Source organism: Pygocentrus nattereri, chromosome 6 (assembly GCF_015220715.1).
Source record: "Pygocentrus nattereri isolate fPygNat1 chromosome 6, fPygNat1.pri, whole genome shotgun sequence".
Lineage (NCBI taxonomy): Eukaryota > Metazoa > Chordata > Actinopteri > Characiformes > Serrasalmidae > Pygocentrus > Pygocentrus nattereri.
In genome coordinates, this window is record NC_051216.1 from 44318169 (window position 1) to 44390257 (window position 72089).

At 40.9% G+C, this 72089-nt stretch overlaps 4 protein-coding genes across 7 annotated transcripts in view; 1 reads left to right on the plus strand and 3 right to left on the minus strand.

Moving 5' to 3' along the window:
* Positions 1-22455: 22455 nt before the first annotated feature.
* On the minus strand, positions 22456-30263 carry zgc:162780 (uncharacterized protein LOC555377 homolog). The gene is given in 6 exon segments (XM_017703020.2): positions 22456-22636; positions 24183-24320; positions 24763-24866; positions 26485-26698; positions 29169-29329; positions 30001-30263. Coding segments are annotated over 6 exon segments (825 nt in total). The 5' UTR covers positions 30112-30263; the 3' UTR covers positions 22456-22539.
* A 3432-nt stretch (positions 30264-33695) lies between these two features.
* On the minus strand, positions 33696-46584 carry zgc:162396 (uncharacterized protein LOC555292 homolog). Of its 3 annotated transcripts, none has more exons than XM_017703024.2 (7): positions 46323-46584; positions 42137-42337; positions 39656-39816; positions 37943-38156; positions 36754-36854; positions 34667-34804; positions 33696-34531 (listed from the first exon to the last, which is right to left on the minus strand). In XM_017703024.2, exons 2-7 carry the CDS (start codon positions 42245-42247, stop codon positions 34441-34443), a joined length of 816 nt encoding a protein of 271 aa, XP_017558513.1. In that variant the 5' UTR covers positions 42248-42337; positions 46323-46584; the 3' UTR covers positions 33696-34440. The 3 variants fall into 3 exon arrangements, with proteins under 3 accessions (XP_017558513.1, XP_017558510.1, XP_017558511.1); XM_017703021.2 differs by having other exon boundaries at positions 46276-46583; XM_017703022.2 differs by lacking the exon at positions 46323-46584 and adding an exon at positions 42586-42883.
* Positions 46585-48512: 1928 nt separating this feature from the next.
* Positions 48513-56400, minus strand: LOC108430500 (putative methyltransferase DDB_G0268948). The gene is made up of 6 exons (XM_017703026.2): positions 56243-56400; positions 54745-54905; positions 52530-52743; positions 51218-51318; positions 49663-49800; positions 48513-48723 (listed from the first exon to the last, which is right to left on the minus strand). The coding sequence occupies exons 1-6, from the start codon at positions 56351-56353 to the stop codon at positions 48636-48638; spliced, it is 813 nt and encodes a 270-aa protein (XP_017558515.1). The 5' UTR covers positions 56354-56400; the 3' UTR covers positions 48513-48635.
* Positions 56401-59885: 3485 nt separating this feature from the next.
* LOC108430474 overlaps positions 59886-72089 on the plus strand; it is a 14317-nt gene continuing 2113 nt past the window's right edge. For both annotated transcript variants that reach the window (XM_017702976.2, XM_017702978.2), the window contains exons 1-7: positions 59886-59973; positions 62100-62156; positions 64187-64438; positions 68002-68325; positions 68407-68700; positions 70202-70324; positions 70522-70593. In XM_017702976.2, the coding sequence (XP_017558465.1) occupies positions 59907-59973; positions 62100-62156; positions 64187-64438; positions 68002-68325; positions 68407-68700; positions 70202-70324; positions 70522-70593 (1189 nt within the window). In that variant the 5' untranslated portion in view covers positions 59886-59906. The remainder of the gene's footprint in view (positions 59974-62099; positions 62157-64186; positions 64439-68001; positions 68326-68406; positions 68701-70201; positions 70325-70521; positions 70594-72089) is intronic.

Genomic DNA, 72089 nt, shown 5'->3' on the forward strand with positions numbered 1-72089 from the left:
AAATGTCAGCATAATTCTATAGCTGAGATGTAAACAAAGCCATTGTGGTGAAATGGTTCATTGTAGAGAAACTCACTGACTGATTTCTTTGCAGTGGAGGTGATAGGAACCAGGGGGTCATGATGTCTACAACACAAATCTAACCATTTTATTCACAGTTCACAACCACCAGTGAACCCAAATCTGAATGAATACATTTTCCTTGGGGACTTACAACATTTTATATATACCCCTCTGCTGTGAAGTGATTTTTATACCAAAACCATCTCAAAACAATCATAAAATAATGTCTCGGGCATCAGGCAGTGAATTCATAAACATTTCATGCAACATCTTTCTGTGAAGGAGCTTTTAAAGGCATTAAACTCTTCAGAAGTCTGGTTCCCATCTCCACCACAGCGAACAATTCTGATTCAGTTTCTCCAGAATGACACATTTAACTTCAAACCACCCTGAATGACCTTGACTGAATTATGCAGAAAGCAGTGGAATCATGCATGCAATATTATATATATATATATATATATATATATCGCCGCTGTGCAATGAAAACCTTGTATCTCCATTTTTATCGATTTTTAATTTCAAATTTTCTAATCATTTCAACACACCAGCTGTCCTTTACATTGTGTAAAAATGTCTTGCATGGACCAATAGAAATGCTCTAAAGTCACTCAGAACAAAATCTCTTTGCATTGATTTACATTGAAAGGTAAGAGTGTCTTTGCCTTTATGTAACGTTAGTATGTATATATATATATATGATTTCTCTAGCTACTGTTGTTTTTTCCCCTTCAGCTTGACAAAACAACAGAATAGCTTTCAAATAATCAAAAAAGAACATAGTCATATTCAGCACATATTTCAGACACTGTTATCTCCTTTCCAGTGTTCTATAAATACTGCAGCTTTATATTTCGATTAGCTGATGTCAAACCCAAAATGAGAAGTGAAAGTTGACCTTATGTAGTCTGATAGCTCATGGCACATTTGATAAAACTGGGGAAATGCTCTGGTTTTATAGGAAGGGCTTTCCTTTTCTGACCCCTGTATGATTTACTATGGAGAGGCAAACAATAACTGCACAAGCAGAATATAGCCTAAGGATTAGGACCAGTGCTGTGATTTAAATCCCCTTGAAGAGGTCAAGTAATTCTGTTCACCCTTATCAAGACTATAAACTCCCTGTTTATTTATTGGCACCTCACCAAGCTACAAAATCCATGACAATAACAATATAAAGAATAAGAAAAACGTCCTTAGGAAAACAGTAGGGCTCCAGCGCTGAGTGCTTGGACCCCTAATAACAATGAAGAATACAACAAAGGTCATCAACAGACCAGAGAGGACGAATGAATAATGAGCATGAATGAGTCAAAATGCATATAACTATGTTTTTACCCATGTGAGGCATATGACTGATGCATGTTCAGTCAGATTTCAGTCAGCGCTGACAAATGACATCACCATCTTTTGATGAACTCTACACTGACACTACAATGGCACTGATTCTACTTGGCCTGGAAGTGGCAAGCTGGAGCGTGGTAATTCCCACCCTAGCTGGGTATTCTAGGGAATTCTGGGCAGCTAGATCCTCATCACACAATGCACATAGTGAAGTCTAGCATATGCTTCCTCCAAGACCACACCTTTTCAAACGGTCATTGGTAGCTCAACACGCTTGGAGGAGAACACTGCTAACGCATTGGCTCTCATTGCAATGAGTGGTGGTGGAGAGGGAAGGCCATCCTATCCCCCAGAGAGTAAACGACAGTTACGTTGTCTTGCACTCCCAGGCATGGATGACTGTGCCATCAATGGGGATCAAAGCACCATTATAGAGCACCGAATAATATTCTGACAGCTCTTGAATGAAGACTCAGAATGTGCTTTAATTGGAGTCTTTATGAAACCACATATGTAAACGAGCTCTGTTCTGAGTGGCTGCCCTGCTTTGTGCTTTATTTAGAAAGCAATCCAGGCAAAACCACTCCTTATGGCTTTAGTGTAGATGGGTGGGGCTGAACTGTCAAAGGCTGAATAGATGGATTTATAAATGTGTTGATTTTTGTGACATCAAAAAAAAAAATTCACATCCAACTTTTTTTTTTGTGTAGCTTCATTTTTGTGCTGGACAATGAAAGACACATGTTGAAACTTTAATAATCTTTATATATTACATTAAATTCTTATTTTTTAAAAAACGTAAGAAATTGGTGGCTCCCATGAAATGGGCCCTTTAATCACGTACCTCTTCAGTACGTAGATCAATCAAGTGAAATGGTCGATCACTCCATGATTGTCAGGCATATTGCAATCTCCTCAATCTCACTGTGATTAACTGGGCCTTCAGCGGAGGCAGTGCACGTTGATGAAAGGGTCTTGGAAAGGGGTCTAGTGCTTTTCTTTAATGAACAATTGAAGTTTTTTTTTTGTCTTTTTCACAATTTGTCTGCCATCGATTCAAGTGTAGAGCAGTTGCAGTTGCTGTGATTTCTGAATAATTCTTTTTTTGGTGCTCCTTTAACTCCACAGTATGTTCACCCAGTTCATGAAAATATTCCCTGCTGTCAGAACGAAACCTTGTGTCTCCATTTTTGCTGTTTTTCAGTTTTTGAGATAATTTGAAAATGCCTGTTTGCCTTTACATTGTATGTACATTTTATGATTAACAGACAAAAAGAAAAGGTGCAAAATGACTTGGTAAACTGTCTGGTTCCACTGACTTACATTAAAAGTAAAGTATATTTTTTGCTTCTTCTGTAAAGTTACCGTTTTGGAGATACGAGGCTTTGTTCCAACAGCAGTGATACGTAAATATGATGCAAAATCACACAAGACAAATGAATCAGACATTTATTATTAGCAATCACATCAAAGGTGAATGAGTATAATAGAATTTTGGTGCCATAATTGGGTCTTTGTCTGCAATATATATATATATATATATATATATATATATATATATATATATATAAATAAGCAACTTTGTCCAAAGTCCAAAGACATGCAGTCAGGCCAATTGGACATGCTAAATTGCTCCTAGATGTGAGTGACTGTCTGTGTCTGTCTGCCCTGCGATGGACTGGCGACCTGTCCAGGGTGTCCAGGGTTTTGCCCGAAGACTGCTGGGATAGGCTCCAGCACCCCCCGGCGACCCTGATGGAGAAGCGGCTTAGAAAATGGATGGATATATATATATCCCAGGCATATTACATTCTAAGATAAAGGCAGGAGATCCAGGGGTTTGTGGGCAAAGAGGCTTATGGTAACTGAGATGTAGGTGCTGTTGGCCCACCACTTCACATGATCACACAGGTTTGTTGACGGTGGAGTGGGGGGATCCCAGTGTCTCAGGGTGCTCTCATATCTATGTTCCCTTCTGGTTCTCTCCTTTTAGTTTATGCTGTTATAGTTAGATCTGCTGGAGTCATCAGCCACACTCTGGGGGAAATCATATTTATTACAGTCATACTCCTGACCAGAACTCATTTTGTCTTTTCACCCTTCCTGAGATAATGACTGCCTCCTCCTCACCATCACCAACCTGCTCTCCTGTTCATCTGTGCCAACTGCAACACCCTCAGTTACGTCACTGTGCCATCCAGATGTACCAGCATTGAGATAGGATGGGACTGTTTCAGCTCACTCCCACTTTTCATAAAGACTTAGTCAGAGACTGCCTCAGTCAGAGACCGCCTCAGTCAGAAACTGCCTCAGTCAGATGCCGCCTCAGTCAGAGATCGCCTCTAAAGTTTCTAAAGCTTTACCATCCAGTCTTCAAACAGAGATCCTCTTAGCTTTTATTTGGTATTTAGCTTATTAAATTGTAAACACTGTTTGACAAGAGGATGATGGGTCTCCCCTTGTGAGTCTTGGTTCCTCCCAAGGTTTCTTCCTCCAGTCTGAGGGAGTTTTTCCTTGCCACCGTTGCCTCTGGCTTGCCCACTGGGGGATATATGCTGTAACTGTGTGTTTTCAAACTTTGTTGTAAAAAGTGCTATACAAATAAACTTGACTTGATTCATCACTACAGAGAACATTTCCACTGCTCCAGAGGTCAGTGTTGGTGTGTTTTACACCACTCCAGCCAACACTTGGCATTGCACATAGTACACATAGACTTGTATGCAGCTACTCGACCATGGAAACCTATTGCATGAAACTCTAGACACAGTTCTTGTGCTGGTGTTGGTTCCAGAGAAATAGCACTTACAGTTGTCTAGGACAAATCTAGCGGAGCAGAAACTTTTACAAACTGACTTGTGGCAGAGGTGGCATCCTATGACTATGCCATGCTTAATGTCACTGAGTTCTTCAGTATGACCCATTCTACTGCCAGTGTTTTACGCAGACTGCATGGCTATGTGCTTGATTTTGTATACCTGTTAGCAATGCGTGTGGCTGAAACATCTAAACTCAATAATTAGAGATCCACATACTTTTTGTTAGGTGGTGTATTTTGACCTTGAGGGTTCAAACTTTGGTGTATAACTGTATATCACTGTTGTTGGAAGAAAACCTTGCATCTTCAAAATGGTAACTTTACAGCAGAAGGAAAAAACGTACTTTACTTTCAACACAAGTCAATGGAACCAGACGTTTTGCCAAGCCACTTTGCGTCATTTCTTTTAGTCCATTCATCATGAAATTTACATACAATGCAAAGGGCAACAAACTGTCAAAAACTGAAGAACGCCAAGAATGGAGATACAAGGTTTTCTTCCAACAACAGCAAAACGTAAATGCATCACAAAAACAATAAATCCAAAACAGCTTAATATATATGGCCTGGAGATTTAATGGTACATTTGCATACTGTAATCCTCTACTTTGACATTCTGCAAAGATGAAGTCAATGTCTCAAAGGTAAATGGATTAAATAAACAGTGTTTTGTTGCAACAAATCATGCACGCAAGTGTTTCTGCTCTCATTCATTTGATCCATTGTGATAATCAAGAACTCCAGCCTGTTCAGTGCTGTGGCCCCTCTAGGCCTGCTCTAACTCACAACACAGCATCCACACCACAGGAAAAGAAATGAATCTAAATTCAGATTTATGAGCCTTTTCACTTTCCGTTATTAAAAACACCAACAATAACAAACATCTGGGCTCTGGACACGTGGCTGAAAAGCCTTTTTTCATATCTGAGCCCTGGACCTCGGCTGATGCAGGAGGATTACTCTGAATCTATTTTGCTTCAGGTAGTAGAATTGAACTTTCGTTGAATCTTGTCCTCTGTTGCCGTTTCCCCTCAAAGGGCACCAGGCAATTACCGAAGTATAAAATATAGAAGACCTCATCATTGGTCTCAGACTTCGTTTTATGTCCCTGCCTGCGAGGGCCTGAACTGTACAGTTCCGGAGCCTCACAGCTGGTGAGCTGTTTATTTTCGCTCTGGACCAAATCCAAGTTGATACTGAATCGTTTGGACGGTTGTACTTTCTACAAAGCGCGATGGCCTTCAGGGACCTGAAGGAGTGTCGTTTTTTGTTTGATTTTTTTCCCCTCACGCTATAATTGTGTCTCTTCTCTGACTGTTTTAACAGATGGAGGTAATTATGTCCCCTGTGAAGCTATAAGATGGAGCGTGACTGGCTGTGTGAAACAACTGCTGCTCAATTACTGGCCCTTTATTTGAATCAGGCCAAGCACGTAAGGCAATATTTACATAATGAACACCATGACATGCCCTAAAATAATTTTATTAGCATACCTTTTATAGCATAATAATAGTAAAAAAAAAAAAAAATTATTATTATTATTATTACTATACTATTCTCCTTGTGTGCATATAAGTACAATTTAACAGCGAACCAAACTCCATTCCAACGAATACATGGGAGTCAGGATATAGCCTCCAGGCTCCAGTGCTTTATTGAGCTGCACTGTCATGCACTGCGTGAATAGGAATGAAATTATAGGAAAAAATGAGAATAACAATATACAGCATGAGTAATGCTTTAGAGCTGTAGTATGCTCAGTATTACACAATAGTACAGGATGACTGGAGAAGGCTACTGAATACAATGCTCTGCTGATTATGAACCTTTTGTACTACCGGCTTAACAATTAATACAATAAGCGTTTCAAAGCTGTGCAAACCGCACTGCCAAATTATACAGTAAGTCTCGAGTATAAATGGCTTTAAGCTCTCGTATGGTTTAACACATATAGCCACAAGGAATAGACGCCACGACAGCAATGGCATGACATAGGAATGAGGCTACATAGCACTTTTCAACACGAATAAGAAAAAAGAGCTAAAGCAAACAAACCTCATATACTAAAAATATTAAAATATGAAACTAGTCTACATGATGTCTGGAACACTTACAGACGATGCTTTCGACAGGGTGAACCTACAGGATCGTAAAAGATAATCTTTCACAGCAAAGCATGGCAGCTGGAGTATCAGTGTTTGTACTAGTCGCAGTAGAAGTAGTAACAGTAGGAGTAGTATTAGCAGTGTTTGTAGTAGTCGCAGTAGAAGTAGTAACAGTAGAAGTAGTAACAGTAGGAGTAGTATTAGCAGTGTTTGTTGTAGTCGCAGTAGAAGTAGTAACAGTAGGAGTAGTATTAGCAGTGTTTGTAGTAGTCGCAGTAGAAGTAGTAACAGTAGAAGTAGTAACAGTAGGAGTAGTATTAGCAGTGTTTGTAGTAGTCGCAGTAGAAGTAGTAACAGTAGGAGTAGTAACAGTAGGAGTAGTATTAGCAGTGTTTGTTGTAGTCGCAGTAGAAGTAGTAACAGTAGGAGTAGTATTAGCAGTGTTTGTAGTAGTCGCAGTAGAAGTAGTAACAGTAGAAGTAGTAACAGTAGGAGTAGTATTAGCAGTGTTTGTAGTAGTCGCAGTAGAAGTAGTAACAGTAGAAGTAGTAACAGTAGGAGTAGTATTAGCAGTGTTTGTAGTAGTCGCAGTAGAAGTAGTAACAGTAGAAGTAGTAACAGTAGGAGTAGTATTAGCAGTGTTTGTTGTAGTCGCAGTAGAAGTAGTAACAGTAGGAGTAGTATTAGCAGTGTTTGTAGTAGTCGCAGTAGAAGTAGTAACAGTAGAAGTAGTAACAGTAGGAGTAGTATTAGCAGTGTTTGTAGTAGTCGCAGTAGAAGTAGTAACAGTAGGAGTAGTAACAGTAGGAGTAGTATTAGCAGTGTTTGTTGTAGTCGCAGTAGAAGTAGTAACAGTAGGAGTAGTATTAGCAGTGTTTGTAGTAGTCGCAGTAGAAGTAGTAACAGTAGGAGTAGTAACAGTAGGAGTAGTATTAGCAGTGTTTGTAGTAGTCGCAGTAGAAGTAGTAACAGTAGGAGTAGTAACAGTAGGAGTAGTAACAGTAGGAGTAGTATTAGCAGTGTTTGTAGTAGTCGCAGTAGAAGTAGTAACAGTAGGAGTAGTATTAGCAGTGTTTGTAGTAGTCGCAGTAGAAGTAGTAACAGTAGAAGTTGCACTGGCAGTTTTGCAGCTGTGGGTTGGTCAGATGTTCCAGGCCTGACACTTTGGATTTACTTTTGGTGTAAATCCAGAGGGAGGCAGAACACAAAGCATAATAACTCCACTGTTATAATGGAAAATGATACTTTAGGCTTATGGCACCATGGGGTGCTACAAAACAGCTGATAGACTAGAAAACAGATATGAGAGCTTTGCCTCAGGGGCTGATGAACATCAGCCCTGTGTTAGAAAGAAACAAACTTACAAAAAAAAATTAAAAATTCACCAATTATAGTGGTGCTATTTTATGTTCTCCACTGATACAGCTCACAAAGTATGTGCAATTTGGGTAGCTAACAAATTTAAAGGGCCCATATTAAACAGGGAAATTTACTCAAAAGAGGCACCAAATATTCTGTAATCACTCTCACTATGATGAAGCAATCTGGACAAAACAATGTCCAAGGTGCTCCTCAGTACACGGAGCTTCGAACAACTCAGGATGTCATTGCGTTGGACAGCCATTGTGACGTTTAACCTCCATTTGCAATGTCCGAGTGCAGACCCCCGTACCCCAGCACAGTCCACTATCAATGTGGACAGTAGGTGAACATACAAGATGGGTGTTTCTAATAAAGTGGACAATAGGTGAACATACAAGGTAGGTGTTTCTAATAAAGTGGACAGTAGGTGAACATACAAGGTAGGTGTTTCTAATAAAGTGGACAGTAGATAAACATAAAAAGTAGGTGTTTCTAATAAAGCGGACAGTAGATAAACATAAAAAGTAGGTGTTTCTAATAAACTGGACAGTAGGTGAACACACAAGGAAGCTTCTATTATGCGTCCGGTGAGGGTAGAACGTGCTGAGACGAGATAGAAGGACTGAACATAAGTTGCTGGTGGTGCGATCAATATTATACTTAAGCTAATGGTTTTGTCCAAAGGAAAATACAGCGGGGAGTTCCGGAGTCATTTTAGGGTTGCATGCTGTGCTCCAGAGTGTGATGGCACTAGAAGAACGATAATGACTGGAAACGAATGATGTACTGGTTAATAGCCAGACTAAACAGCTGAATCCAGGCAGTCTTGCGGCTCCTCGGCTGCTGCAGTGACCATGGCTTCCTGACTCACTTGGCTATTTTGAGTTACTCCCCATGTGTGAGTAATAACTGTACTGTTGTGCGGTCAGCGTTTTCCATACAGCATGATACAGTATACATGCTTTATTCTGCTGAAGCAGTGATCTGGTGCTTTTCTCCTTTCTTTTTCGCCTCTTGTAAAGTCAGAAGATTAATTACAGTCTAAATGTGCACAAAGGAAATTACAAAAGTAGCACAAAGTGTATACCAGAGATGTTCAAACGTCAAGTCTCTCAAGCCTTTAGTGGTGAATTTTAATTTAGTCTCATTATTGTCTGTACGAAATTAAACCATTCTAAATATCTGTCAATAATAAGCTGCTCATTGCAGAAGAACCTTCAGTCTGAAGGACAGAACTGAAGTGCTACATGCAGCCAATGCAGAGTTTTACGAAAAGAGGCAAGACAACTTGAAACTGGCCAGCATGTAGCTTTTATACCACATAAGCTAGGTAGCTAGCATGATAGCTAATCCAGCTGAAGTTCTGGTAAGTGATCTTCAGCTTGAATAGCTATTGCTCTAGCGAGTATACCTGCTACATGCAGTGCTGAACCGTGACTAGAGCTAAGCCTTCAATGTGGTCCATAAACTTCAAAAGCTTGATCAAAATGAGGAAAAAAAAAAATCACCTCAGCGATGATGCTAAGTTCTGCTAGCATCCCTATAGGATGCTAGTAATTTGTTAGCACTAAGCTAATGGCAATTCGCATGAAGACTATCTGATGAAGCTGAATTTAACTTCTTATTCAAATTTTCCATTCCACCTTAAGCACTGCACTATTGAAGGTGGGACGGAAAAAGGCAGCTCTAGATTAAACAGACACTTGAAGCTTCTAAAAGACATTCCATGTTTTACTTGAAGCTTCTGACAGACATTTTGGCATATACTGTACTTTGTAGCAGCTTCACAGAGACTTTCAGTCGTGGGCTCTGGTATAGAGCTGCGGCTGCTGGTTTTCGTTTCTAACAGCCCGTTATGTAAGCTGCAGCTCATTTTCACAGTCAAGTTAAGTGGTACTTTTTTGATCCCACAACCGGGGAAATTCCACCTCCGCATTTAACCCATCCATGAAGTGAAACACCACATACACACTAGTGAACACACACACTAGGGGGCAGTGAGCACAGACTTGCCCAGAGCGGTGGGCAGCCCTATCCACGGCGCCCGGGAAGCAGTTGGGGGTTGGGTGTCTTGCTCAAGGACACCTCAGTCATGGACTGTCGGCCCTGGGGATCGAAACGGCGACCTTCACAGGGCCAGATCCCTTAACCTCCAGCCCACAACTGCCCCTAAAAAACACAGCAGCCACCACCACTGAAGAAGCGCCCGGACCAAGGTTCGAACCACTGCTGTTATGGTCGACGGTCTGCGGTGCTACCCCTGCACCACGTGAGAGCGCAGTCAGTGACGTATCTGCGATTTCCTAGGATTACATTTTTTTTTTTTCCTCTCACAAGTTGGTCCCATCTACTCTAAATCAAAACATGATTAACTGATTCCTGTCATCTCAGAATTATGGTGATACTCCATTTCTAAGCCGCTTCTCCCTCAGGGTCACGGGGGGTTGCTGGAGCCCATCCCAGCAGTCATGGGGCAGAAGGCAGGATACACCCTGGACAAGTCGCCAGTCCATCGCAGGGCAGACAGACAGACAGCCACTCACACACTCAGGGGCAATTTAGCATGTCTAGCCTGACTGCATGAAACCCACGCAGACACAGGGAGAACATGCAAACTCCACACAGAGAGGACCCCGGTCACCCGGCCGGGGAACCGAACCCAGGCCCTCCTCACTGTGAGGCGAGAGAGTTACCCACCGCGCTGCCCTATGCTGATACTAATTTAACTAAAGTGACAGGACTTCTCTTCAGCTCCTGAAGTCCTAACCAATAGGAGAGCTCGCTTAATTATATTTACCAAGACACCACAGAGAAAAACTATTGCGGATTGGCCAATTTTCCCCTCTGTGTTTTAGGAATGCAACCCTTTTGTTTCCATCTGAACTTAGGATGAAACAAGAGTACTGCTGTAATACTTGCAGAATACAAGCATGATTCTACCAAATAAAAAAGTTCCCAAGAGTTGTTAGGCCTTCTCTGAAGGCCTGAACTGACTTGTGGGCTCCCCTCAGGCTATTTGCTAGGTAAGCATTTCAAGTTGTTTGGTCTCTTTGATTCATTTACTTCATTAAGATTAAGATTAAATTCCTAACTTAAACAATTTTGTTTGTTTTATTCATCTGGCCGAAATTTCAGGAGTTGTAAGTCGAGTCCCGAGTCATTTAAGAAGTCATTCAAAGTGTGACTTTAGTTTGAGATGCTCAACAAATTTCCCTCAATAGCAATGCAACTATAATTGGGGGCAGTCGTGAGCTGGAGGTTAGGGAACTGGCCCTGTGACTGGAAGGTTGCCGGATCGATCCCCAGTGCCGGCAGTCCATGACTGACGTGACCTTGAGCAATTGCTCCCTGGGCGCCGAGAACAGGGCTGCCCACCGCTCTGGGCACAGTGTAGGCTGGAAAGAGTATGTGCACCCCCAGGCTAATGACTTCAACAACACCCAATGAGAGTCAGGAGTGAGCAAACCTGGAGTCCAATCAATGATAGGAAATTGGATTATTAATCAAAGCAGCTCAGACCTACTTTGACTTATAAAAACCACTTAACTGTTTTACTATTTACAAGAAGCATCTGCTAATGTGAACTATGCCACGCAATAAACAGATCCCAGAAGACCCACAATCGATAATGCATAAAGCTGGAAAGCTTTACAAATTAATCTCAAAGAGGTTAGGCATTCATCAATCTCCAATTAGACAAATTGTCTAAAAGGAGGTGGTTTTAAAAAAGAAAAAAAAACTTGAGTAAGAGCTAAAGGCTCAAAGGATTAGTCGGAACTGGTTAACATCTCTTTTCATGAATCTACCAGAAGAAAAGCATCAAACAGACATAGTGTCAATGGCAGGACAATGTGGAGGAAGTTGCTGCTCTCAAAATAAACAAAAAAAAAAAAATAATAATACTAATTTTAAAAAAAACATTGCTAAACAGCACCTTCAGTCTCAAAAAGGCCACTGGAAAAATGCTTTATGGACTGCAGAACATACTGTACTACATATAGCATTAGAAGCGCACTGCATACTAACATCATCCCTACCGTGAACCATGATGGAGGGAGTGTCACGATTTAGGGCTGCTGTGCTGCCTCTGGGCCTGGACTGACTGCCATCAATGAGGAAAGAAATGAGTTCCCAAGTTTATCAAGTTATCTTACAAAACCATGTCAGGGTGGCTGAAGCCCAGTAGAAGCTGAAGCTCAGTAGAAGCTGAAGCTCAGTAGACGCTGAAGCTCAGTAGAAGCTGTGCGATGCAGCAGGACAATGACCCTAAACATCAAAGTTAATCTACTACAGAATGGCTTCAGTGCCTTTTGGAGCAGTCCAGTCCAAAACCAGACCTTAACCCAATAGAGATGCTGTGGCATGACCTCAAGAGAGCCTTTCACACATGTGAAGACTATGGATAAGCTGAAGCAGTTCTGAAAGGTCTTTACTCTTGAACACTGAACAGTGTAGATCCAATCCAGATCTACTCCAGGCACTTGCTTGAGGTTACTGCTGTCAAAGAAGGCTTGACCAAGGGTTTAACTGTTTAACTGGTGTGTGCAATAAAGATATGAATAAAGTTTATCCTCTGATCTTTAAAAGACGGCGGTGAGATGGACGTCCAGCTTATGTGTCTCAGAATACGACGTCTTCCTCTCGGCCTTCTTTAATAAGGACATGTGAAGGACGTTTTCCTGAGTAAAAACACAAACACCAGCTGAAAACTCAGATAATACACTGCTGCTCGTCTCACTCTGACTGGACTCCCGTGATGCTGGTTGTCATGGTAACGTCTACAATAAGTGGTCCTCTACGCATGCGTGTAATTTTGGATCTGATTACATGTAGTGAGCATGTAAACGGAGATTTTCCGTCCGATTGTAGAGTGAGCATAAACGCCTCGGAATGTATTAAATCGGAATGGCAAAAATCTTTGTTTGTTAACACTGGCTGCGTTTACACTTCATCCCAGATGACCTGCATGCCTTTCAGTAACCGTTGAACAAGTTTTTTAAAATTTTTAACTTTGCATATTTGTAAGCTAAGTTCACAACAATGCTATGCCAAGCTGTCACTTTACTAAAGTTTCCATGATCATCATTTCAAGACAAATCTTCAGCAGGAATCAAGGCGCAGTCTTTTCCACCGGATGTGAGAACATCTTTTTTGATTGGTTATCGCCGCCTCAGCGCCCCTGCTCACAGTTCCGGACTTCACTGCATCAATCAGATCGCTCACTCGGTGGTGCCGCGGCTCCCTGAGCGTTGCTGGCTCTCATTCATAATGAAAGACTTTTGGCTGCCTTGCTGCTTTTATCACCGGCAGTGTGCACCCAAAGTTAGAGATTGGGTCTAGTGGCTCTGATCGTTTGTCTATCAGCAGAAAATCATGTTTATATGAATGAGTGTCTGTCCCTCAGGTGAACCCCGTGGCGAGTGCTGCGAGCTTTAGCTAAGACATTGGTAGCTTGCTATATTTCTTGGATAAGAAGAGGACATTTGAGAAAATGAATTTGAAACGTTGCTTTCAGAAGAATGCAGGATTCATTCAACTTATTCATGCAAACCATTTAATTTCTATTACTTGTTAGCTACATTAGCTTCATAGCTCCAGTGAAAAACGAAAGAAGCAAACTTCAGAAGTCAACCATGACTTGGCTGATTGGCTACATTTGGGGGAAAAGGGAGGAAAGTTGTAAAAAAGACATTACATTTGCTTTTTCACCACACAGCTCCTTTTCCTCTGTGGTAGAATAAAGCAAATATCTCATCTTAGAAAGCCATTTCCTCAGGCGTGCCTGTGAGTGGAGAAAACTCATAAGTTTTCCTTTGCTTTACAGACACTTTTCTGACATACATGACAAATGCTCTCCTACTTTCATTTACTTGCCCCTGTGGTCAATTCAGGAAAACTGATACAATGCATTTCTGCCAGAATAAGCCAAACCATATCAGAGATTTTTGTGGGAAGGCTGTAAAAAGAGAAATAAGCTTCATTAAGCCGATGCTTGGTTGGTGTTGAGATTGCTTTATTATGTTTTCTACACTGGGGAAGATGACTCAACAAAGATTTGCCCCATACAGCTCAGCCCTACTGGCCCCGGCGCGGTGGAAATATTCTCAACCTATTAAAATAGATGTCTCATGCTGGCATGATGTCTCATGCTTCAGTGTGGCTGTAAGTACAGACTCACTGGCTGTGGAGATGAACCTACAAACTAGCGGTCGTGATTCTGAATCAGTCAATCAGCACTCAAGTATCACAATGCAAAGAACAACATGCTGTATAATTTCCAGCATTAGAGTCAATTACAAAGGTCTTATGTTGGGCAATGTACCATTAACTCCGATTAGATGATCAGTCAGAGAAACTGGTGCGCCGGTATTGGAGACTGGAGAAACAGGAAGTTTTACAAGACCTGCCACCACCGAATCACACAAATTGACACTTACTTTGTTCTCTGGCTCTAAACTTAGCAAAAGTCTTGAGCTTACTGTGACTCTGGCCTTAGCAATTCCTGATTGGCCTTTCACGCATCCATGGAGTTCATGGATAGAGCTACGTCCAGTTGTACATGTGCACTCATACAAAAGTCATGATTCGTGATTTATCAGGCATGGCCTATTGGGACATCCCCCATCCTAGAATCCACTGGAGGGATTATATTTCCAGGTCGGCCTGGGAGTGGCTCGGGGTCTCTGGGAATTAGCTGGAGGAAGTAGGCGGACAGGGTCATCTGGGATTCTCTGCTCCTCCAACTTCTACCGTGACCCTATCTGGATTAAGAGGTTGAGATGATGATGATGATGATGAAGGTGTCATAGGCAGATTTGTGCCCTACACATGCACTTCGCCAATTTATTATTTCTATTTTGACTAAACCTTGTATTTTTTTTATTCGTAAATGGTTGCTAGGGTTTTTGAGGTGGGTGCCAGCTGGTTGGAAGTTGCTAGCTGGTTCCCATGATATTCTGGATGGTTGCTAGGTTGTTGCTAAGTGGTAGGCATGGTGTTTGCATGTTGTTGTTATAGTATTTCAGGCATTTTCAGTTGCTTGGTGATTGATATGATATTCCAGGTGGTTGCTATGGTGTTGCTAAGTGGTTCATATGGTATTCTGTGTGGTTGCTAGGGTGGTGCTTATACTAAAAATTGGTAGAAGAAGAAGAAAAAGAAGAATATAGATTGCATAACAGTAGTATTGCAGATTGTGCTACACAGTTTGAGTTTGGGGTTTAAAAGAACTTGTGTAAGATTTTTTAAATAAAAATAAATAAATTTAATCTTCCAAAAACAAAAAAATGGATACAAAATTGGTCATAAAAATCCATGATCTGTGCATGAGTTCATGATTAGCCAAGACATAATTCATGTCTTTTGTTTCTTTAGGTTTTCACCGGAGCTATGAGGCCAACACTACAGCTAACAGTACAGGAAAGCTTTTAGCCATGTTAGCATTGCGCCAGCTGAATGCCTAAAATCATCACACACATGCTTCAAACTCCTGACTTAAGTCATCTCAAATAGACTTGCTCATGTGGTTCCTGACACTGTATGACACACTTGTCTATACAAACGCACGCATTTCATACTGTAGTCCGTGAAAAAGTACGTAGCACAGCTAAAACCAATAGCAGCGGCCGTCTTGAATCCTGAGATTTGTCTGTACTTTCGTCCATGTTTAAAGATAAATGTAGTCATCTAAGGTCAGAAACCACACAACCAAGTCTATTAACTTAACACCTTGACATCATTTGAGGTGGTTGCGTGACGGTTTAGCGTAGCTGTGCAGTTTGTACCATGCTACAATGCTAATTAGCCGGGTATAAGTGCTCATTGCTATGCACTTTTCCTTTTAACATGTTTTTTACTGATTATTTTCTCCCTCTGAAAACAGACGCTTTTGAAAACAGTCCAACAGCTTTTATGTTGTCTTTGAAAAACAAAGACAAGTGAGTATTTTACTGTATCCACACTATTGCTAGCAGGCAAACTATGTGGAGCTTGACTAAAGCTAAGCAAACACACTGGTTTGCTCACAGACTTGTTGACACATGCGAATGCTCTTCATGATGTCCCATTAACTGATAGAGTGCAGGTTAGTTTGGTTATTGCAGAGCAGAGAGACAGAAGGACACAGGCCCATTTGCCTGTTGGCTGGTTTACAGTGTCACTACAACCGAACCGAACCGAACAGTGTCACTACAACCACGTGTACAGTAGTGTGCAAAAGCCAGAGATTATTTTAGTTCAGCCAGATATATTTATTTATTTATGTAATGTTCAGACAACAGTTAAAGCTTAAAGCTGTTAACACACACACACACACACACACACACACACACACACACACACACACACACATATATATATATATATATATATATATATATATATATATATATATATATATATATATATACACACACACACAAACACACACACTACACACAGTACAGAGCAAAAGTCTTAGGCACCCAAGACACATTTTCAGAATCTATTTATTTGTGTAGTTTGTGTTTATTTGCTGAGAAAAGTGTTAATATATATATATATATATATATATATATATATATATATATATATATATACTTTATAAATATAAATAATACACACAGTACTGTGCGAAAGGCATCTAAGCAAATTTTTGAACAATGTACCTACTATCAAAATATACAATAGAATAAAGTCATACTCATAATTCAAATAAACATAAAAACAATAAAAAGTAACAAGAATTTCTTATTTACATCATGAGCACAATTTACTGAAGCACTGATTGGTCAAACCAGCTTTTTAACTACATATAATACTGTGCTTCCTCCAGGAGAGGATATATATATATATATATATATATATATATATATATATATATATATATATATATATATATATATATATATATATATATATATATATATATATACACACACTATATACACACACGTATATTCTTTACACTTTTCTCAGCAAATAAACACAAACTACACAAATAAATAGATTCTGAAAATGTGTCTTGGGTGCCTAAGACTTTCACACTGTACTGTGTGTATTATTTTTATATATATGGCAAACACAGCTTTGAGCTGTACACACATAAAATCATAATACTTGTCATTAAATACAAAAAAAGCTTACTTAACTGCAGAAAGTGTTTCGGTAGTGGTCTTTTTTAATGTTCCACACTGATTGTCAGACTTTGGGACACATTAACTTCAAAACAATGCGATCTAACTGCTCACCATGTGACCATGAGGGACAGGGACTCATTCTCACCTCCTGCTCTAAAATAAAGGGGTGTGGCTTAAATAAGACTCCCAAGAACTAAGTGTCTGTGTTTCTATAGTGATGTCAACATGTGAGCATTTTGATTAAAGCTTTTTATTGAAAAATAAATACCAAATTAACATTTTTAAACTTGACTTTAAAAGAAATAAAAAATGTACGTATTATTTTTACAAGTGTATATTTAGGAGTTGATGATATTGATGATGATTTTAAATAGATTTGGTTTATTACTATCTCAGTTAATGTCTTGCGTTTAAATAGATCATAACATGATCCTTGTAAGTTAGTTCATACTGTGGGTCCACAGGTTTAACTCATCTGGTACAATGGTCCACATTTAGATGATCAACGTAAGTGAACTGTTCATTTAAAAATAGCTAATTTTAATGCTTAGAAGCTTTTAAAAGAAGAAATATCGTATTGTTATCGGCTGATACTCAAGGCTTCAATATGTCTAGCTGTAATCGGTGCACACAGACCCTCACTGTAACGGTAAACGTATAGAACGTCTGCATTGTGTAGGTGAAAAACGGATGGACTGAGCCTGGCGAGAGCGTGAGGCTCATCACTGCGTAGAAACCCTGTGGAGCACTGCCCTCTAGTGAACAGTTTTCACTAGTGCGTGTCACTGTCCTACAGTGTTCCAGAGGGGAGGTAAACATGAAGATCTGTAGACTGGACTGGAGTCATCTTCATTAACCAATGATAAAGAAAGCAGGGCTAGAACTTCACACTTTTCACATAGTGGGAATATTGGGTGGGTGGGGGCTACACACATTGGGAATATTTGGTGTGGGGTGGGGGTGCACACAATAGAAGTATATGGTGGGTGGGGATGCTCACATTGGGAATATTTGGGGGGTGGGGGGTGCACAGAATGGGGGCATTTAGTCAGTACAGGTGTACACAATGGGAATATCTGGTGGGTGGGTGGTGCTCACAACAGGAGTATTTGGTGGGTGGGGGTTACACACAGTGTGAGCATTTGGTGGGTTGGTAGGTTGAGGAACACAGTAACGGGAAATCAGTTCTGCTGGCTGTATTTCTTATTGATTTTTTTCCAGACAAAGATTAAAACCCTGTCTTGGATTCAATCAATCAGTGATACTCATATCATTTCTACTTTAATTTACATTTATGGCATTTGGCTGATGCTCTCATCCAGAGCGACTTACAGTTTGATCATTTTACACAGGTAGGCAAAGGCGGTGTTAGGAGTCTTGCCCAAGGACTCTTATTGGTGTAGTGTAGGGTGTTTTACCCAGGTGGGGATTGAACCCCAGTCTACAGCGTAGAAGGCAGAGATGTTAACCACTACACTAACCAACCAATGTCTACTCTAAAGCTACTAATATCTCTGTATTCATGATCAAAAAAGCTTCTCCACTTTAAACTTTATAGTCTACAGCCAGACTAAACCTCCAGCCAATAAACTGCCTGGTACAATACCGTCCCGTTAAAGAAAACAACCAGCATGTGTGTTATTTTCTCTGGCTTATAAGACAATTTCTCAGAATTGCCTCAAAGCAGTACCGAGAGTAATGAGAGAAGCTCATCTACGTCAGAAGAGCATGTTTTTCCATCCAGAAATGCAGATCTTTTAATGAGAAATCAGAATACAGGAAACACGGACCCAAGCAATTCTGAGTCGGAATCCCATTCCTATCCAGAGGACCTGAGGTAAGGAATCGATGTGTGTCTGGCTTGACAAATGAGACACTTAGAGATCCGCTATGACTCATGCCTCAAAACACAACCCTTGGCAATTTAGCCGGAGCAACTAGTTCATCATTTACCTCGAGAGCTGGTGTTCTGCTACGACCAAGAGGCCCCATTGTTCAGGGCGACTCTTTAAACCAGAAGTAACTGTTTGTGAAGGCTTGGCCTTGATGATGAATGGCCCAATACAGAGGTCTCCCCTGTTCTTCATTGGGTAACTAATAAAAGAATGGAACAATACCTGGAGTCTGGATTGTTTAAGGGTGACCATATTTCCATTTTTTCCCTATAATGGGAAAAATAAAATTTCATAGCTTTTTGTTATACTGTTAAACTCCCAGTCCATTTACTGCATGTAAACTTAAGCTGTATGAACTGTTTTGAGTTCATCATGGTTGTGATGTTACACACATGAACATAATTATACTAAGATTTAATGGTTTTCACAATGTCTTCCAGAATACATAACCTACTTAGTTGCAAATAAATGTAAAAATTAGTTCTAATGTTAGAATAGCTTTCAAATAACTAGCAGGACTTTAGGAAGCTGTACGTAAAAACCAAGAAATGTGTGCAGAATGACGAACAGGCCTGCAGAAGATACTAAAATGACAAAGCTGTGCAACATTGAAAATGAAGTTGTAATCAAATCAATATTTCATTAGTGGAGATCTCAATCTATATAGCTTGATAAAAAATGAATGTACAGATAATTACTACATTTTTTGCCACTTAATTCACTTCTTATATAATAATATAACCATAATTCTTTACATAATTCCTGAAATATTAAATAAGACATGTGAGATAAAGATAGATTTTTAGGCTAATAGTTTGTAATATATAAATCCATTTTGTGCAAGCTATTATTGCATACAACGTAACAAAAATGGTCAATATGACAAGTGATTTAAAACCAACACCCATTCAGCCAACAGGAGTTTAGCTCCACCCATTTGTGGTGAAGTTATAAGAAGTGTTGTTCCAGCAGGATTGTTGGAGTGGAAGATGTGGGAAAAACAAATGTTGTGCTATTCCTGTCTGTCAGGAAGTGAACACATAATGGCTGAAGTTTATTAAGTCGATTTCAGTTTTGATGGTTTCAGCCTGGAACGCTATTTGAATGAATCACAACACAGGGCAGCCAATCAGAACAGAGGTCATTCACATTTAATCTACCAAAAATTCTAAGGTGCAAAGTGATGCCGGAAAAGAACTAATTATAAAGCTGATTGGTCATATTGGCGCCTTATCATACACTCTATTGCCAAAAGTCTTAACTCACCCACACAAATAACTGAATTCAGGTGTCGCAATCACTTCCATGGCCACAGGTGTATAAAGCCGAGCCCCTCGGCCTGCAGACTGCTTCTACAGACATTAGTGAAAGAATGGGTCGCTCTCAGGAGCTCAGTGAATTCCAGCGTGGTACCGTGATCGGACGCCACCTGTGCAACAAGTCCAATCGTGAAATTTCCTCACTACTAAATATTCCACAGTCAACTGTCAGTGGGATTATAACAAAGTGGAAGCGATTGGGAACGACAGCAACTCAGCCATGAAGTGGTCGGCCATGTAAAATGAAAGAGCGGGTCAGCGGATGCTGAGGGGCATAGTGCGCAGAGGTCACCAACTTTCTGCAGAGTCTATCACTACAGACCTCCAAACCTCATGTGGCCTTCAGATCAGCTCCAGAACAGTGTAGAGAGCTTCATGGAATGGGTTTCAATGGCCGAGCAGCTGCATCCAAGCCTTACATCACTAAGTGCAATGCAAAGCGTGGAATGCAGTGGTGTAAAGCGCCGCCACTGGACTCTAGAGCAGTGGAGACGTGTTCTCTGGAGTGACCAATCACGCTTCTCCATCTGGCAATCCGATGGACGAGTCTGGGTTTGGCAGTTGCCTGGAGACGGTACTTGTCTGACTGCACTGTGTGTAAAGTTTGGTGGAGGGGGGATCATGGTGTTGGGTTGTTTATCAGTGAAAGGAACTCTTAAAGCTTCAGCACCAAGATATTTTGGACAATTTCATGCTCCCAACTTTGTGGGAACAGTTTGGGGACGGCCTCTTCCTGTTCCAATATGACTGAGCAAGTTTGGTGTGGAAGAACTTGACCTGAGAGAACCTGATAGAACACCTTTGGGATGAATTAGAGCGGAGACTGCAAGCCAGGCCTTTTGCTCCCATATCAGTGTCTGACCTCACAAATGCGTATATTGATAGATATCATTATATATTTTACAATATCCATCCATCCATTTTCTAAGCTGCTTCTCCGTCAGGCTCCAGCACCCGCCCCGCGACCCTATCACAGCAGTCATCGGGCGGAAGACAGGATACACCCTAGACAGGTCGCCAGTCCATCGCAAGGCAGACAGACAGACACAGACAGTCACTCCCACCTAGGGGCAATTTAGCATGTCCAATCGGCCTGACTGCATGTCTTTGGACTGTGGGAGGAAACCCACACAGACACGGGGAGAACATGCAAACTCCACACAGAGAGGACCCCGGTCACCCGGCCGGGGAATCAAACCCAGGCCCTCCTCGCTGTGAGGCGACAGTGCTGCCCACCGCGCCGCCCTATTTTACAATATTTATTTGGCATTTTCTTTGTCATTTAATTCATATTTTCTGTGGTCATGTATAGATTACTGCAGTAGAAATTGCAGAAAAACGTTGGCTCAGGTGGCTCAGGACACGCAGCACTGAGGTCATGTTGGCGTTTCCAACAATGTTGTTGGCATAGCTCTCATATTTCCCAAGGGTCAGAACTGATGTCCAGACTAATGATGGACAGCTCTGTGTAGTTGCTGATGAAAAAGCGGCTAGAGGAGTCGTCAATTACCATGGTAGCCCATGGTCTTGCAGTAGAGGATAGCATGTTCTCCCTCATTCTTATTCTCAATTAAAAAAATAAATAAATACATAAATAAAAAAGAATGAAAAAGCACATGGCTACAACACAGAGCAAGAAACGTGGGACAGCATTTTTTGAGACTTTTTATTAAAAAAAAAACAAAACTCATGATAAAGCTACATCTTTTAAATCAATATCTTTAGAAAAATACAAGAAATGTAAGTATTATTTTCTTACAAGTGTAAATTTTAGTTGTTAGGTTTTGGGACAGACACCTCCCAACAGAATATCTATATCACTGCTGTCGGAATGAAACTTCGTATCTCCAAAATGGTCACTTTTCAGGAGAAGGAAAAAACCTGCTTTATTTTTAATGTAAGTCAATGGAACCAGAATTTTTTCCATGTCCTTTTGGGCCATTTCTTTTAGTCCATTGATCGTGAAATTTACGTACAACGTAAAAGGCAATGGGCATTTTCGCATCATGTCAAAAAACGAAAAACAACAAAAATGGAGATATGAGGTTTTGTTCAGACACACAGCGATATGTATGATTTTATACATATTTAGCTAGCTTATAATGTAATCTTTGTAAATATTAAAGGTCTGATTGCATAACTATTTCTTTTGAACTAATTCAGCAGAACGGTCCTCATACGATCACACATAACACACATGTAATCTTCCATTAAAATGTACTGATTTCTGCTCGTCTCTAAAATGCATTCTGATTTTTGATGATGTCACTGTGCACAAAATGATAATAATCACTAATATAATGTTTCACCACCCCACACCCATCATGGTGAGCTCAGAGACCCTCCCTGATATTGCTTTTCTCACAAATACGTCACAATATGGAAGAAAAATGCATTGATTGCCTACATAGTGTTATATTTATAAACAAAACATTTGATGTAGACTATATTTTAATATTCAAGTGCGTGTCAAGAACAGCAGAGGAAAAATCTGAGAGCTACTCAATCAGGGAAGAATCACTGAGCTGAGGGCTTGCAGGCCAGAACGTAAAAGTAGTGGACTGCCATGGTGACCTGCGTTTCAATGGACGTCACTTTCATCACAGACAAGAGTCTAGAGTAGACGGAGAGACGGAGGACAGACAGAGAAAGGTCATCATATCTGATATTAAACAGCTAGTTTGGAGCCCACAGTCTGATGAAAGCTATAGTGCTGCTAAAGGACAGATCAGTGTCGTGTCACCACAGCAAAGAAATTACTTCTGGGTGGATCAAGCAGGGAGAGCTGCACTGGTACACGAGGAATTTGTACAAATCCTGAAATATATTGGAACAACAGAAAGCTTTTTAAAACGGATCTTTCCCGGTCAATAGCTTTAAAACTTTGTGTGGTTACTTTTTTCTGATATAATTATGACCATATACCACACATTTCATGGCAGAGTTTTCTCTTTAGAATGGTGTTTATCCACCGAACGTTCAAAAACAACCGACCCAAACAAGAACCAACAGAACCTACGGTTCTACCCAGTTAGCAAAATCTGTCTGGCTCATTTGTGGGCCACATCATTGGTTTGTTCTGGCCCAGTACACGGCTGGGTCCTCGGGCCCAGATCTGGCCCACACACTGTAAAGTGAGTAGAAGTGCAGGTGCAAGTGCAGAAATGAAAAACCAGTGAGAAGTGGACCAAATAAACTTATAGGGGCGGTGGAAGGCGTGTTTGGAAGGTTGTGATTGAGGTGACCCGGAGCCAGGCTCGAACCGCCACTGTACTGATCGCGGAGTTACCGCTGCGCCAATGGGGCGTACAGGTGTCAGCGGCTAGAGCACCTCAAAGAAGGGAAATGGAAGAGGTGGGAAAAGAAAATACACCTCATATATTAGAGCGCGGGGAAGGTAGACTCAGACAGTTATTCTTTGTACTCCTCTTTTCTTTCCTTTTTAGTTTTGGAGCAATTTCCTTTCTCAGCCCTCTTTTCTTTTCGTTTCTTTTCTTTTAGGATGCTTAGTACCGTACCGGTCACCCCTCTACAAAAGTGTGACAAACCCTACTGTTTGCCGCAGCCTTAAGTAGTGGAGTCCGCAGGTGAGTGAAGTTAACCTAATCAGCCCGTGGGCTTCTGGGAATCGGAGTTTCCTTAAGTTATGGCCCTTTGCAGCCGTCACCCACTGCTGGCGGCGCAGGCTGAACATCCCAGGTAACATTCTTATTTGTAGTGGGACCACATCTCACTTGTGCATGGTGTCAGTGAAACCACGGCAACCAACGGTCAGTTTGAGTTCAGAAATGAGGCGAAAGAGCTGCTTCTGGTGTGAACGCACCACGATCGGGTAAGTGAGTATTTCTAGATTACTCCCAGCAATGAAACGTGTGGCTGGTGCAGGTTCATGATAACATGACAAAAAACGAACCACACCAAGGGGTGAAGCCTGTGGGGTGACCTGTGAAGACCACTTTAAAGAAGCTTTGTTTTTTCAATATCTTAGGCTGAGGACTAGTACAAACGCTGTTGTATCAGTCATGCATTACCTTCCTTAACACCCTGGAAGAAAGTTCTTTACTGTTGCGATGTAACACTGATTTGTGCACCACTGTGTTCACACACACATATACATATATATACATATACACATGGTGTGGAAGACATCAGAAACTGACCTCTGAGTGATGTCTGTGGACAGTCTGCGGGCCTCCTCTGGGTCCTTCTCTAGGAGCAGCTGGTAGGAGGAGAACGATTCCACCATGCCAATGTATCTAGAGAGAGGGACAACATGCCTCACCCAATAACTGGGCTCCCTAGAGTCAGACAGAAACACAGGAACGACCTTAGACATCTGTTAACCCTTAGAAGGCCAGAGTTATTACCGTTAGGCTATACTATTTTAACGTAATTATGTAATCACATGCTTAATTACAAATAAGTAACCATTACATTTGAATTATTATTTACATTCTTTATTAACGCATGACAAAAAAGTGCTTTTTCTTTCTGAAAAACAAGACAATGTACATCAAACTCAAGTCATAATAAAATATCCCCTCTACCTACAAGCACAAGTGTGGCCTGTACTGAACTGTGATCAACGTCGATCATTTCGCTACACACTTAAAGATGGTTTTCAAGGGTTCCTTAGTAAGGACAGTGGTTGTGTATAGAACTTTGAACACCTAGAGAATCCTTTGCATGATTAAAGGGTCCTTTGCATGATTAAAGACTTCTTCAGTTTGAAGAGCTTACCATTCCTTCGCTGGGTACTGCAGAGAGTTATAGGTCTGTTCATACAACACCCTGGAGCCGGGGCCGAGGTACGAGTGTTGATGAGACAGCAGGACATTGTGAAACTGTAGAGACAGAGGAACAATAAGTCCCAGTGCCACCGCCTCTTACGAGAGCGAACGCTGAATAACGAGCAATTCTGAAGGTATTTCTGTAGGTCAGTGGGGGTGGGGGGTTGGAGGGGTGGACTCAAGGCAATGCTTCTTGCTGCTCCTCTAAAAAGGAGCGAATGAACTGTCATTCATGGCCTTTCAGCTGGAAATTGGCCATTACACAGCTGATCGAACCTTCCACCCCTAGTTTTGTATTTGCTATTTACAACTCATTATTCTTGAAATGCCTCAGGCAATCTACACTTTCCAGTGTTCTTTAGGTGCATCTACCTTTTACCTCCATATACTGTCCACTTTATCAGAAACGCTTATCATGCAGGTGCACTTTGTGGGTTCACAGTTACAGACTTGACATCGTCAGTTAGACATGGACCCTAATATGACCATCTTTGACCAGGTTGACCAACTGGACAGCGGTGACATGGTAGTGTTTGTGGTGCTGTTACGACTGTATCAGACACGGAAGTGTGTCTGGGTTTTTAGATATTATATACTTACTGGCTGCTTTATTGGAAACGCCTAACTTGTTGGTCCACCTTGATGTACACAGTTCAGAGACCACAGCATATATTTTTACCTCATAAAGCTCAACCATATCAGCGCTGAGAATGATCGACCACACCAGTAATATCTCAGTCATGCACTGGTTGGTTAGTGTAGTGGGTAACACTTCTGCCTTCCATGATGTAGACTGGGGTTCAATCCCCCACCTTGGTAAGCTCCCTACATTATACCAATAAGAGTCCCTGGGCAAGACTCCTAACACCACCCTCGCCTTCCTGTGTAAAACGATCAAGCTGCAAGTCGCTCTGGATAAGAGCGTCGGCCAAACGCCGTAAATGTCATATGGATGTCCCTTTGCATTGGTAGAGGGGGCTGTTAAATTGTGCAGCAACAGACGGGCAAACTAAGTGAAAAAGCCAGAGACCACCCTTCATTTTTTTTTTCAACAGGAAATATATTTACTGAAAGTTACTCTGAAGCCTTAACAGCTAAACATATTATCCAAATTTTTCTGCATTTAGTCTGTCCACTCTTCACCTTTATTCCAGCTCTGATCCTTTTCAGGAGACTCACTTTCAGTTTCTCAAAGAAATCTACAAGGATGTTTTTCCACTCCTCCAAAGTTCAGTCTTAGAAGTTGGTTTAGCATTTTCTTCTTCTGGTTATTCAATTAACCGCAAACGCATTAAGTCCAGATTGGGTGGAAGGATGCACAGAAACACCTGTGGGTTTTTTCAGATCTGAAGCAAGAGTGGAGTTTCTCTCAAAGATGAAAGTTTTAAGTGCTGTTTACTTGGTGGTGGTAGTTTTGGTGTCTACCAGGTCTTACAAGGTTGTTATGAGTCCCGTTTTCTCTGTGGCTTTTAATCATCCGTTACACTTTTATTTTTTCAATGTATTTTGAAATTTTTCAATGTCCTTTCCTAATTTAATGCCTAAAATCTTCAGAAATCTCTCCTGACATTTGCGCATGTGTTGAGTTGTTTCTGGTAAAATGGCCAGGTGCAAGATAATTTCACCCAACGAAGTGTATATTAAATCAAGAGTGGTAGAAGGAGCGCCTCACCTCCTGGCAAATGTGGTTCAGCTCCTTGGAGCAGTCTCCATAGCTGAGCTCTATGTCCATACTGTAGTTCAGGAAGGCTAGGCAGGCCCTGGGCTTCAGTATCCTGTCAGCTTCCTGAAGAAAGCGGGGTTGGTCGAACCAGTGGAAGGCGGAAAAGACGGTCACAAGATCTACTGAACCATCTTTAAAAGGCAACTCCTCGGCAGGACACTCTCTGAAAGTATAAACGAGAAAGAGATCTTTTGTCTACAGAGTCTAAAGGCAATTTGCTGACTGTTGGTGCTGCATGACGATATCTCTTGATAACAAGGCCAAAAGGTCAGATTACTCAATAACATCATGATGTTCTGTAATTCAAACTCCGTGGCACTTCAGACAATGAACTTAAGTGATTGCCTGGACTGACCACAGAAATCCAAATATTCCTCATTCTTTTTTTCCAACTCTTAGAGACCACTGGTGGTTCCAATAAGTTCTTCGTCATGTTCTTCATAACGTTCATATTCCATAAGCTCCATTCAGAAGCTGGGCGTCGTGTGAGGCTGTAGCTCTTCTCTCCAGTCTAATAGACGGTGATGTCATTTTAAACCCTTATAATAAAAGAAGCTGATCTTTGTTTTTCTACTGAAAGTCGACCCGTTTTTCCCCAAATCTGGGCTCTAAACTATAAACAGACGGCGTCTCTTCAGTGATCTGCTCTGGAATCATCACTTTTAGAGAATAACACAAAGAGCGTCTGAGATTTTTGGCTTTCAGCAGTAAATTGTGAGCATATAGTGATATGTGTGGATCATAAAACACACGTTCTGTTCATTTGAGGAGCTTTTACAAAAACAGATAAATAAAATAAAAATTTACATTTATTTCACGTAGTTACTAAATAATTTGCCTACGATTTGGTCATGAAAATTCAATAAATAAATAAATAAATAAATAAATAAATAAATAAATAAATAAATATACACCTAGTATTCATCTTGAATGAGCTGCAAACAGCCCATTTTAAGTTTTTTGCATTTGTGAGGTCACAAATACATATGCATTTCCATAAATCCACCCACCCACTGAAGCTATAAGGAGTATTTTAGTCTGCGTTTCAAATGAGGCAGCCAATCAGAACAGACTGTTTACATATGATATGAAACATATGATATGGGCCCTTTTATTTACAGTATTAATTTGACTGATTGTCTGAATTGACTTAAAGGGCTCATACCATTGAAAAATTAATTTCTCTCACTTTTTGAAAAAAACATACACATTGTTAAAGTTTTAATTCATACCAGTTGATCTTTAACACAAATTAAGCTTTAAAACATCCTGTTTTGAATTCAGTGTATTTGTGATGCATTTACATATTTGCACCTGATCAGCCTATAGCCAATTCATGCTGAAGGTCTGAAGTTATTAGGAGTATTTTAGTCTGGCTCGCTTGTTGAGTGAGGTAGCGAATCATGACAGACATCATTTACACATATCAGGCTTAAAGGCACAGTAACAACAAAAACAGATTGGTGAATAAAGCACACCTTACAAAATGCAGAAAAAACACATGACATGGGTCCTTTAATTCACAAAATGAATTTAACTGAATGCCTGAGTTGATTTAAAGGGCTCATATCATGGAAAAAATTGATTTCCCTCATTTTCTGGAAAAGAAAAACAAGCACATAAAGTTTTGATTCATACCAGTTGATCCGGAATAAGCTGCAAAACAGCCTGTTTCAAATTCACTGTATTGGTAATGTCACAATCTACCTCTTTAGCCTAGGGCACTTTAGCCCTACCCTGAATATTCACCACTTTTTTTTAAACATGTATCAGGTTTAAAGGGACAGTAAACACAAAATCAGATTGTTAAATTCTAAGGGTAAACAAAAAAAACGTTTTGAGAAGGCCTAAAAAACATGTGACATGGGCCCTTTAATGTAAACTTTTGATTTAACTAAGTGCCTGAATTGACTTAAAGGGCTCATGCCATGGAAAAATGACTTTCTCTCATTTTTTGGAAAAAATACACGTTAAAGTTTGAATTCATATCAGTTGATCTCAAATGCAAATTAAGCTGCAAAATGGCTTGTTTTGAATTCACTGTATTTGTGATGTCACAAAAAAAATGGCACATGACAATATATCTACCTCTTTAGCCTACAGCACTTTAGCCCCAACCCCTTCATGCTGATGTTATAAGAAGTATGTTAGTCTGGACTGCTTGTTGAGCCAAGCAGCCAATCATGACACCCATCATTTACATACATCAGTCTTAAAGGCACAGTAACAAAAACAGCCTGTTAAATTCTAAAGGATAAGGAGAGGGTAGAAAATGGTCATGTGAAATAATGTATGACTATTTTGCTAGATCAAAGCAGATCAACTTCATAAATGGACTTCAGAAAAGCAACATATGAAAAATGTAGGAGACTGGCCCTTTAATTTAGTTGTTGAAGGCACCCCATTGTTACAATCACACTGGAGTGACCCAGTTTCAGAGGCCTGTCCAACCCATTCTCAGCATCCCAAGCACGGCCTCATGGTGCCCAGAATAACAATCAGCCTACATGTGCAAACTGCCTCAGTCGTGAGTAGTTTTGCTGATATTTGTATCCGTGATGATCTGCAAGGCGTCAAATCTGATTTGCAGAGACACAAAACCAAACAAACACTGTAATCAAAGCTGTAAAAACCTGTAGGAGATGTTCGGGGCAGAGTTGTGTTTCACGGCCTGCTCCAGCTGAGCAGGGCTGATGTCTGTTCCCACCACCTGGGTGAAGTGTGGTGCAAGCAGGGCTGTGCCCTAACCCGACCCACAGCCCACATCCACAGCGAGCTCACACAGAGAACCGTTCTGTAAACACAGAGCATGAAAAACAAGAGCTTTAATCAAAATTTATGTACAATCTATTGGATGGTTTCTAAGTCAGAGTCATTCAGAGCGGTTTGGTGTGAAATGGTTCATTGTAGAGAAACTCACACTCAGATTTCTTTACAGTGGTGGTGATGGGAACCAGGGGTCACCATGTCCACAACACAAATATGGGCATTTTATTCACCACCAGTGAACCTGCACGTCTTCTGGGCTGTTATATGTAAGGTTGATGATGGTAAAACAGGCACGAGTCTGAAAAATAAAGGGACTCATTTGCCTTACAATGGTCCACTCCTCCACTATGATGGGATTAAAAGACATTTTAAACCACAACTTTATCAGAAAACTAATACAGAGCAATGCCTCACACACTGGGCTGGGCTGTGTGTTCATAACCATTTAATGTAGTCGTTTCTGTGAGGGAGCTTTTAGAGGTGGACGTCTGGTTCCTATCACCACCATTGTAAAAAACTGACCAGGCAGGCTAGGCAAGGTTTCACAGCAAACCACTCTAATGGCTTTGTTTACATCTCAACCATTTAATTGTGTAGAATTTTTTGAAAAACGGGTGGGGTTCCCCTTTAAAGAACTGTAATGCCACACTAGATTTTTCTCGCTGGGGAAAAAAGGAAGAAGGTTGGCAAACTTACGTGTGTCTTCAGGAAGGTCAGGATCTTGGTGATGAGCTCTTCAGGGGGGGTCACTCTGTATTTTAAGTATGAGGATGCATGTTCTTTCCCCTCAAACAGGCGGACAGCCATGTCCACACAGTGCACGCAGACCGAGAGTGAACGCAGGGTCCAGAGTACTAACAGACCAAGCAGATCGGCCCCTCTCTCCTTTCCGTGGTCGAATGAGTGAATGTTCAGTCCAGTTCAGTCACGTGTTTCTGAGGTACAGTGTGGCGCTACAGCGAAATCCCTTTTTTTCAGCGTTTAAAAATGAAAAAAAAAACGTTTAAATCTCTCGTGTCGGTTAACAAAATGACTGTTTTTCGTTCGCTTTTCGAATCTTTCGGGAACTTAAAACGTTCGTGAAGCGTTTTAAAGCGAGACTTTCCAGCGCTGCTAGTGCCGGGTAGAAAAACTACAACTCCCATGATGCACCGCGAGCGCATAAAGGCAGAAACGGCCTAAAATCTCTTGAGACGAAGATAAAACTCTTCAAAAACTCTCTTGAACAAACATGTGCATGTAAACATTTCTCAACATTTATGCATGGGAAAAAAAAAACAGCGTTAAATGTATTAAAATTACGATGGGTAATTTTTCACGTTAAGGGGAGCTCCACCAATTTTCAAAATTGACTTATAATGAAATAGGAGTTTACATAAAGTTTAGTGTCACTGGTGGTTTTGGAGAGTAAATAACATTGACTGGGTTAACCAGAGTTGCCTAAATTAATTCAGTGAAATAATAAATAATTATAGTTTTTTAACTTAATTAAAACAAGCCGCAGTTTGATTGGTATTACCTGGAATGCACACAAAAATACATGATTTCTGAAAATGACTTGCCTATGTGTATGTAAGTAATGCAAGTACTGGAGGAAACTGAACACTTAGCAGTTTCCCTAATTTTTTATTTTTGGTAACTCTTTATGTTCCCATGAACTGTGTTCACCTCATGTAGAGCTTCAGAATGAACTGATGAGTATCAACAGAAAAAGACTTTATTCTCTGTGAACTACCAGGACTGGATACGGGAACTACACCCAAACTGTCCAAAAGGTCCCCATGCCCAATGCCAGGAGTCAGCTAGAGGGGTATGAAGCCCCCCAGCGCTGGACTGTGGAGCTGTGAAACTGTGTTCTCTGGAGTCATGGAGCTTCAACCACTACCTTTGGGATGAGTTGGAGTGATATCAAATCCTCACAGCAATGTTCCAACATCTGGTGTGAAGCTTTCGCAGAAGACTAGAGGCTGTTACTGACGTAAAAGGGAAATAAACTCTCTATTAATACAGTTCATTTCAGAAGAAACGCTGTATGAGCAGGCGTCTACACGTTTGGATATAAAGTGTAAATTGAAGTACAATGTTTTAGTAACGCTTTATCCTCTTGTTCACAGAATTCTTGAAATAATGAATGAAAAAAACAATATGCTGCAATATGGAAATCCTCACTGTTATTGTATATAAAATGACAAAGGTTGTAATATGGCGAGCGATTCCAGTCTTTTCAACATAAGTGTATATTTAGCAGGTCAAAAATGTCAAAAATTCAGTTTGCAGTATCTGCAACTGGAGCCCCGAGAGAGTAAATGATTGACCGCATTAGGAATGAATGAAACAGGATTCTTTATTAAGAGGAAGACGTTCTTCCAGAATGCTGGACAGGGACTGGGGGGTTTACATTTTTGATACAGGTCATGTAACAACATGGTTAGCCTTATTAATGCATGTGTTGAGGGAGTAAATATTCACTTTTTTAGTCTTCACATTCCATCGTGCTTAGTATAAAAAAGAAAAAAGAGAGCAAACAATTAATTTAAATTTCATTTAAATACATTAAAGTTGCCATATTTTAGTGTCAGGGGATAAAAAGCCTCCATATAATGTAATTTCATGAGTGCGGGGAATAAAAAAGGCTATTCTCTAAAGTTATTCTCTTAAAACTCAAAGCATCATTAAGTATAAATCACCATACTGTGACGAGAAAAAACATCTGGATCTTTTCACAAATGCTCAAGACATCTCTTAAAACTATCTGTACATATACACACATACAGTACTGTGTTATATCCCAATCATGGCCCAATCCCATTTCACCCCTCGCCCCTACCACTGAGCCCTTACCCCTCTGTTTTGTACGTTCATGTCTAGGGGTAGGGTGTCACGATTCCTGCTGAGATAGAGGGGAGGGGTGAAGCGTTGGGGCTATATGGCCCTCCAAACAGAGTGATGTGAGGGGAAGAACGAAAAACTGGCAAGGCAGCTGAGCAAGAGACCAAAGAAACCCACAAATATTCTGTCCATTAAAAAATACGGTAACCTTTGTATTATCTTTAATATTTATAATGGTCCTTTTCTTCATAACAAGCATAAAAATTGGTAATAGTAGCTGATGTCTCAGGAGCTAACTGGCTAAATTTCCCGTTCCACCTTAAATAGGCCTGACGCCTGAAGCACTAAAATGTAACTGCTGCACCATTTAAGGTGGAACGAGACCTGACTTCAGCTTCACATAACTGGCTGTTTACAGAGTTTTGCCAATCCGATTGAATACATTCCGATTACAGATTCAGACGGAGGTGTTTAATCTCACTCTACTCAACAATCTGATGGAAAACCTTCGTTTACATGCTCATTAACTACAAGTAATCCGAAGCAAAATGATGCGTATGTGTGGAGAACCGCTTAGAGTAAATGTTACCATGACAGCGTGAGGTCCAGTCAGAGTGAGATGAGCAGCAGTGAGCAGTGCTTGTGTTTTTAATTACTTTAAAATGATATCAGAAATGTCTCTATTAACGGCTTAGAAAATGGATGGATGAATGTCCTTATTAAAGAATGCCGGGAGGAAGACGTCGTGTTCTGAGACACATAAGCTGGACATCCGTCCCACCGCTGTCGTTTAAAGATCAGAGCATGAACTTTGTTTCCTCTACAGACCAGTTTCTGCCCCATCATACTGAACGTTATAAACTTTTGCCAGAGCCGTTTATGATTTCTCTGATTTTGCTGTGACACAAACGCACATGCACATACACGTACTTACATGTTCCGATAGGGAATGTAATCGGATACAGGCGTTTACACAGATATTATTCTTCTATTTAACGGACTATTTACAGGATTACCCACCTTGTTCAATCAGATAGAAATCGGATTAGACTATTCCGACTGAGGTGTTTACATGGACGTATTCTATTCCAATATAGCTATTGGTCGGATTATTAATGGATTATTAGGTTGCATGTAAACGTGGCTACTGAAGAATTAGGGGTGGGCATTGATGATTAATTGTCTCACTCCCCCCTTTGACGGCATATGATGCCCTAAATGTAACTAAAGCCCAGCAGTGAGGAGCTGAACTTTCCCCTCCTCTGCTGTCACTGCAGACGGGCAGGGTCGTCTACAGAGCGGCGGCAGTAGCTGTTAATGAAGTGGTGCTCTTTGTATTTGAGGGTCCCGTTTCATAGGGGAAGATTTCAACCACTGCCCTGTAACTCAGTTCCAAGAGGCAATGTGATATCTAATAAGTACTGCAGTAAATTTAAACAGGTGGTGCGCATGAAATCAAATAAATCCACCCATGACTGGAGCTTCATTGAGAAGACAAGGAACCAAACCTGCGTTCTTCAAACCAACATATCAGTAACATCTTTAAAAACAACACACTGTGATACTTTTTACTGTATTTATGTTTATTCTAATGGTATGTAGTGTTTTGATGCGCAAAAATACTTGTACTGCCTCAAAAAAGCAATTCTCATGGATACACTCTTAAAAAAGATGGTTCTTCGAGTGTTGTAAAGTGAAGACAATGGTTCTTTATAGAACCATGAACACTCAAAGAACCATCTGCATGATTAAATGGTTCTTTGCATGGTTAACTGGTTCTTCATTGTGTTGTCGGTGGTTCCATGTAGCAAAAATGGCTCATTCTAACATCTTACTAAGGCTAGCCAAACTTTTTTGGTCCTCTGTAGAACCATTTTCAAAAAGTTTAATCATGCAAATGGTTCTCTGAGTGTCCATAACCCAATAAAGAACCACTGTCTTTACTGAAAAACCCTTGAAGAACCTTTTGTAAGTGTAGACCACTAAAAAGTTCTAAGCATGGAGAAAAGCAAGATTTGGAAACTACGGTCAAGGAAATCCTTGGCCTGAGGACTAACCTTTAAATGTTTACAGTACTTTAGATGAAATCAGAAACTGGGACTGTGCTTATTTTATACATTTAGTAAAAGCAACTTAAGGTTGACCTGTGTTACAAATGCGAATGTAGCGTTAGGAGTCTTGTCCAAGGACTCTTACTGGTGTAATGAGGTGTCCCTACCTGGGCGGGGCACTGAACCACAGTCTACTGAGTGGAAATCAGTGGTATTGCCCAATAAACAACAATGACCACTAAAAATTAATGCCTCGCTATTGTGGTTTACATGCCAGCACACAGAAGTACTCCAGTCTGATCTCTAGCTTGGCTTCAGGGGACGAGACACCCATCTCCCCCAGAAACCTGCAACAGAGCAACAGAACAGCAACTGGTGTTTATCTCCTCGTAGCAGTTTCATATTACTGTCAGCTATGCTGTTATCAACGGCATACCTTTTGTTTCCTGCAGCACACTGTATTTACATTAGGCAGCGGTTACCTTGTCATTGTTGACTCCAATAGAGCAGCTGCGGCTTTGGGATCTGCCCTGTGGTAGGCCTGGTAGGTGGAGTAAGTCTCCAAAAGACCGAGTAGGTTCTTGACAGTCACCTCCTCCTTCACTGGAATAACTTCAATCCTTAATTAAATGCAACAGAGGGTTAGAGCTGAAAGTGTAGTCAGTTTTTTTTGTGGAATCATCTCCCGACCTCTGTTCGGGACTCAGACACACTCTTTACATTTAGAACTAGACTCAAAACGTTTTCTGTTTGCACAAGAATTTTGCTAATATCTGTTGTTGTATTATTACTCACTAATATCTCTCCATAAATGGACCTGTCGTGTTAATTAATCTCTCTCTCTCTCTCACTCTCTCTCTTTTTTTATTTGAGCCCCTGAGCAACGTCTGCCTGAGTGGCCACATGAGAGCCACCAGAGCTGCTAGAGTCACCAGAGCTCCATCTCTGTTGGCTGATCTGCACCGTTTTGACCACCATGGAGTTTCATGCTGTACAAAGCTGTGCAAACCTCACCTGCATGAACTGACCCTTTTTATGCTGCTGCTGCATAAACTCAAGCTATCTAACTATTGCTCCACCTGTTTTTCCCCATTTTTGCATTATAATATTTTATACTAATGCTGTTTGCTATCTGGTGTGGCCCAGAGGAGGATGAGCTCCCCTTTTGAGCCTTGCCTCATCCCAGGGGTTCTTCCTCTTGCTCTTAGGGAGTCCTTTCCACTGTCGCCACTGGCGATGCTCATGGGGGCTCGGACCCAGATTTTTCTGTAAAGTTGCTTTGTGACAGCATCTGTTTTATAAAGCGCTATATAAATAAATTTTGACTTGACTTACTGAGGCAGCCAAGTTCAGTTTTCCTGTATACAACATAAAGCCAGAGTGCACAACGTGAAGCTACTGTTAGCTTACCTCAGTACTAAAATAATCAGGGAAATGACTCTTCTAATGACGGGAGTAATCTTTAAATTATTACATTTAGTCGTTAAACTTTTCAACTTTTTATTGTCATTAACCTTGAATTTATTGATCATTCTTAGACCTTCCATCAAAATCACACGTACCTGCTAAAAGATCCATCAAGAAGTGGAAGCTAGCTTTTATCAAGCTAATTGGCAAATACACACCAGCCACTTGCACCTCGGGTTTCAGAATTTAACTGCAGCACCATTTAAGGTGGAACAGGAAAATTCAAATGTTAAGCTTACGAATAGGAAGCCAACTTCAACAGCAAAGCTCAGTGAATTTAAGGGCCATATCATGTCATAAATATCATAGTTATCGCAGTGAAACTAACCAGCTCCGCTCTAGCAGCACTGTTTAATGTTTCAGTTGTTCTATAGATGGTTTGAAATTTATTGAATGATGGCTTGAAAATTATACCCTGTGTTCACTTTTTTGGTAACTTGGTAATTCCCAAGCTTATGGCGTCATATCCATCACAGAAGTATGCCTGTTTTAAAGCATCTGAGGAAGGTGGTTTTCCATTCATTCCTCCTGAGGGAGGAATGAATGGAAAACCACCTTCCTCAGATGCTTTAAAACAGGCATGCTTCTGTGATGGATATGACCACATGAGCTTGGGAATAATTGACATTGTCGATAAACACTGTTTGCCACTGCATTGGCGTTCAGTGTAGAAGTCATGTCAACAACAGAGAAACACCGCCGACTTCTCTGGGCTCAAGCCGATCTGAAATGCACTGGCTCACAGTGGAAACATGTACTGTGGTCTGATGAGTCAACTTTTCAGAGTGTTTATGAAAATAACAGATGTTGTTCTCCAGGCCAAACAAGAAAGAAGGTCCAGGTTGTTACCAGTCTGGGGTATGGGGTGTATTAGTGGGTAATACTGAGTTTTCAATTTAATACAGATCAAACAGGATTTACTAATCACCGTTTTCTGATTTTATTTGCATTTCACATAATGTCCTAAATTTTCTGAGGATTGAGGTTTGTAGGTGTGCAGAAGAAAATGCAAGGCCAGCCTAATCTATATCAGTCATGTTCAAAATGCTATTGCTATTAAAGCTCTTATTAAATCACATTCAGTGAAAGTCCTTGAACATACCTCTCTTTATCAGGGAAGGGTATGGCTTCATATAAATCCTGCAGTTTACTGTTGGACACTGCCACCTGACTGCTAGTGTACGGCAGGAGAAACTTCTTCAGCTGGATAAAGATAAATAAATAGAAAAAAAAACATCCCATTATGGCAGAGCAGAGGCATTTTAGACATTTTGTTTTCGCTGTATTTCCAACAGTATAAGCTATAAAACGCAATAAAAGTAATGCAAATGTCCAGTGAAATTAATGATCCCTATTCTCATCAACCACCATATTTTGAAGAGAAGAGACAAACAAAATATCAAAATATAGCATTTTATTACTTTGGAGTTGCCAGTAAAATGTTTGTCGATCGGTTTGTGCTCACGCATGTAAACTGCTCATATCCTACATTTTCCCTTAATTAATTACTTAATTTATTTAGAGGTCCACTCAGGATGTTTTTGTGTTTATGTACCAAAAATATTGTAATTCATTTTTACATGACCATTTTCTAACCTCTCTTTATCAGTGAGAATTACACATGCCATTTTCGATACCGCACCTTTAAGACTGATGTATGCAAATGGGCTCTCTCCTGATTGGCTGCCCTGTATTGTGTCTCATTCAAAAGCAGTTTGGGCTGAAACAGTCCTTATAACCTCACCCTAAACTGCTATGTCACACAAACCAGCACATTTACATTTATTCAGCCTACACCAGTCTAGCCCCGCCCATTCCCGCTGAAGTTATAAGGGCTGTTTCAGCCCAAAATACTTTTGAATGAGACTCAATCCAGGCCATTTTTGGTACTGTGTCTTTAAAACTGATGTATGTAAATGACCTCTCTTCTGATTGGCTGCCCTATATTGTATCTCATTCAAAAGTACTTTGGGCTGAAAGGGTCCTTATAACTTTAGTGTGAATGGGCGGGGCTAAACTGGTGTGGGCTGAATATATGTAAACATGCTGGCTTGTGTGACGTAACAAAAACAGTCAATTCCAAACGGCCTCTTTATTAGCTCACTTTGCTTGTGTAGACTGTATGGAGTCGGGAGTGAATGGCAGGTTTTGAAATTTTACCAGTGTTTATCTTTATCAAATTCCTTTATTAAAGAAAAAGTGAGAAAGCTCGTTTTTCCATGATATACGCCCTTTAAGGATTGGAATGAATAATGAATGACTCACAGGCTTCATTCTTCAGCGGTTCTCACCTCCTCATAGATGTTGCTGAGCCGATCTCCACAGGAACCATAGTGCAGTTTAAAATTGTCTGCGTAGCCGAAGAGAGCCATGCATCCGCGAGGCTTCAGCACACGGGCAGCCTCCTTGAGGAAACGTTTGGCATCAAACCAGTGGGCAGCAGAGGCTGCAGTCAGCAAATCCACAGAGTCATCAGGGAATGGCAGCACCTCTGCTGGACCGGCACTGTGATAAGAAAGGTAAATGCTGCTGTGATTAGATAACAGATGGCAGTACATAGTACTTTCTGTAGCAGACACTGGGTGGTAGCATTTCATGTGCATTCAGGATCACCTTTAATGACATTCCCATTTTGATCATAAATTTAATATAAACAAATTCACCATAACACCACACCTTTTCAAAGTGCCTCTGAACAGAATCGACTGAAAATGGTCCATTCAGGACTGCTTACCCAGCAGTATTTAAGTAGATATAGACAAAAAGACTTTCCCGTTGGTTAGGCCTTCAGGAGCTTAACAGAAGGCCTTACACGTTAGATTAACTACTAATATATTTAGAAAAAGACAGACGGATTAATCCAATCACATTTGGATTTACAGTGGAGGGATGAACCTTGTGAGATAAAATGTCACTATGGGTCTTCTGGAAGTTCTAAATACGTCACTGAATACAAGTCATAGCCTAAACAGGTTTAGTTGTTTGGAATGGAAAACAGCGACGGCAGCTCCATGCCAGGAATCTTTACTGAAAGAATTACTATAAAACTGATACATACAAGGTCAAATATATGTTAACATCTGTCACAAGCTCCAAATAAAACATATGGGAGGTCTTTTGTAAATGGTAACACTTTATTTGGATGGTTCACTGTAGATGCTCTGTAAATGCTCAGAAGTAACAATGAACTAAATATTCATTAAATGCAACTGAACTTCAAGTTAATCGTGAAAGAGTCTACTATGTCTAACGATAATCATAATTTTAATCTGAAACCAAAACCTACACCTACTCCTAACCCTAATGTTAGGGTTAATGTTAATAAATGAAAATCAACAGAAGGTTTGCTAATAATTTAAGTGTCTTTAGAGCATCTATAGGGAACCATCCAAATAAAGTCTGACCAAAGCTTCAAGTATCTGTATTTAATGTAAAATGGCTAGAAATGTTCAAGTGCATCAGCACTGACTTAGTGCTATCGTAGTGTTAGAAACCCCATAGGTGAGCAAATTAGCATTATTTCAGAGATTTTTCAGCATCAAAAACCGACATCATGTGTCAGTGCATGTGTGCACTAAATATATTACTAAATTATCAACTGTAATTCCAATACTGGGTCAATAATAAATATAAAATTTCCGTTTATTGGTAAATAACATACAACATATGTCCAAAAGTTTGTAGACATATGCTAATTTCTTCCGAAATTACAGGCACTGATGTTAGATGATCAGTTCTGGATCTTCAACTCATCCCAAAGGTGCTGGATAGAGCGCCATCACTTAGGGAACGCAGTTCCACTGCTCCACAGCACAATGCTTATACCCTTCTAGCTCATGTTTGGCACTGACTCTCTGTGAATGACTAAACAACCGTGTCTGCAGTTGGTACACCCTAAAGTAGCTGATTAACTCATCAGAAGGGGTGTCTGGATACTTTTCAACACATAGTGTATCACTCGCTGTATCCTTAATGCTGTTGCCTCAAACAGCTTCATGACTGACCTGTAGGTGATGTTGGTGAACCCCGGTACAGCTCTGGCCTCCTCCACCTGGCACTCGCTGACGTCGATGCCCACCATCTTCTGGAAGTGAGGGGACAGAAGACGAGTGTTCTGTCCTGTTCCACACCCCAGGTCCACCGCCAGCTCATAAGGAGGTCCCTTCTGGGAGACATAACACAAAAGCACCATGACAACACAATAATATTAAAGAGAAGTGTCTGCAGTAGATTCAGCCTTTTGCATATGTATAGTGTCAAATGCTAAATTGTGCTCTAATCTTAAGAAGTCTGTAGTAGCAGTCGACACACACACACACACACACACACACACACACACACACACACACACACACACACACACACACACACACACACAGGGGGGCAGTGAGCACACTTACCCAGAGCGGTGGTGCCCGGGGAGCAGTTGGGGGTTAGGTGTCTTGCTCAAGAACACCTCAGTCATGGACTGTCGGTGCTGGGGATTGAACCGGCAACCTTCCGGTCACAGGGCCAGTTCCCTAACCTCCAGCCCACGACTGCCCCCAAATTAGTGCACTGTTTGTTTCTATGACAGAATCTGTGATTGTAGCCCTGTCAGGGTTTTTGAAGAAAATGTCCTTGAACCCTAATTAATAAAAGTTTTGTAACAATATTTAGCTTGGAAAATATTAAAAATAGAGTTATAAACACTAAACTGAGACAGAGAGGCCTATAAGCATTTAACTGAGGCAGGCAGACAGGGACCGGAAAAGCAGGCTTGATATTTCCACATATGGAATAATGTTAACTCTACTCCAGACACAAAGCAGGGTAGTGTAATAAAAGGAGCCATTGTGGTAGGAAAAAACACCTGGAAGGTCAGAAAGAGTGAGAAACACTGCTTTTACAGTAAAAGTTAGCTGGGAATAGGAAGGCTAGCTGATAAGGGTTGGTAAGAACCAGTCTTTGAGCCAAATTAATAAGAAAGTGTTACAAATAACGGACACAAGGAGGACAGGGAGGCCTGAGAAAACAAGGCAGAGAAATTTTGTTAAAAAAACATCTTGAGTTGGGTGAGAAATAAGGGTTACCAGACTTCTCAGGAAAATGAGGCACATTGGGAATCAGAGCTTAAAGGAGGGGTGAAGAAAACACCCAGGGAGGGGTGATAAGGTCGCTCAGCTTTGGGTAAAAGATGTAATGTATTTGGATTGTCTGTACATTTTGGTTTTCGGGCACCATTTGGTCACATTGGAACTAATAAATGAAGAGGGCCTTTTCTCCTTCGAACCGAACCTGCGGATGAAGTCTGGTTTTTCATCTGACTTCGACTTTTTTGCAAAGATTGATTCTTGACTTTTCTTTTACTTTTGCAAGAACGCTTTTTCAATTCTTTTCATTTGCTACTCTTTCTAAATTAGAAAACATTAAATTGAAAGTAAAACTTTGATTTAACTTTAATTAATTAGTCATGTTGTTCCACATCGTCGGGGACTTCGGAGCGGAGAACGGGGAGGTCTGGGTCCCGACAGCCCTCTCAAACAAAGACAGCTTTAAAATGGCTTTGCACCTTCAAGCAGACTACACTGGACAGTGTTTGCATGAGAACTATGGATAAATCAACAAGCAGCAAACTAACAAAATCAACAGCGAAGTGGAGCTGAAGTTTTCCTTGAGAGCCTTCAGTGTAGCAAGAATCCAGAGCTGTATGAATGAGAGAGGCTACAACCATATATTTATATTATATATATATATATATATATATATATATATATATACACACACACACACACACACACACACACACACACACACACACACAATACATGGGATGTCAGTGATAAACATTGGAAACTGTTCACTCTTTGGAAATAACATCATTTTCATGTTCAATTTCTGTGTATATGAGATAAAAAATACAGTTTTTATGCAATTAAAAGTAATAAATACATCCTGAAGCTTATTTTGTCCACTCATATTGCATGTGCTGCTTTTTAAGTGTAAAAAATTAATTGAGCAAATAAGACAAGTGTGATTAATCATGACTAACTATGTAAAATAATCGCAATTATTTAATTTAAAAGTTTAACAGACCTAGTTCCACTGCAAATGGGTAAAACGTGCCCTGCAGGAACAGCTTATCATAATCAAATCAGTAAGTAAGCAAAGGCAAAACAGGGCTTGCAAAGAAACAAGGCACTAAGGCTTAAAACAAGACACTCTACTAACTTCACTTCATTATGATGAAAACATCAGACATTAATAACAGTAATTAGCACTGAAGATGGTGGACAGACCACTGCCAGTAGAAGGCTTTCATAGCTGCAACTGACCCATGCAGAACCGTGCTCGAAACCTGTTAAATCATGATGAGTTAATGATAATGATAAAGTCAGACTTTGTAGGCCACTTTACGTCTATTGTAATCCTAGTTAATGTTTTTTTTAAGTCTTACATAAAGTTCACGAACTCTGTAAAGGCTAACTGGTCATAGGGCGTCCTACCTTTTTGTCCAGGTACTGCAGAATAAGCTCCTTCAGCTCATCTGCTGGAGTTAAGCGGTACTGCTGGTAGAGGGAAGCGTGGTGTTTCTCCTCAAACAGCCTGAAGCTCATGGTGGTCTCTTCTCACTTGTGTTTCTGGTGCAGAGTGACTCAGCTGGGCAGTCCAGCTCGTATCCGTCTTTGGCCTGGGTTAATTATTACCTAATAATTTACCAAGGACATAAAAAGACAGAGCTTTACAGTGTGAAAGAATCAGAGATCACACTTCTCATGGTGCTTTTCTTAAGCCAGATATGATATAGATTATTTTCCAACCTAGCAGGGTTTCTCTGTCCTTCATACACATTAAAAATAAAAGTGTTTGACTTTCATTCGGACAATAATCGTTGGATGAGAATGAACAATATCATGCAAGAGCCATAATCTGCAAAATAGGGAAAGTATCTAACCTTTCGCCTGGAGGTCTAGAGGCCTACAGAGGTCAGTTCAGCGGTTCTCGATTGTAGCCTGGGCTCTTTGTAGTCCATAGAGTCCAACCCCAGTCTTAAATAATCTAGTTTTATTTTTTAGGATTTTGGTCTCAAATGTTTATATTTTTTCCCCAAGGTCTACGTCAGGGGTCGCCAACATGCAGCTCCTTTGCTGCCCTGTTGAGGCTCCACAGCAGAATCAGATCAGTAGGTAATAATGAAATAATCCTCCTTTACAATAAAATAAAGCTCTGCTGATCCTTCAACTCAGTTTAACAGTAAATGGTCTTAAACGCTGGAGTTAATGTAGAACTGCTGATTCACCCTTTAACCCTGAAGATCAGCGCAGACGGCTGGTCTCGCCCAGCTAGTAGCTACGAAACGGCAAAGAGAGAGATTTCATACAGACATTGATAATTCATTGACGAATGAACCTTTATTATCAAAATCGTCCAATTTTTCAGTTAATATCGGTTATATTTCAGTTAATACATTCAGAGCTCTGCGGCTAGAGTGCTCACCTATACTAAGCGTTCGGCTCATATCACCCCCATTCCCTCTCAGCTACACTGGCTATCAGTCCCGTCACTTTCAGCCTTGCATAACCTTCTTCCCCCCTACCTCAGAGAACGGCTGACCTCTTACACCCCCCCTCGCTCTCTCAGGTCTTCTTGCAGTAACTTACTTGCTGTCTCAGCACCAGACTTTCCACTTTGGGAGGGAGGTCCTTCAGTGCCACGGCCACCAAACTCTGGAATTCTCTTCCTCAATCCCTCAGGGAGGCTCTTCTCTTTCCTCTTTTAAATCTGACTTAATGACTTTTCTGTTTAATGCACATTTTTCTTCCTCCTCCTCTGCATAGTTGTTTTTTTCTCCTGCCCATGCTATGTGAAGCGACCTTGGGTTTGTGAAAGGCGCTATATAAATGTGATCTATTATTATGATGATTATTATTATTATTATTATTATTATTATCTGCATTCATCATCACTCCAGCTGGTTTCCCGATATGTTTAATCTGCAGTGGGAACCTGTCAAACACTAAAAGTCCTCATTCCAATTCTCCTGTTCCACCTTAACTGGTGCAGCAGTTACATTCTGACACCATTTAAGGTGGAACAAGAAAATCTGAACAAGAAGCTGGCGAATGAGAAGCGACTTCAGCCTCATAAAACGTCAAACGTTGAGAGACATTTCACAAGAAACTCTTCTACTTTTACTGAAAAGTCTCCTGCCGGAGATGCGAGAAAAGTGGCTACAGCTGAGCTAAAGCTTGAAGCAGAGCAAAGTGCGTCTGCGTTTTCGTCTATATTTCACTTTTTATCCTATACTGGTACATTTTCCCACACTGAGACATATTTACAGCTAAGATGGTGAAATGGACATAAAATGTTGAAGCTCTCAATTCTTGTTGAAAGGAATAAAACAGGCCCTTCTTAACATTTGGGTTGCTGACCCCTGGTCTAGGTCTACCGGTCACACAATTCTACCAATGCAACCATGGTAGGGCAAGTCTTCCTCGTCTTCCTCTGGGACACTTAAAGCTACCAGATTTTTTCTTTTTTTTTGCTAATGCAATGTCATAGGACAGTTCAACACACTTGGAGGAGAACATTAAATACCAATAGCTTCATGGGGAAGGGTGGACCATCCTACCCACCCAGAGAGGCCAATTAAGCTTTCAAGGACTCCCACTTACGGACGGCTGTGGCATCACCAGGAATCAAACTCTAAGCTTCCCCACAACAGGGCTAATGCATAGATGGTTGCACCACTTTAGAGCGCCAAGTGTACACAATATGGCAAAAGTCCTGGCAGTTTCATCTGAAGAGGATGTTTTACTGTATTGTACAATTTATCATGATAGCGATAATACTGCCAAGCCCTACCCACAACACCCTGCATATATCTTCGCACGATTAATCTATTTAAAAAACACCTTGTATCTTAAAACAGTAATAAAACAATGTGTCACATATCAGCATATTCATAACCATTTCATGAAATAACTGAAATATCTATAAGAGAGCTTTTAAAGGCGGACATCTGGTTCCTATCACCATCACTGTGAACAACACCAACTCAGTAAGTTTCTCTAAAACAGAGCATTTTATATCAACACCTTCTGTATGACTTTGCTCACTTCTTAAAACCTGCCTATGGAGAGTTTTTGAACAATCAGTGGAATTCCCCTTTAAATTAGAACTGGTGGGTTGTCTTGAAAGCACTCACAGCCCACGGGCCTCCAGGACTGGAACCTACAGAGCCCCCAAACTCTGGAAGGATCTTCCTGAAAATGTTTGGGACTCAGACACACTCAATCTTTAAAACTAGGCTGAAAACTCACTTGTTCAGTTCAGCTTTTGGTAGTTAATTGTTCCCCCTTAGATAAAGGCGGCAGATCCAGGGGTCCAGGGAATTATAGTAAACTGAGACGCTGGTGCTGTCGTCCCGCTGCTCGCACGCGGTCACTCAGGTTTGTGGACGGTGGACGGACGGATGCCAGACTGTTTCAGAGAGCTCTCGTGTCTGTGTGTCCTTCTGGTTCTCTCCTGTTAGTTAGGCTGTTATAGTCAGATCTGCCGGAGTCGTTAGCCACATTCTGGGAATGTTAACATTCCCTGTTTTATATACAAACAGACAGAATAAAACTAATTCCCTCTCCCTGCCTTTTTTCCCCGAGTATACAACCGCCCACGTCCGGCCGGACACTGAAGGACGACTGACTGTCGAGCCCTCCTGCTTCCCACTTCAGACCAGCTGCCCATGCCCCAGCTACCTCCACCTGCCTTGGACCAGCTGCCCACCCTACACTGATGTTTTCAGACTCCCAGCTATTCCTACTACTAATACTACTGCTATTAATATTAGTAGTATAATAACTCTGTAGGTAGTCTGACCAGAGGAGGACGGGTCCCCCCTGGTGAGCCTGGTTCCTCCCAAGGTTTCTTCCTCAGCTCTGAGGGAGGTTCTCCTTGCCTCCGTCGCCCCTGGCTTGCTCACCTGGGGGTTTTACATTCATGTTAAAACTTTTCTGGAAGTCTGTGAAGCTGCTTTGTGACAACATCCGTTGTAAAAAGCGCTACAAATAAATTTGATTTGATTTGATCAGATAATCCTGCAGAGGTGTAAAATTCCGGTCCAGAAAGTAAAAATCCTTCCCAGGATTTTGTTTCAACGGCCTGGCTTCTCTAGTTAGATCATGCCACCAGCAGAGCTGTCCAGGCAGTTGGAACAAAATCCTGGGGAGGATTTTTACTTTCTGGACCCGAATTTTACGCCTCTGTCAGCCTGGCTGAGCAATATGTGCCTATTTCCAGCTCTCGGTCGCACTTTAGACCTCGCACATCTCTGCTTGCGTGCTCGGTCTCGCAGAGAGCCAGGCTGTAGCTAGCACTGCTGTGCGAGCGGCTCTATAATAGTTAACGTTAGGGAACGTGAGGGCTGCCAGTTTGACCATGAACTAGCCTAGTTGTGTGTCCACCGCCTTCACTGGAAACTTTAAACGAGCCTCAGCAACCACGAACTGCATCATGAGGGCTGAAGTTTTTTCCGTTCCACCTTAAACAGCGCAGGATGAGAAGCTAACTCCGGCTTCGTGTACGCTGTAGCCTAGCTGGCTAACTAATGTAAACAGTGCGGTTAACCACAGCATGAATGAAACCTTACCTACAGCAAGCTGACCCCTGGGCCCAGCGCTAGCCCGTTATACGAACCTTTACGGTCCAGTTTGGTTTCGGTTTTTAGCCGCGGTTGCCAGATATTTCTACAAAATCGCCTCCGTTCGGTTCGTTATAACCGGTTCATTTAAATGAACTGGTTGAACCGATTCACTGAATCAAACTGCCAATGCTTATGCTCATGTTATGATGCCTATATATTCTAATGATAAGTGTTCACCATAAAATAGCAACAGAAATTCGAATATATTAAGAACTACGTCACATGTTTTTCTCACTTCCAGATAGCAAGCGTATAATCGGCCTGCTGGCTTGATAAGCGGCACCCCGCTTTCTGTGCGCCGCTGCTGGTCCACCCCGGGACCACCCAGATTACTGTCCTACATACAGGTTTTTAATCTCCCCAAACAGGTTTTGAATGCACACAGTTTTCTATCTCAGAGAATACACTTAGACAAATATTACAAACAACCGAGAGAGGGAAAAATAATGAGTAGGCCTGATTTAAAATGATTTTATAGAAAATGTTGCTGACAATGTGCTGGATTGAAATGACTTGCTAATCTACAACTTTACAAAGTATAACTAAAGGAAAGAAGGAAGGAAAGAAGGACTGTGAGTGGAAAATGAGTGGAATTTTGTCATTCCTAATAGTCTGCTTAACCAGCTTTGAACCATCCAGAAAACGCTGAGGAAAAAGCCACTGGACCACCAGCTTTGCCTTCAGTGGGCCGACAGTGGTCCACTATCCTCTTGCCATCAGGGCTGTTGACAAGGCATGGGGACCTTCCAGGCTAAAGTGCTGTACCCTCATCTAACCCTCTGAATTCACGGTGTGCTCCATTTGAATTGGGAAGCTGAAATTCCCGTAGGAAGTTTCAAGTGGAACATCTGGAAAAGTCATATTTCCTATAGGGGAGAGTCTCACCAGCCCAACCTCAAAATCCAAGAAGGCTGCATCAACGGCAGTAGAAGCTGTCTGTGGACCTGTTGCTATGGCGTTTAGATCCGTAAAATACTACATAATGTGTGGTTAATGGGCGTGATGCCATTCCCAGCTTTGAAATCTGACTTCTGAGCTACATGAATGGCACCGTCAGTTCACGAAGGCCTTGCCGATTAGCTGATGAGCTGAATCAGGTGTGTTTAATGAGGCAGTGAGCTGAAGTCTGCAGTGTTGTGGCCCGTGAGGACTGGAGCCTGACGCATGTGCTGCAGACTAGAGGCTCCTTTCGAGTGTACCCACTCGAAAAAGATGGTTCTATAGTAAAAAGCATGGTTCTATATAGAGAACACTTTGTTCTATATAATCACCAAAAAATGGTTCTTCAGTTGTAACAAACTTGACATTGTAACAGTAGAAGAACCCTTTTTGGTGCCATGTAGAACTTTTTCAAACTATGTGCAACACAATTTCAATCAATCTGAAGAACTTTTTACAAAGAACGCTTTAGGCATGCAAAGGGTTCCCTTAGGGTTCATGGTTCTATATAGAACCATTTTCTTGACTTAACCCATGAAGAACCATCTTTTTGAGAGTGTGGGACTGGCAGAAGTAGCACTGGCCATGCAGAGATGAAAATAAAGTTTACTTGACGTCTCAAATCTTTGTGGTCCAGAATAAAAAATGAGCCGAATCGGAAATTTGATTCACTGAATCAGACTCAATCCCGTTTGGTGGACTGAACCAACCTGCCCCTAACATGCTACTGTACACACTGTACAAGGATGGTTCTTCAAGGGTTCTTTAGTAAAGGCAATGGTTCTGTTTAGAGCCACGAGAGCTGTATAGAACTATTTAATGCTTCAGTGATTCTTTGCATGGTGAAATGGTTCTTCAGATAGAGTTTTGTAGATGGTTCTATAGAGAACTTCCTTTAAATGGTTCTATATAGCATCAAAAAGGATTCCTCTGTCGTTTAAAGCTTAATTGTATGTTGTAACCGTTCTAAAGGTATAGTTTACCTCATACTTACAATCCCCCTCATTTGGGGGGGCTTTCGTCCAATCTGGCAACAGTATTTCTGGGCATGGTTAGTAGTTTGTGAACATACTTTTACATACATTTACTCATAGGCTGCCCCCGTGATGACCTTTTATGGGGCCATTTAGAGCAAAACAAACGGCCAGGAAAGAAAGGTTCCGGCACAGAACTGGATTGGCCTCCTTTGTAAAGCTCAAATGAAGGCGCAGATGAAGTACATATAACATTAATGGAATCTGCCACCACATGTAAAACCCCTTTATTAGGTTAGGCTGTTCTCCCCGGATGATACGACCCACATCACAGGGTTCTCACAATGCTACACATACGGTACACAGTCATTTTAGCCATACTCCAAACCAGTGTCAAGGTTTACATGCTAGAACAACATAGTACGGAAATGTAACATGTAGTTTAGTGTCAGGAGACGAGACACCCATCTCCTCCAGAAGCCTGCAACAGACAACAAACAGACTGATGAGCGTGTGTGCTCATAATCTACACACCCAAAACATTTTTTTAAAGGTTCTAGGCAATGGTTCTATTAAGAACCTCAAGTTCTTTATCGTTCGAGTTCTCATTTCATGCTAAAATGGTTCTTCAGATTGATGGAAATACGTTGCGTATGGTTCTGTGCAGTTATACCAAACATTTTTGAAAATGGTTCTATATAGCACCAAAAATGGTTCTGCTATACTCTTAGAAAACGTGGTTCTTCAAGGTTTCTTTAGTAAAAGCAGTGGTGCTATTTAGAACCCCAAGTTCTATACAGAACTGTTTCATTCTCGAATCGTTCTTCAGATTGATGAAGAATATGTTGCATATGGTTCTATCTAGAACCTTTGAAACTGGTTTTATATAACACTAAAATGGTTCTGCTACGCTCTTAGAAAAGATGGTTCCTCAAGGATTCCTTAGTAAAGGCAGTGGTGCTATTTAGAACCCCAAGTCCTATACAGAACCATTGCATGCTTAAATGGTTCTTCAGATGAATGAAGAATATGTTGTATATGGTTCTATCTAGAACCTTTTTGAAAATAGTTTTATGTAACACCAAAAATGGTTCTGCTACAATCTTAAAACGGATGGTTCTTCAAGGGTTCTTTAATAAAGAGAATGCTGTATACAGAACCATACGTTCTATATACAGCCATTTCATGCTTAAATGGTTCTTCAGATTGATGAATATTAGTGTATGGTTCTACACAGAACCTTTTAGTAAAAGGGCATTTAGTAAAAGGAATGTTGTATTTAGAACCAAAAGTTGGGGAGTGACTTTTTGAAACTTGAACAATGTTCACAAACTCCATCAAACTCAAATCTCAGATTTCTGTGATATGTAAATGTTAATTATCTGTAAATTCTACACACTAACAAGCTCCCAGTGAGTACCGTGTTCTAGTTGACTGTAAGAGAGAAGCTGCTGCTTGGGGCTCCTTCTTCAGGTAGGTTTGGTACATAGAGAAAGACTCCAGAAGACCAACAGTACCCGTAACACTCATTTGGATCTTGGCTGGAATATTTTCAATCCTAATCAAAATATGAGGTTTAAGATTAGAACAAAAATGTTAACACATGGACTGCAGGTGGTCTAGAAATTAAGTATTTACAGAATAGTCAAGATAAATATGAATTTTCTGTATTTCTATTCAGTTATCATCCTGGATTGGTTCATTCTTTAATGTGTTACAATCATTTTTTTGTAAATTAAAAAGTAGACTTTTAAAAGTAGTCATGTTTTACTAACAGTCAGCCTTTGGTTAAAGAAGCTTAAAACAGCTGTTCATGTGTCTTTATGATGTTGCTGTATTTTCACTGGTGTTCTAGGCTAAAGCCAATGAAAATCCACATGTAAATGAAGTCCATATTAAAGACCCACCATGTGAAGCTCTGGTTAGTTGTCAAAGCTGACAAAAACAAAAACAATTCTCCAAAACAGATCCGTGAATTTGAAGGTAAGAAATGCTCACATATAATAGTAAATTATATTGATGTTAATAGTAATAGTAATAATGGTAATTAAAAAGTATTTGTAAAGATAACTAATTTTCAATCAATAAGCAAAGTTATCGGAAAATCTTGTTGATTCTAGAAAAAAAATTACATGTATAAAAATCTAATTTTGACATTTTAAAATTCAACTTTTAATTGTAGGAATTATATTTTCATATATATACGATTTCATTTCTCATCGGTGGGAATTCAAACCTTTTCCAGTTCATACTAGTAGCAGTAAAAATGTTACTAACGTGAATGGACATGCCTGCTGTGGCAGTACGCTTTAGCTTAGGATGCTTGACCGTTTGGGCTTTTAAGTTTGCTGCTTTTACTGTCTTTATGTGTACTTCGTCTTCACTGGGGTACCCGTGTTGCTTGTGAAGAGTGGATGCTCTACAGGTAAATGTTGTATTGGTCGTTGAGGTAAATGTTAATCGGTGCTCTTGTTAATGTGTGTAATCTTGCTGTTGTTTTGTCCCAATTGGGGGAAAAAATGGCAATAGTGGTGACCAGCCCACAACTCCAGTTAGTATGCTACCATCATGGTGCTGCATAGCCTTCATATGATATCTTAATCACTGACCACTCAAAACAGGTAGCCAAGAAGGGGCCCACAAAATATGTTGGTGCCCAGTGGCTGGTAACTTGGTGACCCAGTCCTTCACTTGATGTACAAACAAGTTTGTCATGGTATGAATTGTTACCGTCACATGTAAATGAGAGAAAAATTCAGCCTTTCACGTCTCACAAGCAGTAAAACACACCAATAGAGCTAATGTGTTGCACTGTTAGCTCTTCCCATCCATCCATCCATCCATCCATCCATCCATCCATCCAGCTCTTCCCATCATAGCAAATCTGGTGCTGTGCTTCATGAATCTTGCCTATAGTGTCTTTAAGACAAAGCACTACAATGTAGACAATCTGTATATAGATACTGTAGATTTACCTCTCCTTATCATGGAAGGGTATGGCTTCATATAAATCCTGTAGTTTACTGTCAGCCACTGCTATCCTACTGCTATAGTATGGCAGGAGAACCTTCATCACCTGGAGAAACATGAACAGAAGAAATTGAATTATGCTAAATTCTACTGTACTGTACTATTTTTACTGTGGCAGTTCTCAGCATGGCTGTCTAGGTGGAGCGACATGAATAGTTCACAGCAAGGAGTTCAACCCTACCCTTTTACCCCTTGTTGCTCACTAGCAGCTCAGCACAGAGTCATTGTGAACGTCTTTGCTGGGTGCTTCAGATTGTTTTGAAAGAACAGTTAAAAATTCATTTCATTTTTTGAATGTATTAATATTATGTATCATTTCCGATAATCTGCTTTCTGTCCGCTTAATGCTTACAATACTGTGTAAGCTGCCCTTTGAGAGAAGGTCCATTCAAAACAAGTATGTGGACATCCCTCCTGGTTATTGAGTTCAGGTGTTTCAGCTACACTCTTTACTAACAGGTGGATAAAATCAAGCACACAGCCATGCAGTCTACATAGTCAAACACTGGCAGTAGATTAGTTTGTACTAATGAGCTCAGTGACCTTGCATGGCACTGTTGTAGGATGCCACCTCTGCCACAAGTCAGTATGTGAAATTTCTGTCCTGCTAGATCTGCCCTAGACAACTGTAACTGCTATTATTGTCAAAAGGAAATGTCTAGGAGCAACAACAGCTCATGCATGAAGCGGTAGACCATGCAAACGTAGAGTGTGGCCACTGAAGAAAATACATCAGCCGTACTATATTATGTCACTCACTACAGAATTCCAAACTGGTTTTGGAAGCCTTTGGAATGGGTTGTGAAGCAGCTGCACACAAGCTTAAGAGGAACATTTACAACATTTGGCAGACGCTCTTATACAGAGTGACTTACAATTTGATCATTTTACACAGGCAGGCGAAGGTAGTGTTAGGCATCTTGCCCAAGGTGTAGGTTTATAAGGTATATACTCTTACTAGTATAGTTTAGGATGCTTACCCAGGCAGGGATTGAACCCCAGTCTGCAGTGTTGTCAGAGGTGTTAGCAACTACACTATACCAACCACTGGAAAGACCCAGAAAGCGATGCCAAGATTGCTATTTTTCTGTTGGACAGGTAAATTACAGGGATTTTTTTGGTTGGATATTTTCAAAAACTAGCTTACACTTTGTTTTCTTCAAAATCACCTACTCCAGCTTTAAATATGCCCCCTCCTGTTACATAGAATTTTTTTTTTTTGGACAGCGATGATACATATTGTCCCCAAATTCTCACCTCAGAAAAGATGTTATCAAGTCCGTCACCACAGGAGCCGTAATGCAGGCTGAACTGGGCAGTGTGGCCCAGGAGAGCCATGCACCCACGAGGCCTCAGCACGCGGGCAGCCTCCTTGAGGAAACGCTCATGATCAAACCAATGAGCTGCAGACGCTGCGGTCAGCAAATCCACAGAACCATCAGGGAACGGCAGCTCCTCCGCTGTACCCACTCTGTAATAAGAATGATAAACACTGTGTGGGCTACACCATATAAAGCAGTATAAAGTAGCATTACACCTATTTGACCGGTCCTGCCCTTCTTACTGTAAGCTTGAGTGGTGTGACAATAATAATTCCAGCGTCAACATTTTGAAAAGGAACAGAAGACGTCTTTTTACCGGTAACCAGTGTGACCAGATGCCTCCGTTTACTCTGTCTCAGGAAATGTCCCTAAAGAAAGTCCTAAGAAAGGCCTGGCAGCAGAGCAGATGGACACGTCTCACACTTTTTTCTTTTTGGACCAGTTCCAGTCCATGACCAATCATTCGAGATCACTGTGAAACAATTCTTCTAAACAATTCTTCCAGTGGCCAGTCAGAAGGAGAGAAGGGTGGGACTTAAAACAGCTGGGGCAAAACAGCTGCTCTCTTAGCACGAAGATCGTTCACCCGCAGAATGGACAGACGTCTCGCATTGTTTTTGTTTTGGCCAGCAGACGGGGCTGGCTACTGCTGTCTACTTACCACTTCTACCACTCGCTCACCAAGCTTTGGAGAGACCACTGCTGTCTAAAATTCGACCAGAAGCTAGCAAGTGTCCAATGATTCCACAACATCACCACAAATGTCATGACACAAGGTAACCCAGGGCTTAAAGTATAGTTTAAATATAAGTATAATAGTATTTCTTAAAGAGGGAAAGTGACCTGGGGTGTCCCCCAGGGTTCAATTCTTGGGCCATTCTTATACAATTTCTACATGCTGCTTCTTGGCCAAATAGTACAAGACTATGGGCTCAGTTTAAAACAGTTTGTGTTTATTTTTCTCTGTAATGGCACTTTAAAAAAAAATACTAATCTAACTTTATTTAACCATTCATTTTGAATTTGATTTTTTGATTCGATGATTTGATTTTTTATTTATTTTTTTGGACAAGTTTCAGTTCAATGTCTTGTTTTAATCATGTTTTAATTGTTTTTATTGTTTAGAATAGTTTCTCTTTGCATTTACTTTTCATAAACAACTCTATTTACTAAATCAGTATTTTCTCATTTGTAAAGCACTGAATGACATCACTGTATGAAACGTGCTTGCTTGCTACAAATATGTGATAATTCTACAAAGATGAAGAGCAACGAGTGCAGATGACAGGTGTCAATAGTGCTGCTGTGTGTAAACTCGTTACAAAGATGAATGACCATTTGAAAGGTCAGTAGTATAAAAATCATCAGCACTGGGCTAGAGAGAAGTGAAAAAAGCAATATGGTCCATATTCTGCACAAGTGGGTGAGTGCATGTGATGTGTACACCAAGACAACTGTGTAGGCCTGAATACTAGACCCTTGCAATGTGGTGGGGCTATTGGATCAGTTATGCTGTGAGGGGCTTTTGATAGCACTGTTGGGGTCCACTTGTCTCCTTATACAAGATTTCACTGAAGGCCTTCATCCTTTGATCCTGATGGGAGGGGTGTCTCCCAGGATGACAATGGCTCATTTTCATACTCATCAAACCATTCAGTGACCCTTTGTGCCCTGTAGATGGAGACACTGAATTTCAATCCTCTTGAACACCTATGGGAGATTTTGGACTGGTGCGCTGGCCTACATTCTCCACTACCATCACTAAAACACCAACTGAGTGAATATCTTTTGGAATAACGTCGTTCCATCCATTCCACTACAGTTCCCCAAACTTGTAAAATATATTCCAAGCTGTTCTGGCAGCTTGTGGTGGCCCAAAGCCTTACAAAGACACTTTCTGTTGGCACCTCTCTGTGTGTTATAACCCTTCAAGAAATGCTTTATGACGGCTGTGTTCCTTCAACTGAATTTGCCATCTCTCTGCACCACTTGGCTGAGGTGTTGTGCTAAGATTAAAGCTGTCAGGGTGGATTTCACTAAATGATGTTCCAGCAGGGTTGAGTTAAGCTGACATCAATGCACTAGTCAGATTTTCCACACAAACCCAAGATGACAGAAAGTATCACAACAGAAAAGGCCTCATGACCGACCTGTAGGTGATGTTGGTGAACCCCGGCACAGCTCTGGCTACTTCCAGCTGGTTCTTGCTCACATCAATGCCCACCACCTTCTGGAAGTGAGGAGAGAAGAGACGAGTGTTCTGTCCTGTTCCACATCCCAGGTCTACCGCCAGCTCATGAGGAGGGCCTTTCTGGGAGACAGTAGAGAAACACATGGGGAGATAATTAGAAATGCACCCGCATGCAGACGTTGACACCCGTGAGATTTTCTATGTGAAAATAAGTTAATATATCACTGCTGTTGGAACGAAACTATAAATAGTAACTTTAAAGTAATTTTAGTAAAAAATAGTAACTTTACATTAGAAGGAAAAAAAAAAAAAACATACTTTACTTTTAATGCAAGTCAGTGGAACCAGACGTTTTTCCAAGTCATTTTGGGTTGTTTGTTTTGGTTGATTCATCAGGAAATTTAGAAATAATCTAAAGAGCAACATGCATTTTCAAAATAAAAAACAAAAAAACAAAAAACAAAAATGGAGATATGAAGTTTTTAGAAACCTCTGGAGTTAAAAGCTCATTTTCCCAGTTCAATAAAAATTCTACGTACCTGACAATCTGTTCAATTCAGCGAATAAACAATGATTGGGCTTTAAAATGGGCAGAAGTTGTGTTGTGCAGAAGTCGTGTTCACTTATTTTCAGTTCAATACATGTCATTTGACTGGGGCGCACAAACCTTTGCAAACCACTCTATACTGGCTGTGTTTGAATGTGCAAAGATTTTCTTGATTGAATGGATAATGTATCATCATAATAATCAGAAAAGTCTACAAAATTGCTGCAACTGGTGTGCATTTGGCTAACAAATTCATTTTGATGGAACTTCCTTAAACAGAAGCCTTCAAATAGCAGTTTTTACTGGCTTGTAAGGGCCTGGGTTTGGTTGCCTGGATGGTTGCCAAGCTCCTTTATCTGTGGAGTTTGCAAGCAGTTCCACAGTCCATAGACATGCAAGTAGGTCAGTTGGAGATTGCCAATAATCATCTTAGATGGAGAGTGAGTGATTAATATCACCCACTTTTGTAGATATTTTTACAATTCTGGGTGAGATTTGGATATTTTGCCTTTGAGAAATGAATAACTTGTACTTTATGGGTAGTTTGACCCAAAATTAAATAAATGAAAGGTGTAAAGTTCTGTGTTCTGCACAGTACTTTATGTATATTATCAAACATCAGAAATTGACACAACTACACACCAAAACTCTTGAAGGTATGAAGAACTAGGTAGATGCCAGTCTCCATTGGATTATCTGGAACCAGACAAATCTTGCTATGATACTCTGTAATTTTCTGTGAATCACTAAGGAATCCAAGTAGTCTATAGTTTGTTTCATATTTCTGCCAGATTATTGATAGTTTTGATAGTCCTCCACAATGCCCTGTGGTCATGCAAGAAGGCAGGCTGACATGGTAGCAGCTGGCTGTACCAAGTTTAATGAAAGCATGAATAAACATCTGTCCCACCTTTTCGTCCAGGTACTGCAGAATTATTTCCTTCACGTTATCTGGTGGAGTGAGGCGATACTTCTGGTAAATAGAAGCGTGGTGTTTCTCCTCAAACAGCCTGTGGGTCATGGTGGCCTCACCTGTATCACTTACCAAGAGTGACTCAGCAACATGCAGGAGCTCTAGCTTTTCTCCTGCTGAGACTCTGGCTAATGTTTACTTCATGATAACGAGAGCAGAGATCGATCATCTACTGAAAGGTTACTAGAATGGCCGTTCTGCGTTTTTTCTAGAATTCTCTCAGTTTTACAGAAGACTTACTCTTGAACTTTTCCACAAATGTGACAGCAGCTTATGAATGTACCTTCAACACCAAAAGGTTTACCAAGTTTCCTAATTCAGGGCTTAACCAAACTTGTCTATAAAGGCTGCAGGTTGTCATTCCAAACAAGCAGAACACCACCTGATTGTACTTGTTTGATCTCGTAACAAGAACGTCTGAGGACAGCCATGAGAAATTTTTGGCTAAATGTAGGAGGGAACTTTGAAGTTTCTAAACCAATTCGTTGTCTTGTAAAGGCAGTTGTGCTGCTATGAATGGATCACAGACAGCAGTAGTGCTGGAGTTTTTATACAACTCAGCGGCAGGTTTTCCACCCAATGAGAAGCTGACTTCAGCTTCATTACTAGAAACTACTTCACTTTTGCAAAAAAAGTTTCCTGCCAGAGATGTGAGAAACACGGCCAAAGCTGAGCTAAAGCTTAAAGCAGAGCAAAGTTGTAACGGGGAGCGAGGAGGCGGATGCATACGCAGAGATAAGGGAGATTTATTCAGGGCAAATCCAGGGTCATGGTCAAGACGCTCCAGGGTCATAGAGCCAACACAGATAGAACGGGGTGCAGACATGACAGACCAACAATAAACAGTTTCAAACAGACCAACAACCAACACCAGCAAACACAGGGCTTAAATACAAGGGATAACGAGGGACAGGTGAAAACAATCAGGGGCGGAGTCAACTAACAAGGGGGCTGAACCAAAACAAACGCACATGGAAGATCCAAAACACAAAGCACATGGACAGGACTGGGAGGGGCCAATTGTGACAAAAGTAAGTCTGTGTTTTCGTTTATATACTATTCTTTAGTCTATACTAGCACATTAGCAGATACTTAGACATATTTACAGCCTAGATAATAAAACATTACTTAAATAAAATGTATATAAAACGTTGTGGTTTGATTTTAATTGAAAGGACAAAATGATTCTTCTTAACATTTGGGTTGCCGACCCCTGATCCAGTTCATAGCATAACAGCAGAGCTTTGGCCTGGAAGGAACCCAGCTGGACATCCAAACGGTCAGTGAAGTCATCTCACACTTTGTCAGTTCCTCTAGATGACCTCTTGATGTACATGCTGCAATGCTGTCTCACATCTTATGGAGAAGGTTAGCCTTAATTTTATCTCTGAGAACCTCAGTGAGAAGATACGCAACAATATAATCTACCCTTAACTGTTGCACCATCAGCTATGGGTGAAAATCACATCCTGTGACTGTCACTCTGAGCTTGGAGATATATTTGTAAATTTAATATAGTAATACTTTCAGCCAGTGGCGACGGTGGCAAGGAAAGACTCCCTAAAGAGGAAGAAACCTTGAGAGGAACCAAGACTCAGAAGGGGAACCCATCATCCTACAGTCGACACCGGATAGCAAACATTATTAGTATGAAGTTTTATAGTACAAAGTGGGAAAAAGAAAAGCAGCAATTAACTTGATTCATTTATGATTATGCAGCAGCAGCAGCATCTGAGGGTGAGGATTGCACAGCGTTGTAAAGCAAGAAGCTCAGTGGTGGTCAAGCCGGTCCAGAAGGCTGGTGAGTAGTGACACCCGATCAAGGCAGAAGAGGCAACAGCATCAGACGCACAAGATGGGCAGCTGATCAGCTCAGCAGAGAAAGGAAAGAAAAACACAGTCAGTTCTGTAAAGAGTGGCTGACCACAGATGACAGTATAACAGAGCAGCAGAGACTCCAGCAGGTCTAGACCTGACAGGGAAGTCTAATCACCAAAGGTTTGACTATACAAGTAAGTTTTTAGCCTAGACTTAAAGACTGAGGCTGTGTCTGAGTCCCGAACATTAACAGGAAGATTATTCCAGAGCTGGGGGGCTTTGTATGAGAAAGCTCTCCCCCTGATGGAGCTTTATTAATTCTGGGTACCAGTAGTGAGCCAGCGCCTGATCTAAGTAGGCATGATGGTTCATAGTAGGAGAGAAGCTCACTCAGGTACTGAGGGGCGAGTCCGTTTAGAGCTTTATAGGTCAGTAATAGGATTTTATAATCAATGTGAAATTTAACTGGTAACCAGTGCAGGGTTGTTAAAACTGGGCTGATATGGTCAAATTTTCTTGTTCTTGTGAGACTCTGGCTGCAGCGTTCTGGACCAGCTGAAGCTTGTTGAGACTTTAGACAGTTTGTTTCAAGCTGCTTTTGGACCAAGAAGCAGGACCTCTATTTTATCTGAGTTAAGTAGCAGAAAGTGACTTGACATCCAGTCTTTTATGTCTTTTACAGTTTAATTTTATCATCCGGTTTGCCGGATTTGTGGTGTTTGTAATCGGCATAGCAGTGGAAATTTATACCGTGTTTACTGATAATGGTGCCAAGTAAAGATATGAAGCTTTTTAGAATGACATCAATTTTAATCACATTTGATGAGGGATCTCAAAAGAAAATGTGTACCGAATACTTATATCCCGCTTTTTTTGTAGTTCATCACAACTGCGGACAATGAACTAGTCAATAATCTGCCATTTTTGTTTCCCATAACAGTGGGGTTCTCCTGTGTGCCGTGTAAGCTAAATTCTTTCCCTCTTGTTTTTCATTCTAAGACATTAAAAAGAAAAGTAGTCCAAAAGTAATGAAAAGGAATCAGATTACGTTACTTTCACATAGGATTCCTCTGGATTAGGTTACAGTTACATTTCTCAAAGGATAATCCGTAATCTGTACCCTGATATATTTTAAAGTAACACTCTCAACCCTGTCCCAGAGACCCCAGGGACTTGAACTTGCACCTCAGAAAATCAAGACTTGACTCGTATAGTAGAGTAATCCCAACTGGGACGCATCTATAAAAATATGATTGGAATTGCATTTCAAAGCTGTTTTGGATCAGATTTGCAAAAATCTGATTTCATGTACTAATTTGCTGTCCACACTATCAAAAACCAATCTGGATACAATCTTGATATGCCAAAAATCAGATTTGGGTTGGCGGTCTCCACAGTGCCTTTCTTGAACGGATAAATCTGACACTTGTGAGGGCATCGAAAGAGAATTCAAAGAGAACTTGATTGAAACTGCGTGAAGGACGTGTCTTTCGAGGATGTAAGTAAACTATCTACCACGATCATCCCATCTTCATCATAATGCAGATTTTGCCTTCGAAGACGTGTGTTGGCTCACTGGCATCATGAGCCCTGGTTATGTTTACATCTCAAGGACTGAATTCTTCATTCATTTCTCAGGGAGCAGGTGTTTTAAGCTCCTTGCAAGACTGAGTTCACAGTACTTCCTTTTATTGATATTTAACAGCCAAATCTCACTTTCATTTCCTGTAAGTCAAATTTAGCAAGAAATATTGTAGAAAGAAAGAAAAATTGCTGAGCAGTCATGTCCCTCGTGTCGTGGACTTTTTTCATTTTGATATCTATATTCTGCTGCAGAAGTCAAGCTGAAGGTGAGTCTTACAGAAATTTACTTTAGTGTCACGCATGGGGTGATGACATATGTGATGTATTCCTGGGGTTTAAAACGAAATAGTATCTATTCATCCAACTGTAACAAAGACTGCTGCCACGAATACTTGCTTGCGCCCATTTATGCCGAAATAATCAAGCACAACAATGAATTTGACAAAAATTTGCCATACTTCATGCTGGCTTCATTAGAAATGATCAAGCTGGGATAAACTTTTAATGAAAATATGCAACACTTACAAAAAGAGAAAACTGAATGCTGTAGTCATGTTTATAAACGGAGTAAACCAACTGCTGTAGTTGTGAAAGTGAGATGTTTTCCTAATTTCTGCTTAATATTGAATTTCAGCTGCTCAACAGTTCAGGACCTTCTTCATCATATTCTTATTCATCATATTCAGGTCCGGACTGCAGGCAGGCCTGTTTAGCACCCAGACACTTTTATAGAGCTATGCTGCTGTAATATGTACAGATTGTAGTTTGGCATTGTCTTGCTGAAGTAAGCAAGTCCTTCTCTGAAAAAGACGACAACAGGATGGCAGTATTGCTCCAAACCCCGTATATATCTTTCAGCATTAACAGTGCCTTTAAAAGTCACCCAAGGTATGTGCACTAATGCATCCCAAAACTATCCATAGATGCTTGATTTTGAACTATGCGCTGATAACAAGCCAGATGGTCCCTCTCCTCCATCGACTGCAGGATGCAGCATCTACAATTTCCCAAACGAATTTCAATTATTGATTTGTCGGAACACAAGACACTTTTCCACTCAGTCCATCTTAAACAAGCTTGGGCCCAGAGAAGGCGGCAGCGTTTCTGGATCTTGTTTATATATGGTTTCTTGTTTGCATGGTTGAGTTTTACCTTGCATTTGTGGATGCAGTTCACCGACAGTTGGTTTTGAGCTCATGCAGTGATTCCCACTACAGAACTGTCTGTTTTTAATGCAGTACCGCCTGAGGGCCCAAAGATCACAGCCAGCAAATTCTGTTTTTTGGCCGTGTCCCTTACATACAGAGATTTCATCAGACTCTCTGAATCGTTTAATGACATTATGTACCATAGATGATGAAAAAATGAAAATGAAAAATGAAGTTCTTTGCTGTTTTACATTGAGAAACGATTTACCTGCACAGTTTTTCATAGAGTAGTGAACCCCTTCCTGTCTTTACTTCTGAACGACTCAGCCTCTCTGGGATACTTCTTTATACCCAGTCATGCTAAACTGTTGCCAGTTAACCTAATTAGTTGTGAGACATGTATATGCAATTTTTTTTAGCATTGCACAAATTTACCAGTCTTTTGTGGCCCCTGTCCCATCGTTTTTGAGATGTGTTGCTGGCATCAAATTCAAAATGGGCAAAGACAGTATGTTTCAAAAATCAATAACATTTCTTAGCTTCACCATTTAATATGTTCTCTTTGCTTTAATTAAATATAGGGTTTAAATGATTTGCATATCATTGCATTCTGTTTTTATTTACATTTTGCTAAATCAACTTTATTCCAGTATGTGCATTAATTTAGGTATTTATTTATTTTATTAACCATTGAATAATTTGATCACATAAAAATCTTCCCTCTCAGTGTAATGATTAGCCGGTAATCGTGCATGATAATAATGCATAACATATACTCCTTTCATTTTCTCTAAAATGACCAAAACAGAGCCTGACTGACCCAAACAGAGCCTGACTGACCCCACCCAACTGTATGATTTTTTTTTCCCTCATAATGTAGCAAAAAAATGCTAATTACATCTACATAATTAATCTTTAGTTATTATCATTATAAGTCCACTTTAATTGCTTGGCCTAAATTTAATTAATTATTGTTAAATAGTCATCAGAATAATCAAAATAATTACAGATATAATTACAGGAGTAGGGACAAAACAGTTAATAAGCCCAGGTGTTCTATTAGCCATAATATTTATTAAAGTGTGTTTTTAGCAACCCTGCGACCCAGAATGATAAGCGGCTTATGTGCCTTCGACTGTGTGTGTGTGTGTGTGTGTGTGTGTGTGTGTGTGTGTGTGTGTGTGTGTGTGTGTGTGTTTAACAAAGTTCATTTCACTTGGTTTCTTTTATATCCGCTCTCTCAGATGCCATCAGTTGCCAACATGACAAACTCCAGATCTCGATGTTCATACAGCCCACAGGTACGTGGTTCTACTGCTAATGGTGACTTTGTGTGATGGTGTATACATAAAGACTTCTGCACTCAGTATAACACTTAAAGACAGACATCCTCTGTATTATATGCATAAATAGCTCAGTTTCACTTTGAGGCCTTCCCTTATTTCATGACCAAAGTCTGAGGGTCTCATATTGAGAGGTACTTTGGCTTTTGTAGCCTTGCAGTCCAATCAGATCACATATTTCATGTTCTTTTAAGACAATGAACATTCTAAAACATACTCTGGTGAGCTCAAGACAGTTTATCAGACATCATCCTTCAAGAAATCTGTAGGAATGTTTTCCACACCACCAAAGTTCAGTTTTAGAAGTTGCATTTCCTCCTTCTAGTGATCAAAGTATTTCCCCACCACATTCAGTGGTGTTGAGGTCTGGACTCTGGGGTGGTCAGTCCATCGTTCAGCTTCTTTGTTTGGTGTGTCCGTCTCCTTTTCTCAGTGAGGTTCTTCTCGATCAGCTACACATCCTTTCAGACCCACAGCGCCGAGTGGTCTTCTCCCAGTGGAAGGATGGACAGAAACCCCTGTGGATGTTTTCAGATCTGAAGCAGCTTGATGTTCTCCTCTCTCTCAGAGATCAAAGCTTTAAGTGCTGTTCACCTAATGGTGGTAGTTTTGGTGGTCTAACGGGTCTTGCATGGTTGTTAAGAGTTCCATCTTTTTTTACTTTTCTGTATTTTCACTATTTTTCCTTTGTCCTTCTCCTTACTCATGCCATCTTATATAAACTCCCCTCAGAAATATCTCTACATAATTGCTGTTTTGACTAGAAATTAAATAAATGCAGGGTGGTCTCTGACTTTTGCACAGTGCTGTAGGTATAAATCACGTGGAAAATATGAAGTGGCTCTCCAGTTTTTCCTAGTTCATAAAGCAGTGGTTCTCAAGACTCTTCTCCAACAAGCTGTCTAGCAAACAAGCTACCTAGCACAGTACTATCATAATGGAAACGTTTTCCATGGTCAGAGTTAATGTTTATATTTACCATATGTAACATATTCTCCTCAAAAGTGAAATATCTACAAGCTTAATCGGAGATTTTTGGGGGTCTTTTCAGCCATGCTAACTTACATTACATCCATGGGCTAACGACATGGTTGTTGTCTGATGGACAGTGTTGATCATACCATCATACCACCATACCTACTTCAAGTTCCACTTTCATGAAGCATTGAATTAGTTTCTAAATTTTATTTTCAGTTTTTCTTGTTATGAGGTCACATTTAGCCACGTGAGACTACCAAGTAACAAATAACCCCACCTTACCAATTAACATATTGGTAACAGATGTGACTCAAATTGTGTCCAGTTGTTATATAATCTCGAATAGACTGAGATAATGTGGTTCCCTTTTTTATTTTATTTTACCCAATTTTCTGCCCAGTTTAGTTGTCTCCCATGCCACCCCCTAGTTAGGACTCCCCCAATCACACGATGTTATCAACGCAAAGGTGAAGGCAGCACAGGCTTCCTCCAAGACCTGTGAAACCAGCCACTGCTTGTTTATGAACTGCCGCTCACGCAACGCCATTGGACAGCCGAACGCGCTCGGAGGAAAGCGTTGACTATCACCACGCTGAGTGATGGGGGGGAGAAGGGGGGGCCACGCTACCCACCCAGAGAGAGCGAGGCCAATTGTGCTCTCTTGGACTCCAGGCTACAGATGGCTGTATCATCACCATGGATGGAACTTGCGATCTCCTGATGATACGGCCAAAGCTTAGATGATCGTGCCACTCAGGAGCCCAATAATGTGGTTTCTAACACTATATAACATCCTTTTACCTACAAACATGGGCAAAAGCGTGTTGGGTAGCTAAAAACTATAGTAGCAGCCACACTGTACTTTTGTCACTGTTGGTAAACATGTTGAAATACCTCTTGCAGATGTTTCCTCGCATATGTTTTATGCTGTTGTGTGTATTTCACATTCCTTTTGTACACGTATGTGACAAGTAACATGTGGCGTTTGCAAAAAACATGTATTTATACAGGAAATGCGCCCAAAGCCCAGCGTGGAACCGATGTCACACTGAGCTGTGTAGTGGCCAGTCTCCCAGAATCCTTCACTCTGCAGTGGGAGAGAGAAGGAGCTCCCACGTCTAACACCACCCTGTTCCTCAACAACACCGCCTACATCATCCTACACAGCGTCGACCAGCAGAGTCAGGGAACATACACCTGCAAACTGAAGCAGAACGGAAAGGAACAGATGTGTGGGAACCAAACAGTCAGTGTGTCAGAATGTGAGTATAGTGTTAAGCACATTTATCAGAATATATTATGCAACAGTTAGATGTGACTGCACAATCGGATTGCTTGAGAGGTGTTCTAGTCTGCATGAAAGCAGTTTCAGCTTTTGAAACTCTTTTCTTTAGTTTTTCCAAAATGGACTGTAGCCCAGTGACACTGTTTGCTTGATCTGTGAGGAGGGAAGGAGGTTTTTTTGGCACTTGAAGACATGATGCACATTTGTTTAGAAGTTTGTCTTGTGTAGAGCTACATCTTCAAAATCAGCTTAAACTGAGTTACTGAGATCCAAGTTGTGAGTGAAAGAGTTCTAAAGTGTCAGCTCCTGAAACAAAGTGGAGAAACACTTGTTATCCTCTTGCTTTTCCGGAATGGAAAGCATCTCGCTCACTGGAATTTATTTATCTTTAGCACACTGGTCTAAGATCAGGCCTCATTGAATTTAGATGTTCCAGTCACTTCCACGGCCACAGGTGTATAAAGCCGAGCCCCTAGGCCTGCAGACTGCTTCTACAGACATTAGTGAAAGAATGGGTCGCTCTCAGGAGCTCAGTGAATTCCAGCGTGGTACCGTGATCGGACGCCACCTGTGCAGCAAGTCCAGTTGTGAAATTTCCTCACTACTAAATATTCCACAGTCCACTGTCAGTGGGATTATAACAAAGTGGAAACGATTGGGAACGACAGCAGCTCAGCCACGAAGTGGTCGGCCACGTAAAATGACAGAGCGGTCAGCGGATGCTGAGGGGCATAGTGCGCAGAGGTCACCGACTTTCTGCAGAGTCCATCGCTACAGACCTCCAAACTTCATGTGGCCTTCAGACCAGCTCAAGAACAGCGTAGAGAGCTTCATGGAATGGGTTTCCATGGCCGAGCAGCTGCATCCAAGCCTTACATCACCAAGTGCAATGCAGAGCGTGGAATGCAGTGGAGTAAAGCGCCGCCACTGGACTCTAGAGCAGTGGATGATGACCTTGGGAAGATGCCCCTGTGGCTCCAATGCAGCACTACCTCTGCGGTGCTACCAGAGATTTACTAATGTAAAGTGGACATGAAAGGTGAAAAGTGGAACCCCCAGCTCAGCCAGTCATATCAGAAGTAAGTTGTAAGTTAAGCATATCAGACGTCATAACTACTTGCCAGAAATATGACACGTGGGGAGGGTCTCTGCTCTGCTCTGCTCTGAGAGAGAGAGAGAGAGAGAGAGAGAGAGAGAGAAGTTCAAGGAGACTGACAGGGCTGAAAGAGCAGAGTTGATAGAGGGTAGTGGAAGGAGCAGATCTGACCAAGAGGAAACTGAGGGAAAGCTATTTAAGCTTTTAATGAAAACTAATACTGAATTTAATTAATCTTAACTGGGAAAATGTAATATTTGTCACTATGACCATAAAATTCTCTCACCCAGGTTATAAACCTGCCTACAGATAAAATTCCCACTATTTCTGATTGGACTAACTGAGACTGAACTGATCCATAATCAATATTTGAATAACGTATTTAGGATTAAGAGGGTGGAGAGAGCATTACTTGACTTCAGTACCTCTGCTTGATCTGTGCCTCTTGTAAGTAGATGGATGTAGAATTTAAGTCATATTATAGAATTGAACTCTGACGTTACTGCGTGTTTTGAGGTTCGTGCTGATGCTGCCACATGACATACACTGAAATCAGCAGTCAAAGCAGTTTGGACAGAGAAAGATCAGCACTGTGTAATTAGGCTGCTTTAAAGTCATTTTATACCACTGCAGATTCAACCAAACCTTGCCTACCCTCCAGGGGCAGTTACGTTTAACAGGTTTTAGACAACGGCATATTAAGCATTATTAGAGCTCATCAAAAGGACGCTATTCATTTTGAGACAAATGGGCAGGGGCTGTCATCACAGTCAGGATGTTATTTGTGATAACATGCTCCCTTTAATGATCTGTTAATAAACTGTATAATTCTACTTTGCCACTTCAAAACACAAACACCTTAAGGGGGCATTCCAGCCTAAAATGAGCATTTAACAGAGCAGCATTGCATGTTACAGCCTTACTGATTTAATAGAATCACAATTTTGCATCCCTTTTACATTTCCAGGCATGGCAGCCCATTGCAAGCAGCCCATCTTCATGTATCTGTCACTTGTAATTTTTCAAAAGTCTTTCCCACTTTCAAGATTCATCATTAAAAGGAGGTTTTCCTAGTTTTTTTTAACCCTCTGACATGTTTACAAAATTTGATTGTTTTTGTCTTGTATTTTGTTTTGCATTGGATATAAGGGATCAGTGGTTTTACGGTAGCAGTATATTTAAGGTAGCATCAAATTTCAGCTAGCAGGAGATATAAGGTGGCAGTGGATTAAAGGGATCAGTAAATTTAAGGTGGCAGTGCATTTAAGGTGTCGGTGAATTTAAGGTGGCAGTGGATTTAAGGTAGCAGTGGATTTAAGGTAGCAGTGGAATTAAGGAGGCATTGAATTTAAGGGAGTAGAGGGTTTAAAGTAGCAATGATTTTAAGGTAGCATGAGATTTACTGTGGCAGTGCATTTAAGGTAAGTTTACTGTAGAAAAAATAAGCATGCTCCTGTTCCATTACCTTCCATTTAAGCTTTTTTACTTCTGCTGGAGAGTTAATATTTTAGAGGGCCAAGGTTTTGTTCCAACACCGATATGATGGTTTTGTTGGGGAACTTCCATTTCTGCTGACCAGCATATCATCATCCAAAACATAACATATGCTGTTTTTGCTGGTGACCAGCCATGCTAGTCTAGGCTGGATTTTCTTACTAACTGCAGCTACATGGAGGAATTTTTCCATCTCCAGTCCTCCAATCCATCCTTCGCCACAACTATTTTATAAGTTGATGCAAACTGCAACAATCTAGTGTGACTCCGACTATAATAGTGACAACTACAGTTGAAAAAGTTGGTGCACTCCTGGTTAAATTGGATGTTTTGGAAGTAAGTGAACACATCCTCTACAGAGAACACACGTCTGCACGTGTTAATGAAGTTACTGTTTATTTGCTAAACATATTGAGGAAAACATAAAACATTAAAAAAGTGAGCTGTGTAAAAGTTTAGATTTCATGTTTTTCCAATATTTTAAAGAATTGTCCACTAACATTAGCCATATTTCTGTTTGTCCCATGGAGGATGAGTCTTATTTTCACTTACAAAATCAACGAAACATTTTGACCAGGGGTGTTTTCAAATCTTTGCAGACAAATAAAATAAAACTATCTGTTAATTTACTTTTATGTACATTAGAATATCAAGATTAGAACGCACATCCATATATGCTCCAAGATGGCTTATATTACATTTATGGCATTTGGCTGACGCTCTTATCCAGAGCGACTTACAATTTGATCATTTTACACAAGTAGGCCAAGGCGGTGTTAGGAGTCTTGCCCAAGGACCCTTATTGGTATAGTGTAGGGTGCTTGCCCTTGTCGGGGATTGAACCCCAGTCTACAGCGTAGAAGGCAAAGGTGTTAACCACTACACTAACCAACCACCACATTAAAATCAACATAGCTAAACCCTACCTTCTGTGATTGATGTCTTTCTAGATACGTACTCCAAAAAGACTTTTACTCTGTACCGCGAGACCTCCAACAGCAGCGATTTAGCGCTCATCTGCAAGTCAGAGAAATTTTACGGAAGGATAAGGTGGCAGCTAAACCATCCAGAACTGATAATGATCACTGCAGAAAAGGGAAAAAATACTACCGTTAATGGACCGATTGAACCTGGGAAACGTACGTCCAGATCCTACCATGGACAGGAGCTCATCTTTCACGTCTCACCTGTGAGGTTCAACTACAGTGGAGCATATACGTGTGTTGCGGACAATCAAACCAACTATTCAATTGTAAGACTCCACACTGTCAGAGGTGCGTAACCCGAACATTCACATTGAATTGACCAGTTTATATCAAAGTCTTGTTCTCATGTTCTGGATCTGGTGACTTAAGTCTCTGCAGAGCCTCCTGGTGCGTTCAGGAATCAGTCAGTGGTTCTGACTTGTGAGGTATCCGAGGGGGCTGACCGAGTGACCCTAGCCTGGCTGAGGATGGAGGGGAACCGGGCAGTGTGGGTCAAACAGGACGCCCTGACAGGCAGCAAGAGGACCCTCAGTGTGACTCTGAAGAGCCTCTCTGAGGGGCAGCTCCTGTGGCAGTGTGCCCTGTTCAATGACAGCACACTCCGAGCACTGGCCCCGATAAAACTCCGCCTCCTCTCAACATTTACAGAAACGCCACCGTCAGGTAAAAGCACAGAATAGCGTTTACATTCACGGCACTGGGCAGACGCTCTTATCCAGATCAGTTTACACAGGTAAGAGAAGGTAGTGTTAGGTGTCTTGCCCAAGGACTCTTACTGGTATAGTGTAGGGTCAAGTCAAGTCAAGTCAAGAGGCTTTTATTGTGATTCCGTCTCTGTACAAGTACACAGTGGAGTGAAATTGCGTTCCTCCAGGAGCAACACGGCGCAACAAGGAACAAAAAGTACAAAGTGTGAACGTGCAGACATCGTGTGCAAACAAAAAATTAAGCTAGAAACAATAAATACGATGAATTAAACAGACATTAGACACAGTAAACAGACAGGACAGTGCAGCACCAACACAGCACTCATTCTGGACGTGAGGTCGTGGAATAAGGTGCAGAGATATTTAACATGCTGTGATCTGTGAGTCACGCAGTCAGATGACAGACATAAGCACAGCAGTTACTGATGTAGAAAAACCCGAGTAAACCAATGAAAACACAGTGTAGCAGCAATGTGCCAGATAGTGCAGGTAGAGCATCAAAAGAGTTGTGTGTGTGGAGTGTGCGTGTGGGGGGGTGGGGGGTGGTGGGGTTAGCTCAGTCCTTGTGAGTTTAAAAACCTGATTGCTTGAGGAATAAAGCTGTTGCAGAGTCTGGCAGTGGTGGCATGGATGCTCCGGTACCTTCTGCCAGATGGCAGCAGTGAAAAAAGTCTGTGTGAGGGATGGACGGGGTCGTCCACAATGCTAGTGGGTTTTCCGGATACAACGTATGGTGTAGATGTCCATGATGGAGGGGAGAGAGACCCCGATGATCTTCGCAGCTGTCCTCATATATGTCCTCCATATAAGGTGAAGCAGGAAAATTCAAACAAAAAACCTCATAAAAAAGTCAAATGTTGAGAGACATTTTACCAGAAACTATGCTACTTTTGTGGAAAAGTTTCCTGCCAGAGATGTGAGAAAAATGCAGCTGTGCTAAAACTCAAAGCAGAGCAAAGTAAGTCTGGATTTTTGTTTATGTTGTATTTTCTAGCCTACACTAGATCATTAGCACATACTGAGACATATTTACAGCCAAGGTGGTGAAACGTTACTTCAATAAACTGGACGTGGAAATATGGCTCCCAAAAATGGCTCTCCGTAACGTTTGGGTTGACGGCCCCGGGACTAACCAGTGCTTCATTATGTTAAATCAAGCGCGCGAATAGTGAAACCTAACAAATATACGGATATCACGGATGTCACAAAGTGTCCACATACTTTTGGCCACATAGTGTAGATGCATGAATAGCATGATACTGCACTGACGCCTCAACACGCTCACAAGACAAGGTCAAGCTCTTCACACATGCTGTTCATACTGGCTCAGTAAAGCACTCCCTGTTTCCTTTCACAAGAAGATAACAGGAAAAGCTTGAAAATGTTTGTGGTTATGGTAATGTGCTGACTCGTGTCGTTGCACTGGCTGACTGGCTGGCTTTACTGTATCTTTGCAGGAGATGGTGTAGTGGAGGGCAGCAGCCTGCGCGCTGTGATCATCGCGGCGTGTGCTGTGGCCGCGTGTGTGGTCATCTTGCTGGGAGCTCTGCTGTTTTACTTTCGGAGAAAGTCAGCAGCCGGTAAGCACCTCATCTCTATAATGGACCTTTGTCCATTTTATCAGCTCCACTTACTATTATAGGTGCACTTTGTAGTTCTACAGTAGTTAGTTAATGGACAATGAGCGTAGAAAGAAGGAGGTCATAATGTAATGCCTGCTGATGGTCTGAATGTTGTGAATATCTCTGTGTCCCTGTTCATGTATATTTTACTGTAGGTAGCCCACCAAGGACTGGAATAAAAGCAGATCCAGGCCTTTCTGATCCAGCTCTTACTTACGTGAACAGAGGTATCACTTGCTTACAGTGTTAATGTACACAGAACTACCAGTGCATATGTACTATACATACCATTTGGAACCAATGGATTGTGGAAGTTTGGAATCAGTGTTTTCAGTAATATATAACCAATTTGTTTGCAGATGCTTCTATAAAGTGGTTCAAATATGCTCACCCAGTTCAACTTCACGGGTTTCAAACCTTTACACTGCAAAAAGTAATACCTTGTCAAGTAAAATGATCTTAAATCCAGTCAATATACCTAATATTTCTCCTGTAGAGATTGTTGTAAGACTATTTAACTGACTTCCAAACATTTTTACCTGTTTTAGGTCATTTTTAAGTCAAGTAAAATAACTGGCGGACAATTTAGTGACAGCAACGTGTCCACTATGGGGCAGATTTACTAAAAGAGGCACTAATTTCCAACTATCTACTGATATTTTGTGCCCCAGTTTAGTGGATTATGTACTATATTTCTCGTGTTTGACTTAGAAAAAGCATTGCTTTTGTTCAAGAGAATTAAAAAAATCACTGATTTTTGTTTTCAGTGCATTTTATAAAATGTCTCAAATCTTCTGGAAATGAGGTTTGAATTTAAGGGACATTATTTATCATATAATACGTTTTTGTTCACTGAAATTCTTGAAATATTGATTAAAACATATAAACTTACCTTTTGGCCTGTACCAGGGAGTGGAAATACAAGATAGGAGTTTCTAATAAAGTGGCCAGTGAGTGGAAACACAAGATAGGAGTTTCTAATAAAGTGGCCAGTTAGTGGAAACACAAGATAGGAGTTTCTAATAAAGTGGCCAGTGAGTGGAAATACAAGATAGGAGTTTCTAATAAAGTGGCCAGTGAGTGGAAATACAAGATAGGAGTTTCTAATAAAGTGGCCAGTTAGTGGAAACACAAGATAGGAGTTTCTAATAAAGTGGCCAGTGAGTGGAAATACAAGATAGGTGTTTCTAATAAAGTGGCCAGTGAGTGGAAACACAAGATAGGTGTTTCTAATAAAGTGGCCAGTTAGTGGAAACACAAGATAGGAGTTTCTAATAAAGTGGCCAGTGAGTGGAAACACAAGATAGGAGTTTCTAATAAAGTGGCCAGTTAGTGGAAACACAAGATAAGTGTTTCTAATAAAGTGGCCAGTTAGTGGAAGTACAAGGTAGGTGTTTCTTATAAAGTGGCCAGTGAGTGGAAGTACAAGGTGGGTGTTTCTAATAAAGTGGCCAGTGAGTGGAAACACAAGATAGGTGTTTCTAATAAAGTGGCCATTGAGTGGAAACACAAGATAGGTGTTTCTAATAAAGTGGCCAGTTAGTGGAAACACAAGATAAGTGTTTCTAATAAAGTGGCCAGTTAGTGAAAGTCTGATGTAGGTGTTTCTAATAAAGTGGCCAGTTAGTGGAAGTACAAGGTAGGTGTTTCTAATAAAGTGGCCAGTGAGTGGAAACACAAGATAGGTGTTTCTAATAAAGTGGCCAGTTAGTGGAAGTACAAG

What these genes read in the sequence shown, in the direction of transcription:
- zgc:162396 (XM_017703024.2), bottom strand. Translation starts at nt 42,247, where the DNA reads ATGAGCTTCAGGCTGTTTGAGGAGAAACACCACGCTTCCCTCTACCAG. An exon ending in TCAGCAACATCTATGAGGAG is followed by an intron (nt 36,855 to 37,942) that starts GTGAGAACCGCT and finishes ATCTTTATCCAG; the next exon opens with CTGAAGAAGTTTCTCCTGCC. An exon ending in TTGGAGTCAACAATGACAAG is followed by an intron (nt 34,532 to 34,666) that starts GTAACCGCTGCC and finishes GCTCTGTTGCAG; the next exon opens with GTTTCTGGGGGAGATGGGTG.
- LOC108430500 (XM_017703026.2), bottom strand. Translation starts at nt 56,353, where the DNA reads ATGACCCACAGGCTGTTTGAGGAGAAACACCACGCTTCTATTTACCAG. An exon ending in TTCACCAACATCACCTACAG is followed by an intron (nt 52,744 to 54,744) that starts GTCGGTCATGAG and finishes TTCTTATTACAG; the next exon opens with AGTGGGTACAGCGGAGGAGC. An exon ending in TTACAGTCAACTAGAACACG is followed by an intron (nt 48,724 to 49,662) that starts GTACTCACTGGG and finishes TGTCTGTTGCAG; the next exon opens with GCTTCTGGAGGAGATGGGTG.